This window comes from Cornus florida, unplaced genomic scaffold (assembly GCF_030987335.1).
Source record: "Cornus florida cultivar Cherokee Brave unplaced genomic scaffold, ASM3098733v1 CherokeeBrave_3.0.0_Hap2_Chr05, whole genome shotgun sequence".
In the NCBI taxonomy this organism is placed as follows: Eukaryota; Viridiplantae; Streptophyta; class Magnoliopsida; order Cornales; family Cornaceae; genus Cornus; species Cornus florida.
The window spans coordinates 21,124,201-21,196,289 of record NW_026775575.1 but is presented as its reverse complement, the minus strand read 5'-3'; positions in this window follow the sequence as shown (position 1 = coordinate 21,196,289).

The window sequence follows — 72,089 nt, the reverse complement described above, 5'->3', positions numbered from 1 at the left end:
CTTTCTGTCTCACAGTATAAGTGAATAGGATTTTGTGTGTAACCCTAAATAACCGTATAATGAATATATATATAGGCACCACTAGACTTTAACCTAATTCTAATTCCTTTAGAAATAGGAAACATAACCCTAGAATCCATTCTCTAACCAAGTCGGTGACATTAAATCCCAAACCCTAAGTTACGATAAAGAAAATAAATACACAATGCATTAATTAATTAAATCAATTAAATAAGTATGGTAATTAAAACAGTAAAATACAACTAATGAATTAAAAAACACTTAAACAATTAATTCCAATTAAATAACCCAATTAAATAATTAAATCAATTCAATAATTAAAACACTTAAACAAGTAATTCCAATTAATAAAATTAAAAATAACACAATTAATTCAATTCAATCACCATAATAAAACAATTGAGCAACTAATCAAATAAAAATGCAATTAAATCATAAATTAAATACCAGAAATATCCTTTTAAAATTAGGGGTATTACAACATAACCTTCCATTTTGTTTCGGATTTGGATCATTTTTGTTTTCAAATTTTCTAGGTTGTTATCCTAGAGTGAGGTATGGGGTGTAGTATAATTATAACCTAGATATTTCCTTGTATATTGAAGTCTATTATAAGTTATATATGTGTTGTGTGTGTTATGGGAGCTTTAGTATCTTTTATGGTTTTAAAGCATGATTATTGATAAATCTATGACTTGTGTACTCATTGATGTTATTTATATGATTTATACATTCTTTTATGATACTTGTACGTTTAGGCTTTGGAATGCTTATTCAAGAACATGATTTGAGTATTATTATTTTTAAGCAATAAGTGTTAGCATGATTAGAATTTATGTTCATTTTACAAATGTCTTATTCTATCATCTTACTAAAATTCATGACATGTATAGTATCGAGGACTATAGGGCATGGATTGCTTGATTTCATCTCTTATGTGTGCATAAAAGATGGATTATGTTGCGTTGATTACGTGGATAATTTTGCAGATCAGTTGTTGATTTTTTGGAGATACTTGGGACATTGTTACTTGAGAATGCTAGGAATCAGCACTAGTGAGGGAGACATGAGTTCCCCAAATGTATAATAGCTATTAAGTTTTGTCACCTGTGGTTTAGTAGACCTAGAATGGCTATTTTGTTAGTTCATGTAGTAGGTATGAGTAGTAGTTTGTGTGCGTCCAAGTTATCCATATTATGTGATTTCATATTTGTTTTCTTTAAGTTAACATCTATGTGTGGAAGTAACTTGATATATTTCGGTTTCATTGTATTATCTTGAGCTTGGATACATTATATTTTAATTGCTAGTTTTAAGATGATTCCTTAGACTTACCCTTGAATTAGATGATTGGGAGGCATGTTCCACATTTGTATAGCTTATTTTATTATTGCAAGCCCAATGAAAACCTAGTTTATCTTTATATGCATTTCGTATGAAGTAATCTGAATTACTCACCTTCGTTGATTTAACCTTTTTCAGGTAAAGAAGTGTGAAAAGTTAAAAACGTGGGGTGCAGAAGCTGTTAGTTAATTTTAATTATGATTAACTCCTTTAATGACCTAGATGAGATTAATAGGTTAACTTGCCCAATTTTTGTGATTCATTAAATTACCTAAGTAATATGATCAATTAAACATCCACAATCACAAAGATAAATACTGAAAAGTAAAGCAAGTAGAGTTAGAAATATTGTACTAGAATTTTTAGCGAGGAAACCAAAATTGGTAAAATAAACCAATTGTTTGCGTGGGAAAAACCTTGTGCATTATATAGTCTAAAGTAAAATGATCCACTATGTTTGAAACAAAGTACAATGGACTTTGACTCAAGCTCACACCCTATTGTTCTACCAAACACCAATTGCTGACAATCTTCTGGCTTTGCAATGTCCTATCTAATAGTTCTTAACCTTAGACTTACTCTTCATCTCTGTAGGAGGATTGCTGGTAGATCAAATAACACTCCTCGAATGCTTTAACCCTTTCAAAGTGTGATCGTTTCACCTCTGTTCTTTAATATCTGAATTTGATGTAGAATAATTAATCCCGTTTTTTCGAAATCTTTGAATCTTCAATATAGCTCCAATTCTGATGAGATAGAGAACAACACTACTAAATCACTTATGAATATATGTATGTGCTCTAAAAAATACATTCAAAAAAACCAGATTTGATTTTATGAAGAAACTCTCTCTAAAGGATTTCTCAAAATAATGAATGAAAGAGGCACTATATAGAAGTTTGGAAAACCTAAGCATACTTGTAAAACAAGTAGAATTCATGCATAGGTTTATGGAAGGAAGTCTGGACCAAAAAGGAATCAAAACGGATAAGGAAATTGAAGTTACCAAACTGTTCAGGAGACCTTGAACCGTTTCAGGATTTGTTGAATCAGTTCAAGCTAGCTAGAGAAAATTCGAAGAAACCTTCTTGAGTCTTGAACCAGTTTAGCTTTCTTTTAATCGATTCAAGATGGCCAGTCTTGAATGTTCAAAAATCCTTAGATGTTAAACCTGTTCCCTTAATTATCGAACCTGTTCCCTCAGATGTTTGAACCTATTCCCTTAGTGTTGAACCATTTCAACTTAAATAGAATTAATTTCTCCCTTAAAAACTTCCAAAAACTTCCTAAGGGTTTTCATACACTCACAAAAACTTCCTAAAGCATTGTTCTCATCATCCCGGAGTGTAGTAAACCATAAACACTTAAACTTTTTCAAATCCGCATCCGATCTTTAATCTTGAAATTTTGAATTGAAAAATTATAATTCAATCGGACTTGTTTTGACAACGAAATTAGCCAATTACAAAATATATATCTCACAAGAAGTACTTTTTGTGGATGCATCGCTTCCTTAGCTGGGATATGTTTCGTAGTTGTTTTTGTACTCCTTTTGGATGATGACGTATAGCATGAAACATGTTAGGCATGCTTGATGTTTCTCTCTTAGATATGTTATATTGTGGGCATGTTTTATTTTTGAAGAATAGAAATGGTTCGGGAACTTATTCTCATCTTTTGGAGTTCCTGGATGATTTCCATTTCTTCTCTTCATTTTGTAATCTCTTGGATGAACTTGGGTATATCCAATGTCCCATTCTAATGCATGGAGAATTCCTTTAGTATTTATCTTTCAAGTCTTGTAATGAATGCACGATTTCGTTATAGTTTGATCATCGTATATTGTTGTTAGACTCATTTTAATGTTGGGATAATGATTCTTAGATGTACCGTGCATGTACTATCTATTCATGATTCATACTTTGGGTTTAGATGCGTTAGGATAGGGCAGGAACACTCATTTTTGACTGATTTTGCTTGAGGGGTCAATCTGATCAGTTAGATAAGGCTATCTAACTTGTTACATGGACTTGGCAGAATGCTATTTTGGGTTGCCTCGATCATCTGATCAGTTAGATGAGTATTTAATCGGTTCGATGAGGTCATCTAATTGATTAGATGAACCATCTAACCGGTTAGATGGACTACGGCAGACTTTCCCTTTTTCTGAGCTTATCTTCTGATCAGTTAGATGAACCATCGAACCGGTTATATGAGGTCATCTGATCGGTTAGATAGACCATCTAACTAGTTAGATGGACCTGTGCAGTGCTTCCTTCTTCTAGACCAACCATCTGATCGGTTAGATCATGGGATGTAACCGATTAGATGGCCTTCCACTTTTTATTTTACCTAAGTTGTTTCTTTAAACCTCATTAATGACCCAGGCCTTTGCCATATCAATTGTACTCATGTAAAATTACTATTTTACCCTTAATTTTCACTTTATCACCATTGTACCCTTGATAACATACTTTTACCATTTTGACCTTAGCTTCTGCATTATGTTAATCGAGTTATCCAATCGGGTTATGTTCTCTTGGTTGATGAACCGAATCATGGGATTTGGGGCATCACAAAAGCATTCCAAAAGATCTCCAGGTATCCTCCGGCTGATCTATCTAACTGTTACATGATCCCATTGATCCACATCAATCCCACTATGCACAACTTCTTCACCTCAGACTCGTTCTGTCAACTAATCTGTTCGCTACGTTGTTTTGGTCTGATTTGGCCTTGATATTAGGAATCTCTTGGCCTTATGTTAATGTTGAATTTTAAGCTCATACTGCAGCAATATTATCAACACAATGAATACATCATAATCATCGTATCTAATGTAGAGTGTATAATATATATGAATGATGCAAAAATAAAATCACAAGATATATGGTGTAGTTCATATATCAAATGTGGTGCCCTCAACTCACATAAGATATATTTCTCACACAGACTCTCTTATGGATACACACAAGTAGAACTCTAACACAGAACACTCATGGATAAATAAATAAAGAAACGAATGCTTTTAGTGGTAGTAAGCACTCTAGTGTTGTATAGACTTAATGTCTAATATTTGGCACACAGTTTGTCTTTTCAGACCTTATACATAGAGAGAGAGAGCAATACTTGTTCCCCACATATCTTAGTCTGTAAGTAGACTTATTTTTCAAGCCGAATACTAAATATTGATAAGTGCTCAAATGTTACGTATTTTAGCACCTAAACTAGGGTATTTTAATCCATTCATCTATCTTACTTTCCCGTTTTAGTTCTAATTTTTATTTTTGTCTATTTCAGGTTAATAAGGTTTAAATGGGCTAAAAACAGCCTATTAATCCCTTTTTGGAGTCAAGAAGAAAATCTAGAAAACATCAGAAAAAGTACCCTAGAGCAGTGGTGACCGATTGCAGATTTAGCCACGATCGATCGAAAGCCATGTGATCCATCGTAACCATTTTAGCAAGGGGAAAAGATTGCCACCTCGTCATTCGTTTCAAAAGGCGACCGATCACAAAAATTGGCGATCCATCGTAGTGCTACGTCAGTGCTAGCTAAGCAGATAAGGTTGACAGTTGTTAAGATAAGGATACCACGTCATTGGCGATCGATCGCTGAGGTTGGCGATCCATCGCAGAAGTTGGAAATCGATCGCCATCCTGCTGGTAGTGAGCTGTTTAATTCTCGAGCTTGCCTGAACTTCACCTACCATATGGCTACAAGATTGAACCAATTAAAAGACCATTTTCTGACTTGTTCACTACTCCAAGGAGCTTGTATTTAAATCAAATTGAATCATTTTGTTAGGGTTCTACAACTTTTAGCTAGTTTGACAATTAAATCAATCTTTAGATATAATTTCTCTCTCTAGAGATTAGGGTTCTTGAGCAAGAAAAGAGGAAGAAGATGAAGCTTAACTTGAAGATTGCCCTTGAGGGTTACAAGACCATATCCATGAGTGGCTAAATCATCCTCTTAGGGCTTGGAAAAGCCCTAGGCTTGTACTATAAACTATAGATCTTTGACATTTTTGGGAATTCCTTGTTGTAATGAATGTTTAAACTTGTGAACATATAGATCTTGACTTTGTCTATAATTTGTATGATCAATCGTTCCAATTAATTCTCTAGTTTATTCACATGTCTATGTGTAATTAAATTGAGGGTTATGTCTTTGCACTAGTTTCTCTAGATTTGATGCATGTCTATTTGTGATTAAATTGAGAATCTAGTGATGGTTATGCATGATTAGTATTACTGGATACTCTTGTGAATTAATTTGATGGACTATGCTCATACTTGATGGATTGTTCTACACCCTTAGTTAATTAGTTTAATTTCCTTGTCTTAGTGTAATTGTAGTGTAATTGGATTTCAATTCCTAGATTAGGTAGACAATCCATGCTTGTGTTTGATAATCCATGCTTTTTGGTTGCAAGATGTATATTTTTCTAGATTAATATGTGTTATAATTGTGGGTTTATTGAATGGTTCATGCCTTAACTTGATGAGTTGTACTAAATCCTAGCTTAAGTAGACAATTCATGTGGTTTTTTTTGTCACCCAAGCTTATTGTTTCAATTGGTGATCGGTTGATCAACTAAACATCAACCTTCGCAATAGCACGAATTATTGTAAAATAGGGCTATTGGTCGGGTAAGTCGAACCACTGGGACTGCGCTAGTCTATGGCAACCTAAGTGTCTAGAATTGTTCTTAGAATGATAAGGGGTTTATAGAGGGTTTTGTTTGTTTGTCACTTAAACTTAGAACTTAGAATGCATAAAATAGTAATGTGCTAGGAAGTAAAGAGATATAATACAAGTAGAGAAGCCTAAGGAAATGAATCCGCTCCATCCCTAAACACATGCTAGATTAGAGCTAAATTGGGGAAACAACATAAATATGTGACCATGGAATGCTACAACCAAAATTGCTACATTCCTTCAAGAAATTCATGAAATCATTGGCAAGTATAACCTATCAAAGATGCACATGTTTGAACTACCTAAACTAGTGTGTAGCCTTGGACATGCTTACTAAGTTAGAGATTATCAAGCCTTTAATCACATGATAGGAGCACATGAAGTCAAGAGTCAAGAATAGTCCATCAAAGGAGGGTCCTAAGCTATGGAATATCAAGATTCTCATACAACATGCCAAGAAACCCATTTCACAATCTCATTTCCAATGTCACTATAGAAATGCAAGGCATACAATCATGAGAAAATATGATCTAAGACAAGATAATACATTCATCATAATCATTTATAAGAAATTAGGTTCATTACATCAAGTGTAACTCTAGATTGTGAAATAATCACATATATACATCATTTTCCCCAAAATAAACTAAGGCTAGAACATGCTTACTAGAGAGGGCTTCATCACCTCCCTAGAAGAGGGTTTAGTTACCCATGGTGGCCCTAGATTGAAGAAGAAGCTTGATCCTCATCTCCATTTTCGTGCACCCTCCTTGAAGCTTCAAGAACTCCTCCTTCTTGCTCTCTTCTCTCTCCTCTATCTTGCAAAAATTCAAGCTTTTTGATATTGTGTGGCTCATATCCCTCTTATCTACCACCAAAAGGCCACCAACCAATATCTCCAACCACTTCATTAAAGAGGAAAGCAAAATGAAGAAACCAAGGTGCAAGTGGGCTGAAATGAGCCATTTCCGAAGGGCATTCTGCCCAAAATTCGAGCACTCTAAGCAAGGCCTCGAGCACTCGAATTTAGTGTAAAAAGCTCCATGCTTCACTTGCTCTGCCCAGACCTACTTTGGTTAAATGGCCATAACTCTCTGCTCCGAGCTCCGAATGATGAACTGTTTGAAGATTTAGAAAGATAATTCAGAGTTCTAAATATTTCATGTTTTGGTGGAGATCCAATTCTCAAGGATGGTTGGTCGAAAATGAAGATCAAGGCAGAATTTCATTGCTGCCAGGCAGTTCTGCGCGCCTCTGGTAACAAGGCCATAACTCTCTGCTCCGAGCTCCGAATGACAAACCGTTTAAAGATTTGGAAATCTGATTCAGAGCTCTAAATCTTTAATGTTATGAGGGAAGTCCAGTTCCCAAGTTTTCAAGGTCAAAATGGTGAACAAAGTTCAGGATCCACTGCTGCCAGAAATTCGGCCTTGTGCCTTTTGATGGCCAAAACTCCACAAAGCCTTGATTTTGCTCCTTCTTTGGAAAATGGACCTGAAAATATATACATACACACAAATGAAGATAATCTACTTAATTAAACAAACAACGGACTTAACTAATGCAATTTAGGGCGCTTGAATATACAGTATTTGGCGCTTATCACACCCCCAAACTTACATTTTGCTAGTCCCTTAGCAAAACTACAATGAAAAACTTAATGAAAAAAAACAACCATGGGCATGCTACTATAAAAATATCATCCATGGTAAAATGAGATATATACATAGCTCAAAAATAACTTGAAACAGAAAAAGACCTGGAGATAGGGTCATTGGGAAGACTACCTTACATATATGAAGCATTGATACTAAACACATTTCAACATACATGTATCAACATCATAGTCCATATAAATAACTCAATTATCATCTCTTAAATGGAAATCAACTCTAACTTCAGTGAAAGTGGATTGGATTCTCAACATGCGGCTTTTACTTTCTTTTCCAATTCCAAGACACGAGTTTTCAAATCACTGAATTCCCTTTTAAATGAAGTCCCTAAGGCATGAATTTATTTACAAGACAACTTTTGTTGCTTGTTGACAATTTATTGTAACTCATAAGCGAAACATAGAATGGTTGTGCAATGCTGAAGTCCCTTAAGCTTTCTAACCAACCTATGTAGCAAGCGTTAGGCCAACAACTCCCAAACCAGATGGCTTTAGGGTGTTAAGTGTAGAGACACTCCATAGGGCTTAATAGCTTAAGTTGGAAAGGCTACGAACTCCAACGAACCATGTTTATTACCAGTTTATTTTTTTTGAATGACCGTGCAATGTTTAAGTCCCTTAAGCTTTCTAACCAACCCCTGTAGCAAGCGTTAGGCCAACAACTCCCAAACCAGACGGTTTTAGGGTGCTAAGTGTAGAGACACTCCTAGGGCTTAATAACTCGAGTTGGAAAGGCTACGAACATCAACTGATTATTATTTTCTTTCTTTCTCAGTTTTTTTTTTTTTTTTTAGATTCATGCCAAAAGTATTCATCCATTAGGTTCATCAAATCAGATTAACTAGGGCAAGGTCAAGGTCAATCAAGTTGCATGCCTCACAGTTAAGTTTCCAATGTGCATCTGTGCATTGTGAAGCTTAAAAGAGTGTCAAATCCAGCGAGAATTTAATTGAGACATTTATACAGACTAATTTGAATCTACATGATCATTTCAACTCAAATTTTCTTTATTTTCAAAAATATCAGCTGCTTCTATGCACAAAGTTTTAAACATATGCTTTCATCTCCAACAGGTTTCAAATTCCATTATCATTGCTTAGCAAAAATGTAAAACCAAAAATACATAAATGCACCCCCAAACTTGAATGTCACAGTGTCCTCAATGTGAGAAGACAAGTAAATGAAAATAAGAACAGAGAGGGTTAAAGAACAATAATACCAAGCGGAGTGAGGAAGGCAAAGGTTTCCATCTATGTGAATATGCAAGTGCGTCCCCCAAACTTGGACATGAAGACCTAGCAAAACACAACTAATATACATATGTAAAAGCATAGGCTCTTAAGAAAAATTAAAACAGAATTAAAAACACTAACCTGAATTGTAGTGCAAGATAAAAATCCAAACAAAACACAAATGCAGACATTAGCCACAAGTGTAAAATGGATAGCAAAAGAATGCCAAAAGTGTGCCAAAATTTTTGTTTTTTTTTTTTTTTGAATGGCATGCATGAGGGTGTTGTGGAGGAATTGAGGATGGGGTTGATTGAATGTGAAGGGTGGTGGGTGGTTAGGGAGTGAAGGTGCCGAGAGAGAGAAGGCTGGTGTGAGGGTTGGTTGGTGAATGAGAGAAGGGTGAAGGTTGGGGTGGTGGTCGGTTTGGTTGGTGTGTGCATGGTGTTGATGTGAATGGTTGGGATTGTGTTGGGAGGGTGGCCGTGGAAGACATGCATGGGGGTGGTGAGGTGGTTGGGGTTAAAGGAGATAAGGTTGAGTTTGTGAGTTGGTTTGGTTGAATGTGGAGGTGGAGTGTGAGGTTGAGAGAGAGGGTGATGTTGGTCGTGGAGTTGGTGTTGATTGGTGCAAACCGAGAGGAGTGATGGGGTTGGGTTGCGAGGTTGGCATGAGGTGGTTGCCGAGAGAGAGAGAGTTTAGGGGTGAGGTTGAGCAATCTCGAGCACTCCAAATAAGAGCTTGGGGTGCTCGAAATTTTGGCAGAGGGCTCGGCTATTGAGTGAGAGAGCTTGGGTGAGGTTGAGAGGGGGTTCGAGCACTCGAAGTTGGACTTCGAGTGCTCGAAAAACTGGCAGTGGCTACGGAAGGAGAGGGAGATGCCGAGAGTTGGGTTGTGGGGATGGTGGCATGATTGCATGCATGGGGAAAGGTTGGTGGGTTTGTGTTGATGTGGGTGAGGGATGGATGGTGTTGGGTTGGTTGAGGAGGTGCCGAGATGAGGGGGCATGGTTGTATGGCTTAGTGGGGAGAGGGATGGTTGAGAGGGATGGCATGCATGCTGTTAGAGGAGGTGGTGGGATGGAGAAGAGAGAAGATGGTGGTGTTGGTGTTTCGAGCACTCGGCAGGGGAGGTTGGAGTGCTCGAATTGGGACCAGTAGGCTCGGGGCGTTGGCATGAGGTGTTCGAGCATGGTGCTGTGTTGGGTTTGCATGGTGAGTTGTGGTGAGGGTTGGAAGGTTGGGGTTTGTGGTCTATGCATGGTGCACTCGGCATGGTGGGTTGGTGGAAAGGTTTTGAGGTGGCCGAGTAGTGGAGGTTGGCTGCGTGGGTTTTCATGCATGGGCATGCAGGGTTGTGGGTTTAAGATGAGGTAGGTTTTGAGAAGTGGGAAGCCGAGAGTTGGCATGCATGATGTGTGGATGCATGAGGGTTGCATGGTTGTTCATGGTTGGTGTGATGGGGTTGATTATTGGAAGTGGGTTGCGTGGGAGAGAGAGGGGGGTGGAGTGGTAAATGGTGTTGGTGTGTTGTTGATGTTGTGCATGGCATGGTGAGGGTTGATGGTGGTTGAGAGAGAGAGTGATGCAGGGAATTTTCGAGCACTCCACAAGGGAGCTAGAGTGCTCGACAATTAGGCAGCGAGCATACTAAGGAATTGGTGAAGCTTCGAGCACTCGAAGCTTGGCCTTCGAGCGCTCGAATTGGAGACAGTGGCTGCGGGATGTTGGGCTGAAAATTTAGAGCACTCTAAATAGAAGCTAGAGTGCTCTAAATGAAGGCAGTGAGCTTGGGATTGATGGTTCACATTTAGAGCACTCCAAATGGGAGCTAGAGTGCTCTAAATGAAGGCAGTAGGCTCATGGAATCTTGGTTAAAGCCTTGGAGCACTCGGCAGTGAGCATTGAGGTTGAGAGATGAATTTTTGCATGCATTGTAACATTATGTGCTTCATTCTTATGCATTGTGAATGTGAAAATGATCAACTGAGAGCTGAAGAATTGATAAAACCTTGCAATATGCTTCCAAATCAATGCATGGATAGAATAGTTTCACCTTGCATACATGGATAGAAAGTGAAACTTGGCATGGAAAATTATGAAACTTGGCACATTATTCTAATGCAATGCATGGATGGACTTGTGGAAAAAAAAATTTCAAAAGCTTTGCAATTGCAGGGATGGAAAAATTGCCAAGCTCTAAGCTTCAATGCAATGCATGGAAAATTTTGAAATTTTTTCAGACTGAGCAATTTTTCTCCAATGCTTGGATGAATTTAGGAGAAAAGAAAAAAAAATTGAAATTGCACATCATCTCAAATGCATGGAAATTTTTTTTAAAACTTAGCAACTCCATTTTAATTCAATGCATGGAAAAATTTAAACTTTGCACTTCATCTCAAATGCATGGATGAAATTTGGGAAAATTTTGGGACCTTGCAACTACTCTCTACTGCATGAATGAATTTAAGAAACTTTTCAAACTTTCGCAACATCACACAAATGCATGGATGATTTTGAGGAACCATGATCCAACAATGCATTGAAGATGAGAGGCTATGCATGTGAGTGCCATGTCAAAAGTCCGAGAAAATTGTCTGATAGAGCCGAAAACTTGTGGGAATGAAAACAGGAGTTGAGAAGGTCTAATAAGCCGGTCTAAAATTGTGAAACACAATTGAAAAGCATTCCAGAAAAATCAAATTTTTGGCTTTTCGAAACCATTTGCCGAAAAATTTCAAGGCTCAGGCAATTGAAAGAAGGGAAGCTCAGAAATTGAAAGAATTGCTTCCCATGAGTGCTAAATTTAACGTCGATAGCTAGACGCACCGAGATCAGGTTAGTCCTCATCACCCTATACCATGTCTCTCAAGAGATTCAAGCTTCCCGAAGTAAGAAAGTTCTTTTGGAAGCGGAAGGAAAAGAGCTTGAAGACAAAAGTTGGAAAGAGGTAATGGAAAGACCTCAATCCACTCTTCATCCTCAATGAAGAACTTTGGATTATGGGGCTGATTTGGATTATGGGAAGATGGATCAAGTGAGGGCACACCTAGCAAAGGGTTTTGAAAAATCATATTTAGCACGGGAATGCCCGGAGAATTGTCCTTCAAACTTTCAACATCCTCCCCACACTTATCCGGTGGTTCGGGCTCAACAGTTTGAGACAACTCAAGAGAGGGAATGGGATGAGATGCAAGCTCCCAAGAGAGGGATACATTTGATGTTGCCCAAGGAAGAGATAGAATAGGTGGAGGAATATCAAATAAAGAATTTACCTCCAAAATAGAATTGTCAACATCAAAATCCTCATAATTGAAATGAGCTAAGCAAGCTTTTAGAGGATCCTCCATTAAAGGAGGTGCATCAAGCAAAGGATTATGTAGGGGCTGTTTTGGAGTAGGGTAGACAATCTCTACATCATTATTTTTCCCATTTTGAGCCACAATTGCTTCATTTTGATGTGGGGCAACAATTTGATCTTCAACCACCATTTCATCATTTTCACATGTAATAACCACTTGATCATTCTCATGATGAAAGTTACTAGGAGTAATCTCATCATTCATAAAATTTTCTTTTGGATTGGCCATAAATTCAAATGAAAATGTTTCCTCCTCTTCATGATTTTTAGCATTAATCCTTTGTTGAATTTGAGATATTTGGTCATCTATCATTGCGCTAACTTGGGACTGGTGATATGGTACCACTTGATTGATAGACTCTACTGTGGATTGCATGCTAGCAAGGGAGGCCAATAGTTGATTGTTGGAGTCCATCATTTGCGTGTGCATAGACTCCATCATTTTTTTGTTAGCAACAATTAGCTCATCCAATGGAGACGGTGGAAAAGGAGAAGAGGGCTGGAAATAATGATCATTGGGTTGAAAATTGGCTTGAAAATATTGCCCATGAGATTGTGGGGCTGAATTTTCCATGTCATGCCACAAGAAATTTTGGTGATCTCCCCTACCCGAGTCATAACCATTGAAGTATGGATCACTACCCGGTTCAGAGAAATTTGCATTTGGTTGCTCTAGATAAAAATCTGAGAATTGTCTCGTTGGAAGACAATCTCTTGTATGATGTGTATTACTAGAGCAAAAAGCACAAAACGCATGTGGTGTGTAGAATTGAATTGGGAGACAATTATTCTCCATCTAGGAGTAATTCAATAACACACAAAGCAATCAGCACAACACTTCATCACCATAACCTCCACATATGATATTCCCTTTCTCCTCAATTATCAAGACAAAAATTAAATTGGCCACGACAAGGACCGATGCTTGAACACGAAATTTAAACAGGATAAGAGCCTCAACAAGGGCTTCACAACTAAACTAAAACTAAATTTAACACATGCACAATATTCACAACTCGAAACCAGAAGTCACGAGACTTACCTGGGGTCCTCTAGACTTACAATTTGCTAGCAATCCCACGGCGAGCTTCGAGTCCCTAAAATCTTACAACACGAAGATGATCAAAACATACAAGGAATATTCACAAGACACAATATGCACAATCAGACTAAATTTAACCCTAAACTTTGGTTGCTAAACCGTTTGCAAGTCCCCGGCAACGGCGCCAAAAATTGATCGGTTGATCAACTAAACATCAACCTTCGCAATAGCACGAATCATTGTAAAATAGGGCTATTGGTCGGGTAAGTCGAACCACTGGGACTGCGCTAGTCTATGGCAACCTAAGTGTCTAGAATTGTTCTTAGAATGATAAGGGGTTTATAGAGGGTTTTGTTTGTTTGTCACTTAAACTTAGAACTTAGAATGCATAAAATAGTAATGTGCTAGGAAGTAAAGAGATATAATACAAGTAGAGAAGCCTAAGGAAATGAATCCGCTCCATCCCTAAACACATGCTAGATTAGAGCTAAATTGGGGAAACAACATAAATATGTGACCATGGAATGCTACAACCAAAATTGCTACATTCCTTCAAGAAATTCATGAAATCATTGGCAAGTATAACCTATCAAAGATGCACATGTTTGAACTACCTAAACTAGTGTGTAGCCTTGGACATGCTTACTAAGTTAGAGATTATCAAGCCTTTAATCACATGATAGGAGCACATGAAGTCAAGAGTCAAGAATAGTCCATCAAAGGAGGGTCCTAAGCTATGGAATATCAAGATTCTCATACAACATGCCAAGAAACCCATTTCACAATCTCATTTCCAATGTCACTATAGAAATGCAAGGCATACAATCATGAGAAAATATGATCTAAGACAAGATAATACATTCATCATAATCATTTATAAGAAATTAGGTTCATTACATCAAGTGTAACTCTAGATTGTGAAATAATCACATATATACATCATTTTCCCCAAAATAAACTAAGGCTAGAACATGCTTACTAGAGAGGGCTTCATCACCTCCCTAGAAGAGGGCTTAGTTACCCATGGTGGCCCTAGATTGAAGAAGAAGCTTGATCCTCATCTCCATTTTCGTGCACCCTCCTTGAAGCTTCAAGAACTCCTCCTTCTTGCTCTCTTCTCTCTCCTCTATCTTGCAAAAATTCAAGCTTTTTGATATTGTGTGGCTCATATCCCTCTTATCTACCACCAAAAGGCCACCAACCAACATCTCCAACCACTTCATTAAAGAGGAAAGCAAAATGAAGAAACCAAGGTGCAAGTGGGCTGAAATGAGCCATTTCCGAAGGGCATTCTGCCCAAAATTCGAGCATTCTAAGCAAGGCCTCGAGCACTCGAATTTAGTGTAAAAAGCTCCATGCTTCACTTGCTCCGCCCAGACCTACTTTGGTTAAACGGCCATAACTCTCCGCTCCGAGCTCTGAATGACAAACCGTTTGAAGATTTAGAAATCTAATTCAGAGCTCTAAATATTTCATGTTTTGGTGGAGATCCAATTCTCAAGGATGGTTGGTCGAAAATGAAGATCAAGGCAGAATTTCATTGCTGCCAGGCAGTTCTGCGCGCCTCTGGTAACAAGGCCATAACTCTCTGCTCCGAGCTCCGAATGACAAACAGTTTGAAGATTTGGAAAGCTGATTCAGAGATCTAAATCTTTAATGTTATGATGGAAGTCCAGTTCCCAAGATTTCAAGGTCAAAATGGCGAGCAAAGTTCAGGATCCACTGCTTCCAGAAATTCGGCCTTGTGCCTTTTGATGGCCAAAACTCCACAAAGCCTTGATTTTGCTCCTTTTTTGGAAAATGGACCTGAAAATATATACATACACACAAATGAAGATAATCTACTTAATTAAACAAACAACGGACTTAACTAATGCAATTTAGGGCGCTTGAATATACAGTATTCGGCGCTTATCAATTGGTACCACACACACACTTTGGTTACAACATTGAATTTTCCCAAATTGTTAAAGGCTCGATGTAGCTTAGTGGTGATTCCTATGCTCTAAGACCTCTCTCATATTCTCTACACTCTACTCTATTCAGATTGTTTTCTATTGCATTGCTTAATTTAGTTGATCGTAGTTTAAAACAAACCAAACCAAACCACTCTTTTGATCACTTGACCTACTAATCTGAATTTAATTCCAAATACCCTTATAATCTCTTGGGACAATCCCTTCACACATCATACTACATACTATAAGTTTCTATTGGTTTTATAAATTTTTAAATGTGGTGCCACTATTCACTCATCACTTTTTAGCACTTGGACCACGTTTTTGGCGCCGTTGCTAGGGATTGTCAACGGTTGTATTTGGAATCAAAATTGGAATTAGTACTCTTTTGACCCCTTGTCTTTACTTTTTTTTTTTTTTTTTCTCACTTGTTACTTATGCAATTAGGTACTTGGAGGGAAAGAAAGCACGCATTGGACCTTGAAGCAAGCATTGAATCTTGAAGTTGCTATTATTGCTTGGGAACTTTGTGAGCATATCTTGAACTCATTTACCTTAATTGTACTTTAGTCCTTGTTGAGGCCTTGTTAATATTGTTGAAAGCATCTGTCCTTGTCATGGCCATTTATTTTAAATGTTGAAAGCATGGGAGTATGGGAACAATGTATGTGGAGGTTGATTGATTGTTGTTGTGGAGGAGAAGTTGTTGATATTTGTTGATTATTGTTGGTGTGTTGGCTTGTTTTGTGTATGTATGGTCGTAGATTACTCAATCCACCTCTTATTCCTTTGAATTTAAATCTTGAATCCACTATTCGTAATCCAAGAGGTAAAGGTAGTTCTAATCAAATTCTTGCGATTTTTTATCACTCCATTACATCAATGGAAGATCACGTTGAAGACCTTGGTCATGTAGACCAACAAGGCAACTATCATCCAAATGTTGGGCCACAACCCAACAATGTGCAAGTTCCTTTGTGAATGCCAAGGGCATTTCTTGTTCCACAACCACCAATTGGCCAAAATCCATTAGGAATACCAAGGCCAATCTTTGTGCCACCTCCTCCCATAGGTCAAGTTCCTCTTGGAGCTCAAGTAGAGCAACAAGTTCCCAATCCCCTAATGGTTTTGAAAGACCATTATGTGCCAAATGAGTATAATGCCCCAACATGTATCCGGCTTTCGAATTTTAGGCTGCATCACTATGAGATCAAACCTACCACAATTCAAATGTGTCTGAATTTCTATGGGTTAAGCAATGAGGAACCCTATAAACATTTAGATGAGTTTCTTAAGGTATGGTCTACTGTGAAACACACAGATATACTGGAGGAAGTTCTTAGATTAAAGCTTTTCCCTTTTACTCTTAAGGATAAAGCCAAATATTGGTTCGCCAACTTAAAGCCTAATACCACTGTTGCAATGTGTCAATTATAAATAATCACTTATAATAGTACGAATCTTTGTAGGATAACACTATAGAGAGGGTGTCAAACCCACAAGGAGATGAGTTATTATGTTTTGCTTTTAACTAATCTTTATTGGTTTACAGGTAACTAGTTGAATTGATTGATTGGTTGTCACGATTATAAACTAAAATTAAACTAGAGTGATCAAAGAGAGAAAGGTCTCAGGGCTTTGACTTCACCACAACCTTCATACTATGGTTAACTATTTCAACTCTGGGAATTTAATCAAATTATATTTCAAATGAATTGAACTCAATAACATTCGTTCAATTCGGGTTTTAAAGAAAGATGTTTTATAAAATATAGCTAACTATAACCTATCTGCGGTTGGCATGGACTATCCACCTACCTACTCTAACTACTTTAACTAATTTGTTAACAATCCATCTTTCCTAAGCATAGATAATGAAAACATTCTTTTATAAAAAAACGTTAGAACACCATTACATAACCTCCATTCTTATGTCCAGCAGGGCTCCACCAGATACCGTCCAATAAGAATAGGTTGAGAATAGAAAACGAACAGTTATATCTAAGATAAGGTAATAATAATTCGAAAACTATTTAAAACATGAAATCCAATTGAGTTGTCTCAATTGCTCATAGTTATGTAATCAAAAACATAATATAAATTAAAATATCCCAGAGTTAAAACAATCAAACCATAGTACTAGATTGGGTTACATCAGTGCCCTAAGAGAGGAATTAGCTACTCATGATGATGTGAATATCATCTATGTTGTAATCATCTCCATCGCTATGAACGACACTTCTCTTCTCAGGATATTCACTTTCTAAGGTTATGGAAACCCTAAAAGCTGCCACCATAGTATCAGCCTTCTGAATAATATGAGAAAAAGGAACTTCTTCTATCAAGGCCTGTTCCTTCTTTTATAGAAGAAAATAAAGATTTGGTGGGCTTTTAGGTCTTCTGCCCATCTAGAATGAGATACAACTTTAAAAAGAATAATCCCGTAACTTAAATCTAATCTGTCATGGAAGGCTCGAGCTTTAGGAAGTAGGGCTCGAGCTTTGAGGTTCGGGCTCGAGCTTTGGGAACAAGGCTTAAGCTTCATTGAATTATTGCTCGAGCTTCAAGGAATAGTGCTCGATCTTCACTTTTACACTTCGTCAATTTTCTTCAACTATTTTTAGAAACGTCTTTTCCTTCAACATTTAGAATATTTTAGGATTTCATCTCTTTTAACATTGCTCGATCCAAGCTTCATGGGCTCAAGCTCTAGGTACCAAGCTCGAGCTTTGGGTACTCAAGGCTCGAGCACCCTGAGATTAGGCTCGAGCACCACTGAGTAGGGCTCGAGCTCTGAAGGTACAAGGCTCGAGCTTTAATGCCTTGTTGATTTTTCTTGAGATAACAAAGGGGGAGAAATATGTGTGATGTGATTCAAATGCTTGATGTTATATATATCATTATCTCATTATGCTTACATGTCAAATGAATGATATATATCTTTTAATAGAAGCATGTTGATAGGGGGAGATTTTATAGAAATCTCTTAGAGCTTTAAATGATCTTGTATGCATATAAATGTCTAAAATTCATTAAGAATGTACAAGCATGCTATTTTATGACATTATGTTCATTATATACACTTTAATAAGGGGAGCATTTTCCAAATACCACTCTATTTGCTTATGAACACATCAATGCTTTGTCATCATAAAAAATGGGGAGATTGTTGACCTTAAGGATTTCATCTAAGGACAATTTAGATGTTTTGATGATAACAAACCATTAATGGTGTTTAAGAACTAATGTTTACATTGAGTGTTATATAGATTATTCACATTCAAATAATGACCTCAATGAAGCTATAAAGATCATTCCAAGTATTTCATTATTCAAGATCACTTCAATGAAAGAAATTGATACAAATAAGAGTTGAAGTTGCAAGGAACCAAATGCAAAGTCCATCCAAAGATAGCTTGGACTACAATGAGTAAGAAAGCAACTCAAAGAAAGGAAGAAAACAAGACTACCTTAAAGCCTACACGATCATAGACAAAGCATGGAGAAAGGGGTACATAGGATGGTAAATGTTTAAGATTCAATGTTAAGGTATTTATGAATCCATTTGAAGCTTATCTCTATAGGACCATGTATATCATATCATCATTTATATGTTCCTATATCCATTAGCAATAGACTATTCACTTTATTCATATATAATTGACATATAGAGTCTTTGCTAAAGAATAAGTTAGTTCAAGTTTGCTTAAGCTTTGAAAGAACTCATCACTTGTGCTAGAAATGTTAAGACCATGCACATCAATCACATGATTCATATTGGTTAACGATTAAGGCATATGAAGCCTTCGTTACCATGAGTTGGTAACGGACATTAGGACCCCAGAATGCGCGTCATGAAAATTGTGTTTTTGGCTAAGTGTGAAAATTAGATTTTTGAAATAATGATTATTTCAAAATAATTTTTCCCAGTAATAACTCCTTATACCTCAAATAGCCTAAACTAATTTTATCAGAATTTATAACCAAGTCTATATAAGGATTCATTTTTACCAAAATTGTCAGAAATCCAAATTTATACTAAAACTGAATTTTTACATTTTGACTTAGTTGGATTTGAATTTTCTTATATTTTTTATTGAATCCAAATGGGGGGTACTTCCTTATTTACATTGTAAACTTAAAGCAAATAGACATATAAATATTGTAAAGACATTTACTTAAATATTTTCAATGAAAATAAGGTGTGCAGATAGTCTAGCAGAAAGTCTAAACTGAAAACAAAATTGTCAGGATAGAATTTTTTTCTATCAGCTGACTGGTGATAATGCCTAGTATGTGGCAGCCGGCCGACAGCAAAACAAAGAGTTGAGTTCTCAAATGAGATGTTTCGGCCGACCAAACATGAGGGTTCAGCCGACCGATAAGGTTTCACGCAAAAGGGTTCTTAGATTAAATGTATCGGCCGACCGAATTAAGGGATCAGCTGACTGATAAGGTACTTTCGACCGACTAAAAGTGTACCATCAGCAGACCGACATAGAGACAAATTTGAAATAACGGCTAGTCTGACCATTTGACTTCATGGGAACTTTACCATTTTGTCCCCAAATAGATACATTCTTTTAAGGGCCTATAAATACACATTGTATGCATATTGTGGGTATGCAAGAGAGCCAACACTTGAGAGACCTCATTAGGCATCAAAAAGAACTTTTTTTCTCACAATTTCTCCTTATCTCTCTTATTCTTTCATATACTAATCTTGAGAGATTCTAGTAAGGATTCAAAGGGCTTTTGCTCTTGTTTGAATCTTCATAGAGTTTTTTCTCTATTATACACTTGAGAGATACTATTGAGTTCATAAGAGCTTATATTCTTCATATATTTCATCTTCTCTCATTCATTTCATTCATGGAGTTTGAGCTTCATTGATATTCGTAAATACTCTAGTTGAGAGCTAAATTTGTATATCAATCTTTGAGAGATATTTCTTGTACTTCATTATTCTTGTTACTATCAATTGTAAGGGGTTGGTTTGACCCACCGGGTTGGTGTGACCTAAAGGAAGACTAAGGGAAGGTTGTTCTCTTAGCAAGGTAAAGTAAGGAGTTGCTTCATGAAATGTTTGCTCTCCACCCGTAAGGAGAAGCCACAGTGCATTGGGAAGTTTCAAGAAGAGTCTTGAGCCGAGGAGTAGGAGTTTTCGATCCTCGCTAAAATCGCCGAGTCATTGTTTGCAATTTCTCTTCCCTTATCTCTTTTACAATTATGCTATTAATCATTTACTTTCATATCTTGAATATTGCATAATTGCTTAAGTGGTTGATTAGAAATTGTGAATCTATAACATGCAAAAATTGGCCATTGACTCTATTCACCCCCCGTCTAGAGTCAATCCTTGGGCAACAGTATAGATTACGACAAAACCTTTGCTCCAGTTGCTCGACTTGAAGCAATTAGAATGCTACTTGCCTTTGCATCCAACACAAACTTTAAGTTATTCCAAATGGATGTCAAAAGTGCATTCCTGAATGGGTTCATTGATGAAGAAGTTCTTGGTGAACAACCACCCGGAGTTGAAAGTCATGAATATCCAAACCACGTATATAAGCTAACCAAAGCTTTATATGGGTTAAAACAAGCCCCTAGAGCTTGGTATAAAATATTGAGTGGTTTTTTTTTAATTAAGAATGGATTTATTAGAGGCAAAATTAATAACACCCTTTTTACCAAAACCACTAAGAAAAATTTAATAACCGTGCAGATTTATGTGGATGATATTATTTTTGGCTTAACAGATATGTCACTATGTAAGGAATTCGCTTCTATTATGCAAAATGAGTTTGAAATGAGCATGATGGGCGAACTCAATTTTTTCTTAGGTTTGCAAATCAAACAAACACTTGATGGCATTTTCGTTTGCCAATCTAAGCATGTAAAAGATTTGCTAAAGAAATATAGCCTAGAGGATACCAAACATGCCAAAACACCCATAAGTCCATCCTTAAAACTTGGCAAGGATGAAAAAGGTAAAGAAGTAGACATAAAGAAATATAGAGGACTGATTAGCAGTCTTTTTTACTTAACAACCAGTAGACCTAACATTATGTTTAGTGTATGCCTATGTACTAGATTTCAATCCTGCCCGAAGGAATCGTATTTACTTGCAGTTAAATGTATCCTCAAATATCTATGCAATACGACGAATTTTAGTCTCTGGTTTCCCTCTTACACCTCATTTGAACTAACTAGCTATTCAGATGCCGACTTTGCAGGCTGCAAAATTGATCGAAAAAGTAATACTTGTCACTTTCTGGGATACTCATTAGTGTCATGGTCCGGCAAGAAATAAAACTTTGTTGCACTATCTACACCTAAAGCAGAATACATTGCTGCAGGAAATAATTATGCCTAAAACTTGTAAATAAAAAAGCAATTTAGGGATTTTGGACTAATTTTTGACGAGACTCGCATCAGATGTGACAACATTAGTGCCATAAATATATCCAAAAATCCCATCCTGCATTCCAGAACCAAACACATCGAGATTAGGCATCACTTTTTACGTGATCATGTTGAAAAAGGGGATATTGAGCTGATATTTATCAAAACAGAGGATCAACTAGCTGATATCTTTACTAAACCACTTCCCGAAGATCGTTTCTGTTAAGTACACAGGGAGCTAGGAATGATGGAAAGAATGCTCTGAAAATTTCACCATCTAACCGAGTAGATTGTCATCTGTTCGCACACATGATGTCATCTAATCGATTAGATCTATGATCTAACTAACTAGATGAGAATTCCAGTGGACAATTCCTTAGCACTGCCACTTGAACAAATCAGGTATGTAACCGGTTAGTTAATCTTTTATTATCTCATTAATTCATCTAACCGAGTAGATGAGCCAATCTAACTGATCAGATTAGATCCAAATCTAATCTAACTGGTTAGATCACCTCATCTAATCGACTAGATTAGATCTGAATCTAATATAACCGATCAGATCACCTTATCTAATTGACTACAATAGGTCTAAATCTAATCTAACCAATTAGATCACTTTATCTAATCAAATAGATGTCATATTATATATACATCGCACTGTTCTCTCTCCTCATCTAACCACTCACATCTCCTGCTCACTTCCTTTCCCCTCATCTCAAATTCACTGCCGGTAACCTCTCTCCTCCATCTTTTTTGTTCTCCATCTACCATCTCCTCACATGGCTCGCACAAATCTCAACACTTCTCCTAGTTCCTCACGAGGCTGAACCTCTTATGCTCGAGGAGGAAAAAACCCCCAACCTTCTTCCTATTCTCAAGCAAATCCTCATCCTCGTCCATCTCTAGATGACGATGAAGAATATGATCCAACTTTGGATCTCCTTCCCTCCAAAAGGACAAAATCAACCCCTTCCACAGATCCTTCATCTTCAACTCCCCCTAACCTCATATTTGCTGTAGATTTCCTTCTGGCACATATAGAAGATCATTTCAATGATCAGTATCAAAATCGTGAAATTGCACATGGCCGCGTCTTTCCTGAAGATCTATGCACCGCTAAAGGCCTCACTTGCTTCCAAAAATTCAAAGATCTCAGATGGGATTCATTCATATCCATCTCTGAATCTTTCTACCCAACCTTGCTCTAGGTATTCTACACCCAACTTCAGTTCAAAAATCCTTCTCTTTGCTCCGATGTCAAAGGAGTTGAAATCACCTTCAACTATCAAAAGTTGAACGAAATCTTGGGCCTCACTGATGATAGAGAATGTCTTTATTTCCACAAGGTTCAAGTTCAAGCTCCCGACTTCAATGAGGAAGATGCTAACCAATTTCTTTGTGGTAATCCCTCAACCCCAAAAATCTTTCCTATCACCATATCGGATCTTACTTTAGAGAACAACCTTATTTATAGTGTTATTTTTTACTGTATTTTGCCGTGTGGAAGCGGACAAACTCATGTGTCCCATTTTGACATATTCTTGCTCTGGTGTTTGTCCATGGGACAAAAATTGAATCTTGGGTTCATCATATTCAACCACATTCTTCAATTTATGAAACCCCCCACTCTCGCATCTTCCACTTCCACCCCCAAAACAAATGCTGCTTCCCTTCTATATGGAATGATGCTCACTCACATTTTCAAGCATTTCAAAGTCCCTCTTGACTCTAAAATTGATAAAAAGATGTCTCAGAGGAAGACAAATTTAGCCTCAAAATATGGAAATATATGAAATTTGAAAAGGTCAATGGTGTCTGGGCTAGAGTTTCCTCTACATCCTTATCACAACAGCCCCCTTCCTCCTCAGAGAAGCCCCCTCCATCCACCTTTTTGCCACCTCCACACCAAGAATCGACCTGGAAGACATATTTTTTGATGATCAAATGCCACCAACCCCAAGTTAATCTCTGAACATTGCAGCTCTATTCTGGGATCAGCATAAACAAACCATAGCGGTGATTGATATCCTCTCTCAGAAAATAGAACAGCAACATACTCAATCCACCAATGCCATTGCAGCTTTGGCATTTCGTGTCTCATCTATTGAAAATACCATTCAATCCACTGGCTCAACTATTCTAAAAAACAACTCATGTTAATCCTTTGACTTGAACATTGTTAAGCAACGGGCTAACAACGTCTATGAGCTCATTAAGCAATGCCTTGATGTCAATAATGTCAACTTTGAGCACATGGCAGAATGCTTGAAAGCAATTGTGGAAAAGTTCGACCTATTTCCTTCTGAAAATCCATTCACAAAAGTTCCACCTCCACAGCCTAGATGGGAACCTCTCACATAAATACCCTCCGACTTTTCCGATTCTTCCGATTCATGGACCTCCAATTACAGTCACATTTTTTTCTTCTTTTTGATTGATGTCAAAGGGGGAGAAAAACATGATGTTTGAAAATGTTAACAATATTGTTCCAAAATTTATGTCTTGTCCAAATTCTATGGTTTATGTTTTATTGCTTGTATACATAAGTATCAACTTACTTATATGCATAAATTGAGGGGGAGCATTATTCAAACCATTATCATGAATTGATTATATGTTTGTCATCATCAAAAAGGGGGAGATTGTTGGCACAAAGGCCTTCCTTCACACTTTTGATAATAACAAACAAAGAATTAATGTATTTAACTTTCTCCTTTGAGTATTATAGTAACATGAAAACATCTGACAAAATCAATCATGGCAAATAAAAGCTCAAATGATACTTCATGAACATCATTGAAATAGGTAGCTTAAGATGGTGAGAGCTAGATAACATATAAAGTAATTGATCTACAGCAAGTAATCTAAAAGCTCAAGATAGTATCTATCAAATACATACATCTCAGCTCATCAGTATTCAAAGTTGAAATGATCTAACGGGTTAGATCATCCATGTAACCAATCAGATGAGATCATAGTGAGTGTACACCCTTTGTCAAAGGCATGTAATCGATCACATCATGCATATAATCGATCAGATGAGGAACACAGTGAGCATGTATTTGTAATTGGCAATCTAACCGATTAGATCTGCCAAGTAATTGATCAGATGGCGACATGTAATCAATCAGATGAAAACATGTAATTGATCAGATAGAGAAAACAGAAATATGTCAGAAATCCACTCTTCTCCTTATGACCGGTTAGTTCACTGATCTAACCGATCAGATGAACTCATGTTACCAACTAGATAAAGTCATCTACTCAATTAAATGGATTTTGCAGAGAAAAATGTAAAAGTTTCAGATCTGATTTAACCAATTACATTCCTGATCTAACCGAATAGATGACTCAAAGTAATCGATCAGATGGATAAAGTAATCGATTAGATGAAGCTACAGATCTAATCTAATTAGGTACTTGAATGATGTAACCAATTACATCAGATCCTCACTGATGAGCGCTGAAAAGTGCGCATTTAAACCCCTTAAGCTTGGGTATTCTAGGACCTTATCCTATCTTATTTTCTCATTTTAGTTTAATCTCATGTTATTTCCCTTTTCAGGCATTTTCCCCAAAATAAGTTAATCCAGCTGAATTAGAGTGTAAAAGATGCAATCTCAAGCTTAGTGGAAAAAAGGAGCAAAATGGAAGTAAAGTGATGGAAAACAGGAATCTTCGATTGATTAGACCAAGCTTCGATCGATCTCAAAGTGATCATTCCAACCATGCCAAGATGGATTGAGCCTCTTATCCTTATCCTCAGGAAATTCCTATCTTCGATCGATCCAATATTACTTTGATCGATCGGACTTTTTTGATCTTATCCTTACCTACCACTTTTGTCTTTTTTCCAAAATATCTGAAAAATATCTCAAATTTATCTTATTCCAAAAAGGCGCTGCCAAGGTTCGATCGATTTGACCACCCTTGTGATCGATCGAACCTTCTCAAGTGTGAGAAAAACAGAGTTCCAGCTAATTAAAAGGTGTGCTCGTGGTGCAATCATTTGGAGGTCCTAGTGCACGAGGTCTGACCATTGGGTGTGATACTTGAGCTACCCATATAAGGATTTTGAGCCATTTTACACAGAGGGAATGATATACAATCTTAAAGGAATGAATCAAATACACAAGAGAGGTTGGAGGAGTCTAGAGATTAGAGAGACACACATCATTTGGGAGTTATTCCACTCATCTAGGGTTTCCATCAAGGAGAAGGAGATCATTCCTGACATGGAGATGGCCCTTGAGGGTTGGATGACTACATCAATGAGTGGCTAAACCATTATCTTGGGGCTAGAGATAGCCCTAAACATGCCTCCTAGACTTTGATGTTTTGTATTTTGAGGGGATTTGTGTTGTAATTCTTATCTTAACATTTGCTTTATATATAAATCTTGTTTCTACAATAATTTGTGTGGTTTAATACTTCCACTTGATCATTTTATTCTATTCATATGTCTATGTATACTAGAATAGATGTTCGTGTGTTTATCTCTAGGTTTTGTGATATTGATGCATGTCTATGTGTGTTGATGCTATAAATCTAGTGATTGTCAAGGCATAGTATTTTAATGAAATACTCTTGTGGTTTCTTTGATGGTTCATACTAATTTCTTGATGGATTGTGCCTCTTCCTTAGTTTAATTAGTTTAATTTTCATGTCCTTAGCTTAGTTGTAGTGTAGTTGCCTTACTTCCTTAGATGGGAGGACAATCCATGCTTGTTGTTTGATGTTCTATGCTTATGAATGCAAGTAGTATATTTCTCTATTTTGATTATGTGTATTAATTGTGGACATAAAGGAAGGACTTGTGATGACCCTGGTTTTTAGGCCAGCGTGTCCTGTGATGAACCGTAAGGATGATTCGATAACGGATCCGAATGCGGAAGTAAAAACAGAAAACAAGACTCTAAGAAGTCAAAGTGACCTTTCATGAGGTCGTGGAACTCAACAAGAACTGATGCGGAAGCAAAAGATCAAAAATATGACAAATAAGCCCCCGAGGGGCAAAATAGTCATTTCTAAAAACTGTAGATTCGGGTGCCACCGAGCACACCGCTGGAAGGAAAATAAAAAACTAATCAATATGGACTTAAGAATTGCATGATTCGGAGTCCGGACGAAAGAGAAATGGCATGACAAAGAAAAACGAGCACTTAAGGTAAAAAGGGTAAACTAGTAATTATCCAGGAAGAATTGGGTGCAACCGAGCACACCGTTGGAAAGAAAGTGAAAAATTAGTCAAGTTCAAAAAAAAATTCACTTGAATTAGAGTCCGGACGAAGGAGAAAAGCCCAAAAGAAGAATTGACGTCGCGGCGGCCCGATGAGAGGCCACGACAGCCCCATGCACGCGCCCATGCACGCCGTGCACGCGCTGGTGCATACATGGCTGGCAGCAGCAGCCAATAAAGCTGCTGTGGGTTTGTTTTTCAAAAAAATCCGGAACAGAGGCTGAATTTGGAAGCCTAGATGAATTTTTTTGCAAAAACACAAAGAAGAAACCCCCCTCAAAATTGAGTTTTCTACGTGACTAACGAGAGAATTAAAAAAAAAAAATGCAATGTAAAATGCCCAAAATGCCCTCCCAAGAAATCTGGTCCAGAGTGTCGAAAAAGCTGCTAAATAGAAAACTGAAAGCTGAACTTTGCGATCGATTTCCGGCACCAAGACGACATTTTTTGAAAAAACACAAAAAAGAAACCCCCCCTCCCCAAAATCATGTTTTCTATTCAACCATGTTGAAAGAAGGAAATAAAACCACCGTGAAAAGTCTAAAATGCCCCTATATCATAATATGCAAAAAAAGTGCGAAATGAATTCACAAGAGGCTCAAAACACAAATGATAAGGTTTTGCCCGGAAACGACCACGCACGCAAACGTAACTTATCTTTTAGGACGTTCTACAATGGTTCACGACTTAAAAATACCACCGATGCAAAATCCGACCCCCAAACGGGCAAAAAGGCAAAAATGGAACTTGGAATGAAAACTCAGAATCCAAAAATACAAAATGCGGTCAAATGACCATTTGGCCCATGGCCATACTTCAAACATGATTTATAAGACCCTATGAAAGAACGAAAATGGAATTCCCACACCCGATGCAAATATGGTGAACCAATGACTTGCAATTTTTCAAGGTTTTCATAGCTTTTCAAGAAATCAAAAGATACATAGGATACAATATAATGGTTAGTGGCCTCCGGCCTCATCTCATACATATGAAAAACACCCCAAGAAATGAAAAAGATTCTAAAGAATTGTGCATCCATGCCCCTATGGACACCGAGAGCAACCAGAGTACTTTCTTGCAAAAGTGAAGATACGTATTTCGAGAAAACCACTCAAGATAAAGACACGTGAAGTCAAAAACTAACTCCGAGCACGAAAAGTGAGGTTGTGCCAAAAAATGACAAACGGAGATAAGACGAAATAGGGAAAATGACAAAATAGGGAAAAGACAAAATAGCGCATAGTGTCCGAAAAACGAAAAATGTGAAAATGACTCGGTCCTCAAAGGAAGTTGTTAATCCACGAAAAAGAGTCTCAGGAACCAATTCCGAGCACTCGAGATGACACTAAGCGACACGAAACAAAGCTTAGAAAAGAAAATTAAACGAAAAAAATTCATTCGTAAAATTTTAGGAAAAAGGAAAGGAATGCGAATGACCGGGTTGTTACAACCTACCCTCCTTAAAGGAATTTCGTCCCCGAAATTAGGAACACACCAGAGAGAACAGAATAATGACCGAATAAAAGGTCAAATCAAAGGACAGCTCCCAACGCACTGACGGACAAATCCTGAAGTCTAAAGATCAACTGAAGGAACGCAAAACCAAGAACTGAGGCAACACCTCATATGAATCGGCACGTTAACTCAACGTCAACTACCGAGAGAATCCCAAGACAACGAAATGTTGAAACATGATAGAAGAAGAGAGTGACAAGGCAGTACGAACAGTGACCAGAACCCGCCCACACTTACTCGTCAGCAAGGTAGCATGACAGTATAAGGCACTAGTTCGTAACATGCCCTAGAAGGGAACTTTTCAATACCAATGACATCAATGTCGAAAATGATCATTACCAAAAGCACTACAGAAACCAGTCATCTGCGAGAGTTGGGGTAGCTAATCCCAAACCTCTGACAACAATGACACTGGCACCATTACGCTTAAGGCCTTAGATCTAGAAGCCACGAAGGAAAAGGAAATGAAACGGTGCCTCCTTGGCCCACGTCTCAGTCCACCAGACAAGAACTGCGATTCTACACTCACATGAGCCTTACTCGCATCGATTGACAAAACAGACAAGAAGGTTCCCTACATGGGTTCTTACGGAATGAATTTCTCCTATCCAAGAAAGAAACTCATGAAACAATAATGCATCCAAGGGATACGATAGATCCTAAGAGACACTGTCAAAACCAGACATAAAAGTAAACAGCTAGCATGCATCATATCAATGGACTATCTACTCAAGGTGCCACATAAGCAAACATGTCAAACAAAGATGCTTTTAAACACACAAGCATATAAGTACAGAAAACATGTCATCACACCGAGTATGTTATCAAACAAAGCATGTAAACATGTTATAACACCAAAACATGTTATCATAGGCATATAAATAAATCAAGGTACACCAACAAAATCATGATATGCACCCAAAACCCATCGTCCTAAGGTTTTTGAACCCGGACACTCTGATACCACCTGTGACGACCCTGGTTTTTAGGCCAGCGTGTCCTGTGATGAACCGTAAGGATGATCCGATAACGGATCCGAATGCGGAAGCAAAAATAGAAAACAAGACTCTAAGAAGTCAAAGTGACCTTCCATGAGGTTGTGGAACTCAACAAGAACTGATGCGGAAGCAAAAGATCGAAAATATGACAAATAAGCCCCCCCCAAGGGCAAAATAGTCATTTCTAAAAACTATAGATTTGGGTGCCACTGAGCATACCACTGGAAGGGCAACGAAAAACTAATCAAGATGGACTCAAAAATCGCATGATTCGGAGTCCGGAGGAAAGAGAAACGGCATGACGAAGAAAAACGAGCACTTAAGGCAAAAGGGTAAATTGGTAATTATCTAGGAAGAAACAGGTGCAACTGAGAACACTGTTGGAAAGACAGTGAAAAATTAGTCAAGTTCAAAAAAAAATTCACTTGAATCGGAGTCCGGACGAAGGAGAAAAGCCCAAAAAAAGAATTGACGTTGCGGCGGCCCGATGAGGGGTCACGACAGCCCCATGCGCACGCCCATGCGCGCGCTGGTGCACACATGGCTGGCAGCAGTAGCCCATAAAGCTGCTGTGGGTTTGTTTTTCAGAAAAATCCAGAACAGAGGCTAAATTTGGAAGCCTAGATGAATTTTTTTGCAAAAACACAAAGAAGAAACCCCCCTCAAAATTGAGTTTTCTATGTGACACGTGAGAGAATTAAAAAAAAACGTAATGAAAATGCCCAAAATGCCCTCCCAAGAAATCTGGTCTAGAGGGTCGAAAAAGCTGCTAAATAGAAAACTGAAAGCTGAACTTTGCGATCGATTTCCGGTACCAAGACGACATTTTCTGAAAAAACACGAAAAAGAACTACCCCCCCCCCCCACCAAAATCACGTTTTCTATTCAACCATGTTGAAAGAAGGAAATAAAACCATCGTAAAAAGTCTATAATGCCCCTATATCAGAATATGCAAAAAAAGTGCGAAATGAATTCACAAGAGGCTCAAAACACAAACGATAAGGTTTTGCCCGGAAACGACCACGCACGCAAACGTAATTTACCTATTATGACGTGCTACAATGGTCCATGACTTAAAAATACCACCGATGCAAAATCCGACCCCCTAACGGGCAAAAAGGCAAAAATGGAACTTGGAATGAAAACTCCGAATCCAAAAATACAAAATACGGTCAAATGACCATTTGGCCCTTGGCCATACTTCAAACATGATTTATAAGACCCTATGAAAGAACGAAAATGGAATTCCCACACCCGATGCAACTATGGTGAACCAATGACTTGCGATTTTTCAAGGTTTTCATAGCTTTTCAAGAAATCAAAAGATACATAGGATACAATATAATGGTTAGTGGCCTCTGGCCTCATCTCATACATATCAAATACAATGAAAGGAGTGTACTTAAGTACACATTACATACATGGAATCAAATATACATATTTTGACATATAAGTCTACAAAATGACATTTCATGCTAACATGTGCATGAAATGGAAATTTGAAAGCTACATGACATCCAAGGAATGCTAGGCGTCACGAACCAAGTCTTCGTACCTGAAATATGCCCCAGCATCGTAGGGGTGAGTAACATAAAGCTACTCGTAGGAGATGAGCATGCATCGACCTAGCATTTTATAAATTTATCACCTTAAGGTGAAACATGTTAAAGGGGTTCATGCCACCTAACGTCTATATCAAAATGAGACTCAGGGAGCATCCTAAGCTACCTTAGAGTGTTTCTAGCATAAATCACATCATCCATGCATTTCAACAACATAGAAACATGTTATTCAAAGCAACAAGAATCATGATATAAATACATGAATGAAACAAATCAAAGTTGGAGTAATCCGATTCATACAACGAGTTTATAGTTACCACGGATCACATTATCAATGTAATTGAACAAAGTCTAGAGGAATCCATACAACATGACAAAAGCTTATTTGAATACAAGTTAACAAGAATTACATTATCATGCAATTCAACAACAAAAGAGCATGTTATACAATGCAACAAGGTTTAAGTTCACAAAGCCATTAACTTAGAATCTAAAGCACAAAATAACAGTAGTGGTTCATGCCACCTAATGTCTATGTTATAAATGAATCAATAGGATCAATCATAAGCTTTATTAAAATGTCAAAACACGATTTTTAATATCGATGCAATTGAACCAACATTGGAACTTCCAATACAACGCATAAAGCACAATTTTGCAAAGTTAACATCATGTAACTTAAAATGGAACGACAAATAAGAAACAACAAGTTACAACATCATCTAGTTATCAACTTGAAATGAAATGTGAAATCAAATAAAGTGGATACTCGCACATCACGCTGGATAAGACTGACAACATAGTTACTTTAGGGTTACTAGCCCACGGGTAATCTCCCAATGTGTGCACTAGACTATATAGGTGGACTATCCCCCGTACTAGAACCACGTCCTAGCCATAGCCAAACAACGACATCCCCAAGTTTCCAAAATCATCAAGTTGTGCAACAACGCATATATCAATTGGAATATGCAAGATAATCAACTATCTACCAAGCACAACCAAATTTGGAAACCTATACAATAGATGCTCTAAGTTCACAACTAATATGATGTGATCAATGTCGAATCTTCAGTGTGCGATTCGTTACACGCTATGCATGAATGATGTTAAATACGAAATGTGCAAATCATTACACAAGGCAACAATATATTCAATAAGGAAAACATATTCTCATGAGTATAAACATAGCAACTATGTTATCCAATGCTCAAAACATAACCAAATGAATATACAACAAGTCCATGTCGAGGATTTTGATATAGAAACGACTTTCAAACACAATTAAATCCATGGCTCAATTAGATGGAATTTAATTAAATAAAAATAATTAAATTCCCTAGATTCTAATTCAATTCCAAATAACCTCAAATTAATACATATTAAGGAACATGGCATGGTCATCACTTATATCCATTCTAAAACTCAATTAGGTTATTGGAACAAAAAGTAGAACTCTAATTAAATCATGCTAATTTAATTACCAAGGTTCTAAAACAACTTCAAATAGTCCCAAATTAATATATACTAGTAACAAGTCATCGCCAATACAAATATCATGTTAAAACCTTAAGTAAGCTAATGGGACCACGAAATAGATTTTTATTAATTCTTTTAATTAAAATCTCTAGATTTTCAAACTTAACCAAATGCTCTCAATTTAACATATCTTAGAGAACATGCCAAGGACTAATGTAATGTCACATTACAAGCTTATTTCATGCAAGTTACACCTATGCAAATTAAACTTTCACTAAAGTTAAATATAAATTAAAAGTTACAATTCTCATGCAATTAATCCCAATTTAATACATGTGAACAACCATACCAAAACTTAATTTTCTAGCATACCACAATACAATTCCAAGTTGTATATCCCCATGAGGATTAAATCTTAAACATGGAATTTAATTAAATAAAAGATTTCAAAACCTAACCGAATACTCTAAATCAAATAAATGTGAAGCTATATGGCATGTAAATCAAGAATATCAAGTCGGAATTCAAATAGAGTGAATAGTGCACTCGGGGCAAATTAATTAATTAATAATTACTAATTTTTAAAACACCTCCAATTGCTTTCAAATTCAACTATGTTGGAGAGCATGCTAAGGCCTAATTTAATATGCTAACACATATCAATTTCAAGCTAGTTAAGGCCATGTGAATTAATCTTTCACCTAAGATAAATATTAAATAAAATCTTTAATATTTATTCAAATGTTCCAATTTTAATACACGACAATGAGCATATCAAGGGGCAATATAAAATCATGCTACATGTTTAAACCAAGTCATGAGCAACCGGGAAAATTAGATCCCGTACAAGAAAAATAAATAATAAAATCTCTAGATTTTATATTTAATCATGTAAACAAGTAGTATAAGCATCACAAGCATGCTATATAACAAGAATTTAAACCTAGAACATCTCCTACCTCAATTTGAGATGAAAATCCCAAAGGCCCACCAAAATAAAAGTGCTCCGAATTCGACGATACCGAGAAGTTTTGTCGGGGACAACACCGTGAACAAGAAACCGCAAGAAGCCCCATGAAAATCTCAACTTGACTCCAAACCCGAACTCGAAAAATCGTCAGAAATGGATTCTAGTATGGGCAAAAGGTAGAGCACGTCGAGGGAAAAAATAAATGCTAAGGTCGAAGGATTTCTACCAAGGAAATCAAGTGGAGAAGAAGAACGAGTGAAGGCACCCCCTTGGGCTCCCATGGCTGCCAGCTAAGAGGAGGAAGAAGGTCTGAAAATCTGATTTTAAAAATTAGGGCAACCTATTTATAGAAATCTCAAAAAGTGCCCCAAAAGGGCCCCGTCGGGTCCGGAAAAGTGGATTTTAAGCAAACGCACTCAAACAGTAAAACTTCGTGAACAAAAAAGATTTCAAATAAGAAAATATGAACAACAGAAGAAACAGCGTTAAAAACTGAGTCCCGAGCAGAAAGTTATGCCCCGAACAAGTTCGGCGGCAACCGGATCCAGAAACTCTGAAACTGGAGAAAAATGACCAGAAGAAAATTCTATGAATTTACGAGTCAACAAAAAGTGAAAATGAATCCCGTATAAGGATCCAGGCTCAAGACGAGACATTTTTGTAATAATTTTCGTTAATTGCACAATGGCCCCTACAAAAAGGGTTAACTGCGAAATTGTCCTAGAATGAAAATATCTTCCAAAAGGTATTTTCTTAGATGCCCCTGAAATAAAATATCTTCAAAAGATATTTACGAAAAACACCCCAAGAAATGAAAAGATTCTAAAGAATTGTACATCCATGCCCCTATGGACACCGAGAGCAACTAGAGTACTTTCTTGCAAAAGTGAAGATATGTATTTCGAGGAAACCACTCAAGATGAAGACACGTGAAGTCAAAAACTAACTCCGAGCACGAAAAGTGAGGTTGTGCCAAAAACTGACAAACGGAGATAAGACGAAATAGGGAAAATGACATAATAGGGAAAAGACAAAATAGCGTATAGTGTCCGAAAAACGAAAAATGTGAAAATGACTCGGTCCTCAAAGGAAATTGTCAATCCACGGAAAAGAGTTTCAGGAACCAATTCCGAGCACTCGAGATGACACTAAGCGACACGAAACATAGCTCAAAAAAGAAAATTAAACGAAAAAAATTCATTCTTAAAATTTCAGGAAAAAGGAAAGGAAGGCAAATGACCGGATCGTTACAGGACTAATGGCTTAATTTGATATGTTGTACTATTCACTAGTTTGTTTAGACAATACATACTTAATTAGTCATCCATGCTTATTGATTCAATCAATAACACACACTATTATTGCAACATATAATCCCCCTCATTCATTACACATTGAGTGTCTAGGAAGGTGATGTTTAGTGGTGACCTCTAAGTCCCAAGTTCCCTCTCTTTTATTCTCTACATTTTACTCAATTTCAATTACTTTACCTTGCATCCATTTAGTTGACATTGTAGTTTAATTAACCAACCAAAACATCTTTGATCACTCGACCTACTAATCCGACCTTGATTTCCAAGCATAGTACACTCAATTTACCTTGGGATGATCCCTACTCACCTTAGCTATATTTATAGTTAGAAGTGGTAGTGACAATTTTTAAATTTAAACTTGGCCACACACTACACTTTTGTATGCAATTTGGTGCACCAGGCGACACACCAAGTTTTGGCGCCGTTGCCGGGGATCTTAGCACCATCATATTTTGGAAATCAATTAGGAATTAGAACTCTTTTGATCCTGTTTTTATTTTTATTTTACTTTGGTTACTTATTGTGTCTGTTCTTGATTGGCTAGGTGAATTAAGCCTAGGGAAGTGAAGCCAAAGGGGAATTTCTAAAGCAAGGAGCAAGCCAAGCTACGCAAAGCATAAAAAGCTAAAATCTAAAAAAATAAATAAAATTGCAAAGCAAAGCAAGGCAAAAATTGAAGTTAATTTGAAGTTGCTTAAGGACCCTTTGTAAGCTTTTCTAAGCACTTTCTCTAGTTAAATCGTCGGCCCGCGTGGAGTTAAGTTTTTATTTTCTTAGATAGATCGTGAGCTCGCGTGGAGGTAATTTAATTTTTCTTGCATATTGTTGAAAGCATGGGACTATGGGATAGATATATGTGGAGGTTTGTTGATTGATTTGTTGTGGAGGTGAAGTGATTGTTATTTGTTACGTGCTTGTTGCTAGTTGTTGCTTTGTTTGTACATGCATGGTCGTAGGTCATTAAATCCTACTCTTGTCCTACTTAATTTGAATCTAGAATCCATTGTTCGTAATCCTAGGGGAAGGGGTAGCTCTCATCACTCCATTTCATCAATGGAGGACATCAATGAGGACCATGTGGAGGACCTTCGTCACATCGACCAACAAGGTATCCTCCACCCCAATGTACATCATGACAACATCCAAGTACCATTAGGCATGCCAAGGCCTTTCATTCAACCACAACAACAAGGCCAAGTTTCATTAGGAATGCCTCGACCAATTTTTGTTCCACCCAAACCTCCCGTTGCTCAAGTTAATCAAGATGCTTATGTAGCACCACCGGTTGTGAATCCTCCTATTGCTTTGCATGATCATTATGTGCCAAATGAATATAATGCACCTACATGCATTTAATTGCCCCCATTTAGAGCACATCACTATGAAATTAAACCGCAAACTATTCAAATGCTTCCCAACTATCATGGACTTCTAAGTGAAGAACCTTACAAGCATTTATATGAGTTTCTTGAAGTGTGTTCCACCATGAAATACACGGACATGCCGGAAGATAAGGCAAAATATTGGTTCAATAATCATAGACCTTTTTCGATAACTTTTTGGGCAGAAATGCAACAAGAGTTCTTAAAGAAGTACTATCCGGTTTCGAAGACCAATGCAATAAGAACTTTAATTCAAGAATTTTCTCAAGGGGAAGGGGAATTGTTTCATGAGGCATGGGAGCACCTCAATGACTTGCTTAGAAAGTGTCCACATCATGACATTCCTAAATGGCAATTAGTGCAATTTTTCGTTAAAAGTTTGTCGGATAATTTTAAAGGTATGGTTGATACATCCATGGGTGGCTCATATCTTGATAGGCATGAGGATGATGTATGGCGTCTTTATGAAAGAATGAGTGAGAATTCAATGCATAGATCCCTGTCTTCTAAAAATGGTAGAAATCTAGGTGGAAGGAAGAATGTCGGCTTATATTAAGTTGACAATTCTAATGACATAGCCGCTGAAGTCAAGTCTTAATCTCAAAGGTTTGATCAATTTTTGATCAACCAAATTTCGGTGAATCAAGTGTCTTCCTCCCCTAATCATCATCATCATAATTCCAATGAATCATGCATGACTTGTTCTAGTGTTTTACATTCTACTTCCAATTGTCCCCATGGACATGTGCAAAATGAGAACCATGAACAAGTGAATGCCACATTTGTCAACCAAGGGAATAATCCCTATGGCACATATTACAATCCCGGGTGGAGGAACCATCCAAACTTCTCTTGGAAAAGCCAAGGGGAAAGCTCAAACCCTCCCCAAGGTGGTTTTCAAGGCAAGTATGTTCCGCCCCCAATGCAAAGCTAAGGTTCCCAAGGTTATAGATCATATTTTCAATCATCACATGGAAATCAATTTTCTAACTCTCATTTTCCTAATCAATCATCATTCTCAAGGGAATTCTAGAAGTCCCACTTTTGAGGAAAAAGTGTTGACCGCTTTAGGTACCTTGGAGGCAAATACCCAATTACTTCACTCACATTCCCAATTCATTGCAAAGCTAGAAACCTAAGTTGGGCAAATAACTAGTACTCTAAATGCTAGGAAAAAAGGGAAAATGCCTTCAACTCCACCAAAGCAACAATTTGTTGTAGAGACCAATTCCTTATTGGAAGGTCCCACAATTGAGCATATCAATGCGGTGACAACATTAAGAAGTGGAAGAGTGGTTGATAATCAAGTTAGAGTTCACAATGAAGAGAATGAACCGGTACAACCAAAGTTGACACCCGTCCCGTCTCACATTCTATTCCTCCTTCGTTGCCTGTGCAAGAACCCTTTGTTGAAAATGATTTGAAACATGACTTGAAAAATTCTTGTATTGAAAGTAATTCCAAAAAAGATTTTAAAAAGATTTATGAGCCAAAAGCTCAATTTCCGGATGCCTTAAAAGGATCCATTTCTCTTGAAAAGCAAAAGACCAAGGCCAATGAAATAATTGAAATGTTTAGGCAAGTGAAGAACAAATGCAATCAAACAAATTCTTGCGTATGCCAAATTCTTGAAGGTTCTTTGCACCCAAAAGAGGAAGAACAAGAGCCAAGCACCAAAGAAAGTTGTCTTAACCAAGCAAGTGAGCTCAATATTGCAACACAACACTCTCCCAAAATTTAAAGACCCCGGTTCACCTACTACTTCTTGCATTATTGGTGACCATGTCATTAACCGGGCTCTCTTGATTTAGGAGCAAGTGTTAACCTTCTTCCATACTTAGTGTATGTTCAATTGGGCTTAGGAGATTTAAAACCTACGTCAGTGGTTTTGCAAGTAGCCGACCGATCCATCAAAAAGCCTCGGGGTATAATTAAGGATGTGTTGATCAAGATTGATAAATTCTTCTTCCCAGTCGATTTCATTGTCATTGACACAGAACCAGTCCCAAATTCCAAGAGCCAAATTCCCATTATCCTAGGCCGTCCCTTCTTGGCAACCACTAATGCCAACATTAATTGTAGGACGGGGATAATGAAGATATCATTTGGGCGTATGAAAGTGAAATTGAACATATTCAATCTAACCCCGAATTCAATGGACAAGTATGAAGAAGTGTGTATTGTGAAAAAGTGTTTTGTAATGAAATTGAAAAATTTAAGCCTTTGCTTGAGGTTGAAAACTTCAATGATTTGTCTTATAGGAAGAATTCGAAGAAAAATGTTTTTAAACCAAAAGTTGGAAGGGCATGGAAGCCCAAGAGTTGCATTGACAAAGGACCATCAATCTCCTTTGAATCAAATCCAACAAGCTCTTTAGGAAACAATTTGTTGGGTAGGGTTCAAAGTGCTTTTCACCTCGGTAAGAAGGGGATGCATAATAAGATTTTTGATCCGGGCTAAAAGAGCCCAACGTCTTGCTAGAGACGTTAAACACTATTGCTTCGTAGGGTTTTTAACCCTATTCTTCCCTCATTTCTATTTTACCTTTCATTTCTTGTGTCGTCTAGATATATTCTGGGATCATACAAATTGTTTGAGACTTTGATAGGGAATGCATAGGTTGTCATTTTCGAATTAGACATTTTGTCTCTGTTCGATCGATTTGAGAAGAAGTTTGATTGATCGAACAATCATCCCTGTATATTCCCATCTTCCTGTCCCATTGTGGAAAAATCTCTGCATATTTCATCACTCTGTGTATCGTGCCAATTTTCTCCCTAATCGATCTGAGTCTTCCTTGATCGATAAAACTTTCCTCCAGATCGATCTGTGTCCTATACTTAGAAAAAAAATTTGAAACTCCAAAACATCACCTCTCTGTGCATCGTTTGAACATGTCTGCAGGTTTTCACCTGTTCGATCGATTGAGTTCCGATCGATCTATGTTCGATCAATCTGTTTGCTTTTATTTGACTTTAACTTCTTTTTTATTTTTAAATTTCAAATTTCACAAAAACCCAAAAATATTTTTAATTTTAAAAAAAAAAAAAAATTCAAAATTTTCAAAAATATTTTGTCGTTTTGTCAGTTTGATCGATTTGAGTACTTTCATGATCGATCTGGGTTCGATTGATCTGATCACCCAAGTGATCGATCGAACATGTCGGAGACAGTTTTTAAAAATATGACCCAAGGGTCACTTTGATCATTTCAACATCGATTTAAGACCTTCTTTCTCTCTCATCGCTGTTCCATCGTCTTCTCAACCTCCGGCAAACTTCCGGCAACATCCCAAAGCTTCAAAACTCTATTTCTTGATCCCGATCTTCTCTCTCTCTCTCTCTCTCAGACCACTTCTCTCCCTCATTTTTGGTAAGTTTTTGTTTTATTTTCCATTTTCGAGCTTCAATCTACTGTTTTCCATGTTGCCATGTTTAGATCTAGAGATACCATGTTAATTTGTTGCCATGTTTGAATCTTCGGAGCATGTGTATATATATGTATATATATAGATATATTTTTGTACATATTTTGATTATGATTTTTATTTCAGGGTTCACGTACTGATTTAAGTGACTATTCTTGCTTTGTTGAGGTGTATAGGGGCCTACAAGCATATTTGGACACCCCCGTGTTGTCCACGTCACAGATCTGTGACTGTTCATGTTTTTCCACAGGTTCGATCGATCACACTAGTGCTCTGATCGATCAGAGCATGATCGATCTATATTATGTTATGATCGATCCAACTTAGATCGATCACATCTTTTTCATGATCGATCGAACTTCACTGCTTTAGATACACAACTCATATACCCTCTTTTGTGTTCCATGCTATCTCATTTATACCCAGTGCCTGTGTTTTCCACATTGGTTGCATTTTGCTCGGTCATATCTAGCATGTTTCACTTTATTGGAATAGTCACTGTCTATACTTTGTTGCATTATCACTTGCATAGATTCATGTAATTTATTTTGAGTTGTCTATCTTGACTTAACAAACATATTTCTAACTGTGTGCTTTCAATTCTATATCTTATATACTGTTTTCATGTACTGACTACAATTACAAGTGTTTTTCGATTTTGTAGACCATGGCTTGAGTCAAGACCACTGCCCACTGGACATATGAGCGTAGAGTGCGGCAACGGGTAGAGGAGCCTGAGGAGCCAGCTCCCAGTTAGTCCGAGCGCTTTTCCTCTTCTGCATCTGCATCCTCATCTTCTTCATTGGCGGAGGAAGCCGAGTAGGTACTCCCCCCATCACCTGTTCCACCATCAGCACCACCTAGTGTAGCCCGCGATAGGGTTGAGCGCAGATATTCACCCCTTTCAGTGGCGTATAAGTCCATTTTTGACGAGACCTTCTTCTCCCGGTCAATTCTGACCAAGGTAGCCTATGATGAGATTTACTAGCACAACATATCTCCTATCTTGGCCCCGGTGGCTAATTCGGTTACCCCGCAGCTAGTCCGGTTGTTCTATCAGAACCTCCGGCTGGCCCTGAGTAACCTAGCAGAGTTACAGACCACCATTGATGGCTACTCCATCCGTATTACAGTTAAGACACTGGCCACAGCATCTCAGTACCCACATATCTGCCCTCCCGGTGTTGATTATCCTATTCTCCGGAGGCCATCTGATGCAGATATGGCCACAACTCTGAATGGCCCTGTTAGTGCCGGTGGGACATTTGCCACGAGGACTCATTTGCCCGACGACTTATGGTTCTTCGGTCGGTGTTATTCCGAAATGTATTTATGGCGAGGCATAAGATTCAGAGGCGCTTAGATTTTCTTACAGCCTTATATGCATTCTATACAGGCCATTGGTTCTCTATTCCTGCACTTTATTGGAGTATTATGATGAAGCTCTATACAGATTACATCAGCAAGAGTAAGCAAAAGAGGGGCAAGTTCCTCCCCTTCACGCATTTGATTACTCAGATCCTCAGGGACCAGCACTATCCTTTTCATTCAAAAAAGCATCCTGAGACAGGGGCTTGCCACTATGGTAAGAAGGACTGGAATAAGAGCTACAATGCTCTTATCAGGAGTCTAGAGGACGAGGCCATCTTGGCAGCTGAGGAGGCAGAGTTGGTAGAGATAGCAGAGGCAGCAGCAGCAATAGATGATCAAGCAAACGCACCGGTGGTTGCGGAGGCACATATGGAGATAGACTTGGAGTAGTAGCCTCCAAAGAAGTCACCACATCACTCTCTAGCAGGGTCCCCATTACATTCCCAGGAGCAGAGTCAGGATGAGCACCAGTTTCACGATCCTACCATCCTTGACGTTCCTGATCAGACACCCAACTTGAGGGACCGTATTGGTGTCTTCTTGGGTGGTGCACAAAACAATGCACAAAACTTTGAGTTTGGAAATTAGTGTCAAGTGGGCACCATAATTTAAATTTATAAGCCGCTTAACACCTATACTATGTAGTATGAGTGAGAAGGGATCGTCCCAAGGGATTGAGTGTCGTATTAGGTTGAGGAGTCAAAATTAGGGTTAGTAGGTTGAGTGATCAAAGTAGTGGTTGGTTGGTTGAATTAAACTAGATGCAATTTAAATTAAAGTAAACAATAATGCAATAGAGAGAATAAAAGAGAGAGAACTTGGGGTTTAGAGATCACCACTAAGCATAGCTTTTCTACACCTTTAATGAATGATTAATGAGGAGAAGAACAAGTATTGCAACAAAGTGTGCGTGTGTGGTTGTTTCAACAAGCACGGATGATAAATTAAGCATATATTGTTTAAACAACATAGTGGATAGCACAACATATCAAATTAAGCTATTAATTCTTTCTTTAAGCTCACAATCCAAACACATCATAAGGTTAGAGATACAAGTTACTTTCTTTTCATAAGTATGGAATATCAACAACAAGCATGGATTGTCCTACCATTTAACAACTACTCTACAACTAAGTTAATGGCATGAAATTAAACTAATTAAACTAAGGAAGAGGTACAATCCATCAAGCAATGAGTATGAACCATCAAATAAACCACAAGAACATGACATTAAGCACTATGTCTTGACAATCTCTAAATTTATAGCATCAATACACATAGACATGCACCAATAACACAAGAAATAGAGACAAACACATAAACATCTATTCTAGCATACATAGACATATGGATAGAATGAAATGATCAATTGGAAGCATAAACCACATAAATCATTGAATAAACAAGATCTATATATGTAAAAGTGTCAAGACATGAACCACAATACAAATCCCCTCAAAAATACATAAATTAAGAAGTAGAAAGCATGCTTAGGGCTAACTCTAGCCCCAAGAGGATGTCTAGCCACTCATGAATGATGTCCTCCAACCCTTAAGGGCAAACTCCATGGAAGAAATCTGTTCCTTGGTTGATGAAGAGTCTCTAATGGTGTCTCTAGCCTCCTCCTCTTTTTTGCTTCCTCACTAAGAGTTCTACAAGGTATGATATGATATAATGTAAAAAGTAATCCTTATCCTTACATAGGTAGGTCAAATGACACCCAAAATAAGCTGGGGTCCTACAACAAATATTCCCCAATGATTGGATAAAGGACAACTTTTTGTGAGATGGAAATTTAACTTTTTCACACTAGAGGAAGTTCGATCGATCGAACCTTTGACTTGGATCGATCGAACATGGCTGAGTTCTATCAAACTTAGGCTGGATCGATCCTCAATGGCGGTGCCTTTTTGGATTAAAACAAATCTGAGATATTTTGAAGATATTTTTGGGAAAAGGACAAAAGTGGTTGGTAGGGTGGTACAACTGGATAAGATCAATCATTTGGATAAGGACAAGAATGTTCGATCGATCAGAGAAAGAAGTTGGATCGATTAAACTTTTGAGATCTTTGAACAGGGACAAATATGGCTCAGATCCATCTTGAAGTGCTGAGATCGATGAAAGTTGAATTGATCGAACTTTTCTTGAGATCGAAGTTGCTGAAATTCCACCTTTTGCTTCCTTTTGCTCTACTTTGCTCCTTTCTTTAATTCATCCCAGAATTGCTTCAATTATGTTCTTATTTGGCTGAGTTAGCTTGTTTTGGGGATAAGTACCTGAAAATGGAAATAACACGAAATCAATATAAGACGGTAAAATAAGATAGATTAAAGTCCTAGAATACTAAGCTTAAGGGGTTTAAATACGCACTTTTCAGCGCTCATCACGTATCCAAACCTTGGAGGATACAGTAGTCTCTCTCTGAGCAGATGTGACCTCCCTTAGCACAAATGTGACTACTTTTCATGCGGACGTCCTGACTGCGCTGCAGGGCATTTCCAGAGACATCCGGGGTTCACGCCCTACAAGACCGACCTCTTTTGCCTAATCTCTTTCTTTTTATCATCACATATTTCTGTGTTATTTGACTGTTACTATATTTTTGCAACTAGTCTATTGGCCCGATACTGTGCTGTACTCTATACTGTTTCTTGATAAGCGCTAAATACTGTATATTCAAGCGCCCTAAATTACATTAACAAAGTCCATTAAGTGATTATTTTATGTAGATTAACTCCATTTGCAAGTTTTTGTGCATTTTCAGGTTAAAGTGCAAAAAGGAAGCAAAAATGATGCCTTGTGGAATTTTGAACAAAAAGGGTGCCAATTCTGAATTTCTGGCAGCAGTAGATCCTGACTTTTGTCGCCATTTTCGACCTAGTAAACTCAAGAACTGGACTTCCATCATAACATGAAAGATTTAGAGCTCTGAATCAGCTTTCCAAATCTTCAAGTGGTTTGTCATTCGGAGTTCGGAGCAGAGAGTTATGATCTTCTTAACAGAGGTGCACAGAACTGCCTGGCAGCACTGAAGTACTGCCTTTCTCCCCATTTTCGACCAACCAGACTTGAGAATTGGGTCTTCATAAGATAAAGTTTTTAAAGCACTGAATCAGCTCTCCAAATCTTCAAACAGATCATCATTTGGAGTTCAGGGCACAAAGTTATAGCAGTTTTACCAAAGTAGGTCAGTGCTGAGCAAGAAGAGCATGTTACACATTACACTAATTTAGAGTGCTCGAGACCACTCTTCGAGTGCTCGAAAATCAGGTAGATTGCACTCGGAAATGGCTCAATTTCAGCCACTTGCACATTGGTTTCCTCAATGCCATCTCCCTTCTTTATGAAGTGGTTGGAGGTGTTCCTTGGAGGAGAGAGAGAGCCTTGACTTGAGCTTGATAAGAGAGAGGAAGGACCACACAAAACATTATCCTACATTTTCTACAAGATTAGAGGAGAGAGAAGAGAGCAAAAGAGGTGTGTTCTTCAAGCTCCAAGAAGGTTGCACAAAAATGGCCTTGAAGATAGAGCTTCTTCCTTCTTCTAGCTTAGCAATGGGTAACTAACTCTTTCTCTAGGGAGGTGATGAAGTCCCTCCCTTGTAAGCATGTCCTAGGGTAGTCTATATTGGGGGATTGCAATGTATATTTATGGTCTTTTTCATAGCTAAGAGCACTTCATTTGGTGTAATGAATGTTTATATAAGTATGGATGATTTCTTCAAGCTCATTATCTTATGTTAGGTGATGTCTTGTATTAATCTTTTTGCTTGAGTTTACATGGTGAGAATGGAAACAAGGTTATGAAATGATTTAATGGCATGTTGATAGGTGACTTTGATAGACCATTGCTTAGGAAATCCTTTGATGGTGTATGCTTAATCTCTAGCTCCATGTGCTTCATCATTTTGTCAAGAATTTGATAGTCTTTCATTTAAGTAAACGTGTATAAGCTACACCTTAGTTAGGTAGTCTCAACATGTTTACCCTTTTGATGGATTATACTTGTTTGAGACCTAATGTACCTCTTGATTACTTACATGGCAACTATGTGTTGCTATGTAGTTTTTGACCATCATATGTTGTTTTCCCCCTAATTTAGGTCTAATCTAGCATGTGTATAGGGATGGAGGCGGATTCACTTCCTTAGTCTTCTTTGCTCATCTTTCATCTCTTAAATTCTTGCAAGTTTTTCATTAATGCATATTTCAATTCATAGTATAAGTGACAAACCAACAAAACTCTATATACCCCCTCATCATTCTGAAAGTAGTCTAGACTCTTAGGTTGCCATAGACTAGCACAGTCCCAGTGGTTCAACCTACCCGACCAATAGCCCTATTTTACAATGATTCGTGCTATTGCGAAGGTTGATGTATAATTGACCAACCGATCATTTCTATTCTATTATCTATGCATGCTATTTTTGGATATCAAATTATTATATTGATATATCTATTTGCGGTTGACTCCATTATCAGGTGCATCCCAGTGACTTCAGTGAGAGAATGCTGTCCAAATTTTTTTAGGACTACCCTTATTCCTCTCTCTCTTTATTTCATTTTCTATCCCACTTGCACTAGCATGCCCACTGTACACCATTATTATCCCATTTGTTATCTGATGAGGTTTTATCCCCATGCCATCTTTTCAGGACCACAGTAAATCCCAAGTTTGGGGGGTTATACCACCCACTTCTGATACTTATGTCCCAGCCATTCCTTGCCATAGCTACATTGGTATACTCTTTCCTCTTTTTATTGTTCTCTTTGCACATTGAGGGCACTGTGCCATTTAAGTTTGGGGGTAATGTGTGTTCTTTGCAGTGTTTGTTTTCAATTCAATATTTTGAGTATGACTTGTGTATTTGAGGGATTTTCTATGATTTGGTCCATGACTAGCTGTGATTTTGATCTTTTAAGGACTATATTGCTTAGAATTTAAAAATTGCTTGACTTAAGAGTCCAATACTCCTTGTATGCCTTGTGGATGTCATTTAGGAGTAAATTTTTCGAAAGATTGATATCTTGTTTGCACTTGTGGTCCACATCAACTTGATTTTGTGATTGTTTTGAGATTCACTCTAGGATTCTACACTAGCACAGACGCATACTAGCATTCATTTGTGGGGTACATGCTTTGTTCATTATTGAATTGGTTGTATCCTAATTGAGCTAGTAATACATTGAAAGCTTCCAGTCTTGATACAGCTGGATAACAAACCCTTTTCACTAAGTAGCTGGGATTCTAGCCTCATCAAACACTGAATTTCTCGCGCCGAAAGGTGGAGGGCCCAAACTCTAGGTTAATAATTAAACTTAAAAAAAAAAAAAGGTTGTTGCAAAAGCAAATAAAAAAAGTAAGGACTTCTCTTAAAATGTGAGAAGTGGGAAATGATTAGATGGAGGTTGTTTTGATTTGTAGCCTAGTCGATTTGAACTTGTAAGTCCTTAAGGGTGTTTAAACACCTAGTGCCCTAAAGTCATCTGGTTTGGGAGTCATTGACCTAACGCTCGACCTCATGGATCGCTAAAAAGCTTAATAGATCAACATATTACACTATGCTTCCATCTTTGATCCTTAAGATAAAAATAAAAATAAAAAATAAAAAATAAAAAATCAAGTGAAAAGAATAAGCGCACCTAGATCAATAAAGCTTTAATAAAATGTCCACTCTTTGTCTTAATGATTGGTGCTAGATTTATGTGCTAGTTTGAGGGTAAGGATGTGATCATTTCTTCAGTTGGCTAAGATAGCAACATATTTGATGTTGATTCACTCAAGAAGGATTCTAGAGTCGTTTTGATTTGCATGATCATTGTCTTGATGTGTGGAGGACCAAACTTGTTTGCTTGATGTTGAAATTTTGGGAGATTGCTTGGAAATGGTTGAAAAATTGCATACTTGAGGTAGTTTTCTCCCAATGCTTGTCTGCAATATTGGTGCCTCTTTTTGTGAGAATGAGCTTAATGTTTGTGGGTATCATTTCTGGAAACCCTCACGAGACTTCACTCGTCCACTAGGGGTAACCTAGGGGTTTAAAAGGCTTGTTGTATATGCTAAATGCAATTGTGTTCCCTACGAAAGTGGCGTTATCCATTTATTGCTTTCTAAGTTCATAGTTGTTTAGTTGTTCATTGCATTCATTTACTTTGTAGTTCATTGCTAGGGACTAGCAATATTTAAGTTTGGGGGTGTGACGAGCGCTGAAAAGTGCACATTTAAACCCCTTAAGCTTGGGTATTCTAGGATCTTATCCTATCGTATTTTCCTGTTTTATTCTAATTTTATGTTATTTCCCTTTTCAAGCATTTATCCCCAAAATAAGTTAATCCAACTAAATTAGAGCATTAAAGATGCAATCTCAAGCTTAGTGGAAGAAATGAGCAAAATGGAAGCAAAATGGTGGAAAACAGGAATCTTCGATCGATTAGACCGAGCTTCGATCGATTTCATAGTGATCATTCCAACCATGCCAAGATGGATTGAGCCTCTTGTCCTTATCCTCAGGAAATTCCCATCGTCGATCGATCCAACATTACTTCGATTGATCGGACTTCTTTGATCTTATCCCCACCTGCCACTTTTGTCTTTTTCCCAAAATATCCCAAAAATATCTCAGATTTGTCTTATTCTAAAAAGGTGCCGTGATGGTTCAATCGATCTGACCACCCTTGTGATCGATCGAACCTCCTCAAGTGTGAGAAAAATAGAGTTCCAGCTAATTAAAAGGTGTGCTCGTGGTGCAATCATTTAGAGGTCCTAGTGCACGAGGTCTGACCATTGGGTGTGACACTTGAGCTACCTATATAAGGATTTTGAGCCATTTTACACAGAAGGAATGACATACAATCTTGAAGGAAGGAACCAAGTACACAAGAGAGGTTAGAGGAGTTTAGAGATTAGAGAGACACACATCATTTGGGAGTTATTCCACTCATCTAGGGTTTCCATCAAGGAGAATGAGATCATTCCTACCATGGAGATGGCCCTTGATGTTTTGTATTTTGAGGGGATTTGTGTTGTAATTCTTGTCTTGACATTTGATTTATATATAAATCTTATTTCTATAATGATTTATGTGCTTTAATACTTCCAATTGATCATTTCATTCTATTCATATGTCTATGTATGCTAGAATAAATGTTCATGTGTTTATCTCTAAGTTTTGTGATATTGATTCATGTTTATGTGTGTTGATGCTATAAATCTATTGATTGTCAAGGCATAGTGCTTTAATGAAATACTCTTGTGGTTTGTTTGATGGTTCATACTCATTTCTTGATGGATTGTGCCTCTTCCTTAGTTTAATTAGTTTAATTTTCATGTCCTTAACTTAGTTGTAGCGTAGTTGCCTTACTTCCTTAGATGGGAGGACAATCCATGCTTGTTGTTTGATGTTCTATGCTTATGAATGCAAGTAGTATATTTCTCTATTTTGATTATGTGTATTGATTGTGGACTTAAAGAAAGGAATAATGATTTAATTTGATATGTTGTGTTGTTCACTAGTTTGTTTAGACAATGTATACTTAATTAGTCATCCATGCTTGTTGATTCAATCAGTGACACACACTATTATTGCAACATATAATCCCCCTCATTCATTACACATTGAGTGTCTAGGAAGGTGATGTTTAGTGGTGACCTTTAAGTCCCAAGTTCCCTCTCTTATATTCTCTACATTTTATTCTATTTCAATTGCTTTACCTTGCATCCATTTAGTTGACATTATAGTTTAATTAATCAACCAAAAATCTTTAATCACTCGACCTACTAATCCGACCTTGATTTCCAAGCATAGTACACTTAATTTCCCTTGGGACGATCCTTACTCACCCTAGCTATATTTATAGTTAGAAGTGGTAGTGGCAATCGCTAAATTTAAACTTGGCCACACACTACACTTTTGCATGTAATTTGGTGCACCGGACGACACACACCACCCACACAACGGTTTGGAAAGTTTATCTACTTTTTTTAGTGCAAATCTCACAGAGCTATATATATGGATAAAAATCTGACATGAAATAGTGCAGAAGCTACAGTAACAATCTTCTTCTCTAGAATTCAGAATTACTTAAACCTTGTATCTTCTTGATCATTGTTCTATCCTATTGAGCTTATGATTTATTGTTATATAGTTCTTTTGCTATAGGATTGTGAGCTTTTCTTTTCATATCCCATCTTGAGAGATTGTAATAAGCTTAGGCTTAATTCCTTCATTTGTAAGGATTGAATAAACCCAGAAGAAGACTAAGAGAGGTTTGTTCTCTTAGTAAGAAAAAGAGAAGCAGAGTGCTTTTTGTACCAGTTTCCTCTCCACCAGTAAGGAGGTGCCTTAATGGTTTTGGGAAGTCTTAAGAGGAATCTGAGCTGAGAAGTAAGAGTTACCGAACCTCGCTAAAATCATCGCGTCAAGTGTTTGCAATTCTCTATCTCTTCCTATCTTTTAATTGTGCTTAAGTTCAACATTTATCGTATTTATATATTTTAGCATATTATTTATCTTAAATGCCATATATTGATTAATCTGATTATTTGGTATAATTTGCATAAGACTCTATTCACCCCCCCCCCCCTCTTTAGAGTCAATATGATGTCTATGAGAATTCGAGGATTTATAAAGCTAAGACTAAATTGGAACATGACAAACAAAATTTAAGAAATGAGTTTTTCTGAGGCTAAAGGTTCTTTTATATAACTCCCGTCTTGCATTTCCTGGGAAGTGGAGGTTACGATGGTCTGGTCAATATTATGTACACCTTGTTGCTAGTCATAGTGCCATTGAGGTACAAGATCCAAAAATTGGAAAGCTGTTTAAAGTTAATGCTCATCGTTTAAAGCCTTTCCTCGAGCTTGAGGCTTACGTCATTGAAGAAATTTTCCTCGTCGATCCGGTCAATTCGGATTAATCTCTTTTGGAGGTACTTCCCCCATTGCGTTTGGCTGAAGAAGTTAAACTTAGTGCTCCTGGGAGGCAACCAAGCCAGTAGTATCTCTTTTGGAGGTACTTCCCCCAGTTACCTTGAATTGATTTTCGAGTCTTAACCAGTTGTATCTCACTCATACTTGTTAGCTCCGTAACTGTTTAGTTTTTTAATGTGGTTATATTTTGTATGGGGGTACAATATTTGTTTGATATGGTTTTCGATTGTCTTCCATAACCACTTTGCAGAAATTGTACGTCCACATCAAACAAGTGAGGTAATATATTCCAATGTTTCTCTATATATCTCAACATATACTTGTCGATTTAGTTTCCATATTCTTTGGTGCTAACACTATGGACAGTGTTTTCTTTTGTTTGGGGGTGGGGCATTGATTTTGCTTCTATGGAAATTATAAGTTGAATTGCATGTTATGTCAAAATTAGGTAAATTATTATTCATGTAGGATTGAAAGTTGGTATTTTTGGGTAGTTTTGAATCTTTAATTCATGTTTTGGTATATGTGGTCCATATCATTTTCCAGTTTGATTGTTCTTAATGACAATTAGTCTCTAGTGTACTTCACTTCTCACAGATGCACACTAGTATCCTTTTGTGGGGTATAGGCCTAACCTTATGCGATATATTACATGTGTTGGATACGAGTTAGTAGACCTTGAAAAGTAGAAGTCCTTGGTATGATGATATAGAAATATGCATGATTAGTTAATACTTTTCATGAAGTAACCAAGCCTCTTGCCTTAGTAAGCAGTGAGTGTTTGCATCAAAAAATGGAGGGTTAGGAAAAAATGAAAGTGTTGGTTTAGGTTCAAAACCTAGTTGACTTGAGTTAATAAGCTCTTTGGGGTGTCTTTACACCTAATGCCCTAAAACCATCTGGTTGGGAGTCATTAGCCTAAAGCTCGTTACATGGGTCATCTAGAAAGCTTAGGGGACTTAAGCATTGCACAGCTTGCCATCTTTGAAAAAAAAAAAAAAAAAAAAAAAAAAAAAAAAGATGCAAAATTCGCATGCATAAGTAAAGTCATGAATTCATGCCATGTACTCTAATTTGGAAGGGAATATTAATGATTTGAAGCTATTATGATGTGTAATATAAGGATGAAAGGGTAAACCACATAATTGGATACTAGTTAACTTCAAAAGGAGACTAAGGATTAATTGCTATTGAAAATATGTTGAACTGAACTTTATGTGGGGATCATAGTATTAGTACATGTAATTACAGGTTTGGGATTGCTTGGGAATATTAATCTTTCTTATACTTGACATAATAGCTAACTTGATGATGATGTGTATGTAATCATTTCTGATTTCAAGGAAGTAATTGAGCTAAGAGCAATGTGTGCACAATTTTGGATGTTTGTGGGTATCATCTCTAAAAACCCTCACGTGGCTATAGCTCGTCCACTAGGATAACCTAAGGGTTTAAGGCTTTATTGCATATGGTAAATGCAATCAAAATTAGCCTGCGAAAGTGGTACATCTTTAGTTAGGAGTCAATTAAAGTAACAATTTTGTAAACTTATCTCTTTTGCCTTTATTTGCTAGAGGACTAGCAAAAGCTTGTTTGGGGTAATTTGATAAGTGCACAAAACTTACTATTTTATACTTAATAATAAATGTTTCATTAATATTTTCTATTAAATAAATATGCTTATATTTGCTTTTTATGTTTTATCTGAGCTAATTTCGAAATAAGAAGAAAAGAGACAAAAATAGCAGAAATGTGGGATTATACTATCAGTCAAAGTCAAATTCAAAATTGCCTTTTCCATCAAATCAGCAAAGATCAAGCCAAATTGGAAAAGATATCAAGCAAATTGGAAAGCACATCAAGTCAAAGATATCAAGCCAAATTGGAAAGCAAATAAAGCCAAATTAGAAAGCAACAAGATTAATTTTAGGAAGATTTTATTTTATTTTATTTTCACTTCTGTAATTAGAATTTTCCCCTCCCGTTCATTCTAAACTCTATAAATAGGGACATATGTAGAGGAGGTTAAATGTACAAAGTTAGTGGAGAAAATAGTAAAAGTTCAGAATTTTTATCTTGAATTTCTTTTGTGCATTTTTAATTTTATGTTTTTATTTTCTTATAAGTATTCTAGCTTAAGAACCCCTTATCAAGGAAGTGATGAAGCCACTGTGATACCCTTCGATTCTAGAGTCACGGGTGATCAAGTCTGAGCACAGATCCAAGGGATACCAAACAATTATTATTTAATGCGAACACAGATGACAAAATGAAATAAGAAATAGAATTTAAGCTGAAGGAAAATCTAAAGTAAAAACCTTTAAAATTAAATACTTAAAATCCTCCAATAATAAAGATTAAATAATCCAAACTCCAAAACCTTCAATTAATTAACAACTCGAGAATCCATCTAGTGGACCCCTAATAACAGTCCCAATTGTAAAATAAAACATAGCTAAAATCAATATCCAAAACTATTAAGAAAGTAGTCCTATGTAGTGGGTGGAGTGGAAATCCGTATCTGCTCTGTATGATCAAACTCTAATCTTGGAATTGACGTGCACCTGAAAAATAAAAGAGTGGGTCAGGCCCACATGCAAGTCCTGATCTACAACGATCCAAATAGGAATCCGATATGCAGATACATCCTAGAAAGACTCAACAATATCTAGAATAGTCCATATATGTATAATTACACACTATAGGACGCTTACTAGTCCAAAAGATCTGTCTCAGCCTGAGTAGAGATACCATGCAAATCAGACATAATGTGGTCATGTGTACCTGGACCTACCAGGGAACAACACCTCCGTCCAGCTATCCATCCTAGGCAATATACGCACCCTAACCATGGTCATGAGACTCAAGCTCATATTATGGCATCATAACATAAATATATAAAGTCCATGTCCTCCTAATACAAAATATCTTCCATCTGATATAGTGGCTTGATATCTGTATAACAATCCATCCCAGATATCCAATTATGCCATTCAGTTATTTACTGACCTGACACTAACAGAAGTCGGACTTAACTTTTATTGTTAATCCGAACCTCAATCCAGATTAGGTAAGCTTAGTGTCTGAACTAATCCATACCTAGTATGCCACCGTCCCATACCAGTGCATACTACCCTCCATTTACCGTAGTTGACAAAACAGTATAAATAATTATCAACTACATTCCAAAATAAGCACAAACACAATTTAACATGTGTAAAACTAAATCATGCATCCCAGAAAGGATTTAAAATCCTAATTACAGTCCATTAAATTGGCAAAGTAAGACTATCCACTTAACTCCTTCGAACAGTGCCATAACGGATATAATATATAATAGATTAAATCATCAGTTAATCTTAACTAAGCATACATATAATTAAACATCAATATGCTTATAGCACAGCTGCAAAACATGATTCATAATTTTAAGTCATGCAGAGAAATTAACTTGCTAAAACAATAAGCAGTTATAAGATAAGATCCAACCATCCTCATACAGGTTCAATTTTAACCTTAAATTAATTCCATCTGTAATGTCTGAATACCACCATGCTTCCCATTATTTTTCTAAGTCTTAAATAGCGTATTAAATCATCCAGTAGGCTTTAAATAGTTTTAGAAAACTCAATCTCATCCAAACAGACCATAAAAATCCAGTTTCACATATTAACAAGAGAAATAGAAGGCTCTAAAACAAAAGAGCCTTCTCCATTTCAAGGAGAGCCTTCTCCATTTCAAGGAAAGCCGTAGTCTATTCTTCTGTTGTCTTCTCTGGCTCCGGTGGGTTCCAGTCTTTGAATTCAGTTTTATTACATGTTTTAAAGTCCCATCCTCATCCCAGATTGATAACAAGACAGATTTATACAACTAAGAATTTAATTACACGTCAATGTTTAAAGCAACGACAAACATATTTAAATTGAACTTGTAACAACTGAGAAACAGATTTAATTCAATGATGCTGGAAACTGATTCAACATGTATAAACGATGTAATTAAGATTTAGTTTAATTCCTGGAGTCGTCATAAGCATGCACAGAACAGAGATTAAAGGGATAGAATAGAACAGAACTTGCCTTTGAGACTTTGGATACAAAATCTCTAACTGTTGCCTCTATCTTCTTCGGCCGCGTTGGTTGTGTTAAACAGCCCTTGCTGCTCCTATTATAGTCCAGTAGCACACACCAAACTTATCTCCTTGATTCTGTTTTGTGAATCACCCAAGTTCACTCTTCGATTATCTCTCTGTTTCCGCTTTGTATCTTACAGTCTTTGTTTTTTTTTATAGAACTTACGTTTATTTTACTAACCCTAAACCACCGTATTGTTTATATTTATAGGTGTATTTTAATAACCCTAACCCATGAATAATTAGACTAAGCTCTAACTCCAATCCTAGTCGGCCCATGAAACTATCTATGTTTCCCTATGGCGGCTTACCTATACGTGAATTATAATCCAAAGTTAACTGTAACCTAAAAATATTCAATAATTAAATCAATGCAATAATTTAAAATCCAATTAATGAAAATAAAATCCAATTAATGAAAATACATAATTAAAACCCAATTAAATAATTAAATACACTTAAACAATTAATTCCAATTAAATAATTAAAAAAAACTCAATTAATTCAATTTAATCACCACAATTAAACAATTAATCAAATAAAAATGCAATTAAATTAAAAATTAAATATCAGAAATATCCTTTTAATATTAGGGGTATTACATTCTTCCCCCTAACAAAAGGAATTTTGTCCTCGGAATTCGCTCTTACTTTCTTCCAATATTTCAGGAAACTATGAGCGAACGACATCCTCCTGTTCCCAAGTAGACTCAGCCTCATTGTGATTACTCCACTAAACACGAACTAATGGAATAACCTTGTTACGAAGGATTTGATCCCGCCGGTCGACAATATGACATGGTGGCTCCAAATAAGTTGCATCCGACTGCAACTCAATCTTCCCAACATCGATATGCTAATACCGATCCTCATCTCGCAGAAAGTTTCGCAACATGGAAACATGGAATACGTTGTGTACACTATCCAAATTATCCGGAAGTGCCAACCGAAAAGCAATAACTCCAATGCGATCCGTAATCATGAATGGACCGACAAACCACGGAGACAACTTCCCTTTCTTCCCAAAGCACATTACACCCTTCATAGGCAACACTTTGAGGAGAACCTGATCCCCAACCCGAAACTCTAAAGCACGTGTGCGACGATCCGCATAACTTTTCTGCCTACTCTGGGCAGTGCGCATGCGATCCCGAATAAGAGCTATCTTCTCAGAAGTATCCTTGATGAACTCAGGACCCAAGAATCTGCTTTCGCCAACCTCCATCTAACAAACAGGCGATCGACACGGTCGGCCGTATAACTCCTCAAATGGTGCCATCCCAATAGTCTTCTGGAAGCTATTGTTATAAGCAAACTCTACAAGCGGTAAATAATCCTCCCAATGGCCCTTAAAATCAAGAACACGCGACCGAAGCATATCCTTCATGATTTGATTAACCCTCTCAGTCTGTCCATCAATCTAAGGATGATAAGCAGTACTAAGGTGCAACTCTGTACCCAAAGCCTGCGGAAAACTCTTTCCGAATCCAGACACAAAACTCAAATCCCTGTCCGATATAATCGACAATGGAATGCCATGTAACTTCACAATCTCAGGAATGTAAAGTCTTGCCAACTGCTCCGAAGTGAAGTCAGTGTGACTAGGCAAGAAATGAGCTGATTTCATCAGTCTATCCACGATAACCCAAATGGAATTGTGATTCCTGAAGGAATTTGGCAATCCTTTCACAAAATCCATAGAAATACCCTCACATTTCCACTCCGGTATCGGCAGTGGCTGTAGAGCTCCTGGCGGCCTCTGATGATCAACCTTAACTATCTGACAAGTACTATATCGTGAGACAAAAAGAGCAATGTCCCTCTTCATACCTGCCCACCAAAACTGCCGCTTCATATCCTGATACATCTTGTCGCACCCTGGATGAACAGAAAACTCAGAGTGGTGAGTCTCAGTCATCACATCCTTCCTCAAATCATCAGTAGAAGGTACCACTAACCGTCCCTTGTACCTCAAACCTCCATCAGCCCCAACATAGTAGAGTGGAACCTTTCCGGAAGCTATCTCTGTAACTTTGTCAATACACTACTGATCCGTGAGTTGCGCCTTCAAAACCTTGTGAATGATAGAAGGTGTAACTACCATGCAAGCCATCAAAGCATCCGACAACTCATCCACTGTCTTTAAAGCATTCCACTCGGTAGTGAATAGACCAGAAAGACTACCAACGGGTCGGCGACTGAGTGCATCTGCCACCACATTCACTTTCCCTGGATAATATTGTATAGAGAAGTGATAGTATTTCACAAACTCTAGCCATCTACGCTGTCTCATATTTAGCTCCCGCTGAGTGCACAAGTATTACAGACTCTTGTGATCACTAAATAATCTGAAGGACTCACCCAACAGATAATGCTTCCAAATGCGTAAGGCAAAGACCATAGCTGCCAACTCCAAATCATGCGTTGGATAATTAAGCTCATAAGGCTTAAGCTTCCAAGATCCATACAAAATCGGTCGCTCTTCCTGCATCAAAACATATCTAAGACCCTGCAAAGAAGCATCCGTGTAGACCAGATACTCTATCCCGCTCTGTAGGGTAGACAAAACCGGTGCAGAAGTTAACTTAGTCTTCAGCTCATCAAAAGATCTCTGACAATGTTCATCCCATACGAACTGTACACCCTTCTTAGTCAGCTAAGTGAGTGGTCCTACTGTCTTTGAGAACCCCTAGATGAACCTCCTGTAATATCCTGCCAAACCATGGAAACTTCGAATCTCGATAGGTGAAGTAGGCTATCCCCACTCAACCACTGCTAAAACCTTGGCTGGATCCACCGCTATTCCCCTTTCTAACATCACGTGACCTAGAAACTTCACCTCCCGCTGCTAAAATTCACACTTCTCGAATTTGGCATACAACTGGTGTTCACGAAGCGTCTGCAAGATTATCCGCAGATGTCTAGCATGATCATCCTCTGACCTCGAGTAAATCAAAATGTCATCTATGAAGACAATGACAAACGGATCCAAATAGGCCTTGAAGACCCTGATCATCAAATCCATGAAGACCGCTGGTGCATTCGTCAACCCAAACGGCATCACTCGAAACTCATAAGATCCGTATCTTATAAGAAACACTATCCTCGGCACATCCTGCTCCCAAACCCGAAGTTGATGATATCCAGACCGTAGATCAATCTTAGAGAAGTATATAGCTCCCTTCAATTGATCAAAAAGATCATCAATCCTCGGTAATAGATACTTGTTACGAATAGTAACCTTGTTCAACTCCCTGTAATCTATACACAAGCGGAGCGAACCATCTTTCTTCTTCACAAATAGCACTGGTGTTCCCCAGGGTAAAGTACTCCTGTGAATGAAACCCTGGCTGAGTAGCTGTTGAATCTGATCCCCCAGCTCTCGCATCTCCACTGGTGCCATCATATATGGTGCCCAAGCAATAGGCGTAGTGTCTGGAGCTAAGTCTATCACAAAGTCGATCTCGCGACTAGGCGGCAACCCTGGAACCTCCTGGAATACACCCAGAGAATCCTATACAATTGATATGCTATCCAATGATACAAATTCCCTCCTTCGTCTCCTACTCTATCCGAAACAAATAGGTGCTAGTGTCCCTGCTAGAACGTGGCATAGCAATGACGTAAAATATCCTGACTAGGTATGGTGAACACAATAGACCTTTCCAAAACAAATAACTTAAGCATGGCAGTGATAACCAATCCATCTCAAGTACCACGTCATACGTGTACATGTCCAGGACTAAAAGATTTACTAGAAATCTGAGTCTACCAATATTTAGTGTCACAGGCCCATCCTCTCATGAGAAATGGCAGTATTGCCCAACGGGTAAAAAAATATCCTGAGGTCTATTGCATATGTGTGTCACCAACCAATTTATAAAAATCCCCTGTGTCCGAATACTCCGTAGAGCAAAACACATAAGGTAGCACGAAATGCTCCGCAATCATCCCATTTAGACTATCCTTCTATCCTAGGAATTCCTCCTTCTAAACCGAACCTACCATATTGATTTACATAAGTTCTTTTATAACCCTTGGTAATCATCTTGTCTCATCACAACCTACTTACAAGCAATTGTCTATTTGCCTGTTCAAAACCAATCACTCCACTGTGATCAGTCATTTATTATCACAACATACACATTCCAATATAGTTTAATAAAACCATATGTGTATATAACATAAAAATGCCATCACACAACACAGTAAGATAGCCAAAAAACCCCAAGTTCACTTTATTAAAAACTTTTCCAAACCATAAGTTGTCAAACGAATAATCATAACTATTCTTAACAAAATACTAATGTACGTGATTAAATTCGTACTATGCTTTTAGTAATATCTCCACTACTATTAGCAATAATTATTACTCTTTAAAGAGTCTTCCTCCTTGTGATTCGGTACCCTCTTGCTTGGACTACCCGACATCTTCTCGTTTAAGGCACTGCCTAGTAGTGTGGCCATACTCTCCACAAGCATAGCAAGTACCCTTAAAAGTACCGAATGGCCTCCTCTACTAGTTAGCCTGTGGCTGCTCCCGTCCTGCAGGTGGTCCCCCATTCTGTTGTCGCTGAGCTAACCCAAGACACTGATTGGATATATGCCCATCCTCGCCGCAGCCAAAATAATGAACTTGAACCGCAGTCTGCACCACTGGTTCTGCTTCGAGTGTCCGCTACACGTGTGACAGATTCTGAAATGCAGTTGCGACGCCTGCAGCTACAGCCTGAGCAATGATGTACACTAACTGAGGAGAAAACTCTAGATTACTACCGTAACCATAGACCCAATCCTGAGACCCCTGTCTGCTGTATATCCTCCTGCTCGGTACGCAACTGACCTCCTTCCCCCTGCTCCTTTTCCTATAGCCTAAGCAGTTGTTGCTTTTCCTCACTTTGCTGACGCCATAGACGATCTTGTCACCTACATGCCACTCTCCTTTGTCGACTATTCATGTTCTATCCTCTTCCAACGTGAACTATACTATTAACATAAAAAGATAGACATTAGTACGCTAAAAACCAAACCGTAACGGAATACAACGAATCCTAAACTTAAGCTCTAAACGACAGAGAACGCTACGCGGAAGTCTTATACGATAGAATCCTAGAGACACTGACCTGGAGTACTCTAATACCAACTGTTATACCCCTCGATTCTAGAGCCATAGGTGATCAAGTCCGAGCACAGATCCGAGGGATACCAAATAATTAATATTTAATCCGAACACAAATGACAAAATGAAATAAGAAATATAATTTAAGCTGAAGGAAAATCTAAAGTAAAAACCTTTAAAATTAAATACTTAAAATCCTCCAATAATAAAGATTAAATAATCCAAACTCCAAAACCTTCAATTAATTAACAACTCGGGAATCCATCTAGTGGACCCCTAATAACAGTCCCAACTGTAAAATAAAACATAGCTAAAATCAATATCCAAAACTAATAAGATAGTAGTCCTACGTAGTCGGTGGAGTGGAAATCCGTATCTACTCTGTATGATCAAACTCTAACCCTAGAACTGACGTGCAACTGAAAAATAAAAGAGTGGGTCAGGCCCATATGCAAGTCCTGATCTACTACGATTCAAACAGGAATCCGATATGTAGATACTTCCTAGAAAGACTCAACAATATCTAGAGTAGTCTATATATGTATAATTACATACTATAGGACGCTCACTAGTCCAAAAGGTCTGTCTCAGCCTAAGTAGAGATACCATGCAAATCGCGCATAATGTGGTCATGTGTACCTGAACCTACCAGGGAACAACACCTTTGTCCAGCTATCCATCCTAGGCGATATACGCACCCTAACCATGGTCATGAGACTCAAGCTCATATCATGGCATCATAACATAAATATATAAAGTCTATGTCCTCCTAATACAAAATATCATCCATCTGATATAGTGGCTTGATATTTGTATAACAATCCATCCCAGAAATCCAATTATGTCATTCAGTTATTTACTAACCTGACACTAACAGAAGTCGAGCTTAACTTTTATTGTTACTCTGAACCTCAATCCAGATTAGGTAGGCTTAGTGTCTGAACTAATCCATACCTAGTATGCCACCGTCCCATACCGGTGCATACTACCCTCCATTTACCGTAGTTGACAAAACAGTATAAATAGTTATAAACTACATTCCAAAATAAGCGCAAACACAATTTAACATGTGTAAAACTATATCATGTATCCCAGAAAGGATTTAGAATCCTAATTACAGTCCATTAAATTGGCAAAGTAAGACTATGCATTTAACTCCTCCGAACAGTGCCATAACGGATACAATATATAACAAATTAAATCATCAGTTAATCCCAACTAAGCATACATTTAATTAAACTTCAGTATGTTTATAGCATAGCTGCAAAACATGATTTATAATTTTAAGTCATGCAGCGAAATTAACTTGCTAAAACAATAAGCAGTTATAAGATAAGATCCAACCATCCTCATACAGGTTCAATTTTAACCTTAAATTAATTCCATTTGTAATGTCTAAATACCACCATGCTTCCCATTATTTTTCTAAGTCTTAAACAGCGTATTAAATCATCCAGTAGGCTTTAAACAGTTTTAGAAAACTCAATCTCAGCCAAACAGACCGTAAAAATCCAGTTTCACGTATTTACAAGAGAAATAGAAGGCTCTGAAACAAAAGAGCCTTCTCCATTTCAATGAGAGCCTTCTCCATCTTAAGGAGAGCCTTCTCCATTTCAAGGAAAGCCGTAGTCTATTCTTCTGTTGTCTTCTCCGACTCTGGTGGTTTCTAGTCTCTGAAAACAGTTTTATTACATGTTTTAAAGTCCCATCCTCATCCCAGATTGATCACAAGATAGAGTTATACAACTAAGAATTTAATTACACATCAATTTTTAAAGCAACGATAACCATATTTAAACTGAACTTGTAACAACTAAGAAACAGATTTAATTCAATGATGCTAGAAACTGATTTAACATGTATAAACGATGTACTTAAGATTTAGTTTAATTCCTGGAGTCTTCCTAAGCATGCACAGAATAGAGATTAAAGGGATAGAATAGAACAGAACTTGTCTTTGAGACTTTGGATACAAAATCTCTAACTGTTGCCTCTATTTTCTCTGGCCACGTTGGTTGTGTTAAACAGCCCTTGCTGCTCCTATTACAGTCTAGTAGCACACACCAAACTTCCCTCCTTGATTCTGTTTTGTGAATCACCCAAGTTCACTCTTCGGTTCTCTCTCTGTTTCCCCTCTGTATCTTACAATCTCTATTTTTTTTCACAGAACTTACATTTATTTTACTAACCCTAAACCACTGTATTGTTTATATTTATCGGTGTATTTTAATAACCCTAATCCATGAATAATTAGACTAAGCCCTAACTCCAATCCTAGTCGGCCCATGAAACTATCTATGTTTCCCTATGGCGGCTTACCTATACGTGAATTATAATCCAAAGTTAACTGTAACCTAAAAATATTCAATAATTAAATCAAAGCAATAATTTAAAATCCAATTAATGAAAACAAAAATCCAATTAATGAAAATACATAATTAAAACCCAATTAAATAATTAAATACACTTAATTAATTAATTCCAATTAAATAATTAAAAATAACTCAATTAATTCAATTTAATCACCACAATAAAACAATTAAACAATTAATCAAATAAAAATGCAATTAAATCAAAAATTAAATACCAGAAATATCCTTTTAATATTAGGGGTATTACAACCACCATGGCTAAAATATAAGTAAATTTAGTTTATTTCTTTTATGAAATTTTCTCTTGAGAGGATTAATTTTATTTTTCTATTATGATATTTTTTATGGGAAAAATATAGAGGAAGGATTTTTCGTGTTTGCCATGTAATGGTAATACGAAGAATGCCTATTTCTATTTGCACTTTTTTTAGCAAAGCTAAAACATATTAAATAAAAAGTGTTCTCTCATATAAGCAACTGTTATATAATGTCATATTTTCCTTCATCTTTCCAAGTTGTAATTGAATTGTTGAAGTGATTTAGTTGAGAAAAAAAAAATCATATAAGAAATATAAAAATTTATTTATACTTAGTTGTGGTGGTGGATTCTCATCCCTCGAGACTTCTTCCTTTATTTGAAAAGAAAATTATCATTTCTTCCATTATTAAAAAACAAATAATAAAAAAAGAATCATCAAATTGTTTTAAAAGTTTTTCCTTAAATTTTGGCAACTGATTTTGATTTACGAGTTTAAATCTTGTTATGGTTTGACCCTGCTTATTCTATACCATCTTTAATTTTGTCTTTGCAGGTTTTTCATTATTTTTTGCACAAAGTGTAGTGAAACAATGACAATATCTATAAATCTACATTCATCAATAAAATAAAAATAAAACAAATCTAAAAAAGGGAAAAAGAGTTCACGGTTCTCACAACCAGGAAGACGCATATTAATGCATACGAATGAGCACTACTCTATTACTACTTACACTGATGCTGATTGAGGTAGGTGTCCAATTAATCGAACATCTACAACTGGGTATTGTACCTTTGTTGGAGGTAACTTGGTAAGTTAGAAGAGTAAGAAATATAATGTTGTTGCACGATCAAGCGTAGAAGCAGAATACCGAGCAATGGTTTCAACCACAAGTGAATTTATTTGGCTTCGAACTTCATTGTAGAATTTAGGTTTTAAATCGTCTGAACCAATAAACATGTTTTGTGATAACCAAGCTGCAATACACATTGCTTCAAATTAATCCAATCTATTAAGAGCGGACTAAACATGTAACAACCCGGTCATTTACCTCCCTTTCCCTTTTTCCTGAAATTTTACGAATGAATTTTTTTTGTTTAATTTTCCTTTCTAAACTCTGTTTCTTGTCACTTAGTGTCGTCTCGAGTGCTCGGAATTGGTTTCCGAGACTCTTTTCCGTGGATTGACAACTTCCTTTGAGGACCGACACATTTCTGCATTTTCACTTTTCAGACACTATGCACTATTTCGTCTTTTCCCTATTCTATTTTATCTCCGTTTGTCAGTTTTTGGCACAACCTCACTTTTCATGCTTGGAGTTGGTTTTTGACTTCACGTGTCTTCATCTTCAGTGGTTTCCTCGAAATATGTACCTTCACTTTTGCAAGAAAGTACTCTAGTTGCTCCCGGTGTCCATAGGGGCATGGATGCACAATTCTTGAGAATCTTTTTCTTTTCTTGGGGTGTTTTCCATAAATATCTTTTGAAGATATTTTATCTCAGGGGTATCTAAGAAAATATCTTTTGGAAGATATTTTCATTCTGGGGCAGTTTCGCAGTTAACCCTTTTTGTAGGGGCCATTGTGCAATTAACGAAAGTTATTGCAAAATGTCTCGTCTAGAGCCTGGATCCTCGTACGGGATTTATTTTCACATTTTGTCGAGTCATAGACTCTTAAAATTCCGTTCTGGTCATTTTTCTCCAGTTTCAAAGTTTCTGGACTCGGTTGCCGCCGAACTTGTTCGGGGCATAACTCTCTGCTCGGGACTCGATTTTTAACGCCGTTTCTTCCGTTATACATATTTTCTCAATTCAAATCTTTTTTTGCTCACAGAGTTTTGCTGTTTGAGTGCGTTTGCTCAAAATCTACTTTTCCGGACCCGGCGGGGCCCTTTCGAGGCACTTTTTGAGACTTACTATAAATAGGGGACTTAAAGAAGAAAATTCAGATTTTCTTCATCTTCTCCACCCTCTTGGCCAGTAGCCATGGGGCCTCCTTGGCTTCCACCCTTTGTCCTTCTCCTCCACTTGATTTTCTAAGTGAAAACTTTTCGACCTTAACGTTTATTGTTCCCCTCGACGTGCTCTACCATTCCCCCTTTTTAGAATTCATTTATGACCATTTCTTGAGTTCAGGTTTAAAGTCAAGTTGTGATTTTCATGGGGCTTCTTGGGGATTCATGTAGATCGTGTTGTCCCCGACAAAACCTAGGAGTTTCGGCGGATTCGGAACATTTTTTTTTCGGTGGGGACTTGAGATTTCCATCTCAAATTAGGGTAGGGGCTGTTATAATTTATTTTCTTGCTATATTACATGCTTGTGATGCTTATACAACGTGATTATATGCTTGGATATAAAATCTAAAGATTTTATTATTTATTTTTTTCTTGTGAAAAATTCAATTTTCCCGGTTGTCCATAGCCTTGTTTAATCATGTGGCATGATAGAATAATACCCCTCGATATGTTGATTGACATATATTAAATCTACAGCATTTGGACAAGTAACGAAGATTTGATTTAATATTTATATTGAATAAAATTTTGAATCATGTGGCCTTAACTAGCTTGAAATCAATATGTGTTAGCATATTATATTAGGCCCTAGCATGCTCTTCAACATAGATAAATTTGAGAGTAATCAGAAGTGTTTTGAAATCTAGTAATATTTAATTTATTAGATTAATTAATTAATTTGCTCCAAGTGCACTATTCATCCCATCGGATTTCTGACTTGATATTCTTGATATGCATGTCGTGTAGTTTCAGATATATTAAATCTAGAATATCTGGTTAGATTTTGAAACCTTTCAATTATTATTATTTTTCTTGTATTAAAGTTTAATACACATGGCCGTAACTTGCATGGAATGTGCTTGTATCATACTCTTAAATCAAGTCTCGACATGTTTAATAACATACATTAATTTGAGATCATTTGGATGAGTTTCAAAATCTAAGGATTTTAATTAAATGAAATAATTAAAATCCATTCAATGGTTCTATGCGCTTGATTAAGTTTATAACCTTGTATTTATGATTTCCTTGCTAAGTTCCTTCACGTGTATTACATTGAATATAATCAGATAAGTTTTGAACTTATATATATTCATTTCCCTTATATGGAACTTAACTCACATGGTTGCGTCGTGTATGAAGTGAACTTGAAACTTGACATTGAACTTGGTCTTGACATGATCATTGACATAACTTGTTCGTAGAATATTGGGACTTGCAATGTAACCTTGATGATTTACTCCCTTACGTAGATTAAATTCTCCTTTGTGACCTACTCGAGTTGATCATGTCTCAATATCATGTATCTAGACTTCTTGTATCTTGGTTTCATTAATGTGTTTAATGAACATGTTCATTTGTCTTGAAATGGTTTATGTACACTTGTTGTTTTGTATACAATTGAATCATGTTGGTTATACTTGTAGTATATTTGCTTCGATAGATTTCTTGTGCTATATATCTTGGTTCTAGTCTATATAAATGCACACTTTGATTTATTGACATTTCACATGCCATCATAGTTGAGAACTTACGGGCATGACTTGTGTGTTACAAAATCTTGGTTGTGCATGAAACGTGATTAATGTATTTCTTGTATTTTGATACAATCTTAACTTGCATAACTTATTGATTTTGGGGTTTGGAATATCAATCAAGAATTGACATGGCTAGGACTTGGTTTTAGTACGGGGGAAAGTCCCTCTACACTATAGTGCGCACTAGGGGAAAGGTACCCATAGGTTAGTAGGCCTAAAGTGATCTCAAGAGAACAGTTTTAATCCGGGCGATATCCAAGTTTCCACATTGGTTGATTTTACTCTTTAAATTTCAAGTTGTTATTCCTTGAAAATTTAAACTTGTCATGTATGTGAAATACACCAATCTTGTCTTATTGCATAGATTTTATGCTTCATTCGCGATTTAACTCCTTAAATTTCAAGTGTTGTATTCCTTGAAGATGTAAGACTCTTTTCGTGTTATGTGGTAGATTCTACCCATGTTTAAATGCATAGATATTATGCCTTACTCCTGACTCCATGTATCTTCCTTTTCGTGTTTTATGGAATATCCCATCTTTGTTTAAATGCATAGATATTATGCCTTGTTCTTAATTTCACATATAACTCTTTTCATGTTTCATGGAATGTTCCATCCTTGTTTAAATACATATATATTTTGCCATGTTCTTGACTTCGTGTATTACTCCTTTCGTGTTAATTGGAATGCTCCAATCATGTTAATTGTATTGATAATGCAATTCATGTTAATCTATGTTCTAGTATCCTTCTTATCTTGTTTTTGGATTATCCCAATCTTGACTTGTTTCATATATGTATATATATCATGATTCTTGTTGCTTATACTCCATGGTAGCTTAGGATGATCCCTGAGTCTAATCTTTGGCATAGACGTTAGGTGGCATGATCCCTTTTGAACTATATCATGTTAATCTTAAAAATCTCTAAAGAAATCGAGTCGATGCATGCTCATTCTCTACGAGTAAACTTGTTTACTCACCTCGAAGTTACTGGACGGCTGTTTCAGGTACGAAGATTTGGTTCGTGATGCTTGTCGTTCCTTGGATGACTTATAGCTTCAAGTTTCCATTTCATGCAAGTGTTAGCATAGAATGCCATTTTTGTAGCCTTATGTATCAAACATGTGTTCTTTGATTCCATTTACATAATGTGTACATAAGTACACTATTTTCATTCTATTCAATATGTATGAAATGAGGCTGGAGGCCAATGACATGTATAATGTATTCTATGCACTTTCGTTTTCAAGGTTTAATATGAAAATAGTGAAAAATCTTGAATCATTTCTTCATAACTTTCGCATCGGGTTTGGGAAATCCATTCTTTTTGTTTCGTAGGGTTTCTATGATCATGTTTGAGGTGTGGCCAAGGGCCAAGCACCATTTCCTTCTAGGTTTTGCATTTGGTTTCATTTATAGTGTTTTTAGGCATTTTTGGCCGTCGAGAGGTTATATTTTGCATTCTTGACATTTTGAAGCCGCGAACCATTGGGACACGTCTTATATGTCTTTTTACGTTCGCGTGCATGTCCACATTTCACAAAACCCTTGAGTTTCAAATTTTAACCTATTTTTGGGCAATTTTATGAATTTTCATGAAAAATTCCTCCACGAGGTGTCATTTTGAGTTCCCTCTTATTTTAGCATGTTTTGAAATCTTGGATGTTTTCACACTTGTCCGGATCATATATGAAGCTTAGAGAGCCTTAGAAATGGACCTAGCATCACACACACACATTGCAACAGCTTTTCTGAGTTACAATAGATGTGTCAGTCGGCTAATGGAGCATCATCAGCCGGCTGACGTTTCCCTCGAGACCATTCTAGTAAGCTTTTCTTGAAAAACCCTGTTTCAGCCGGCTGATGATTGGGGTTCGGCCGACCGATAATGGGCTGACTGACCATTGCCTTCGGTCGACCGATCCTCCCTGGAACTTCCTATTTCTATTTTTCCTTGGTCAACTTTGTTGCACTGACTTCAGAAGGTCATAACTCTTTCATTTTAGATCCAAATCTAGTCATTCTTGACTCTGGACTCAAGAGCTCGAAGTTAGCTAACCATTGGTACTAACCATTCACCAAAACTCCACTCGTAGTGTGAGTTATTCCAGTTCTAGTGGGATAAGATTATGGTAATCCTTAAACGGTGAAGGCCTCCTTGTTTTAAATTCATACCTTTTCTGTCCGGACTCTGAATCAGGAGATTCTTGAGTCTATCCTTGTTCCTTTTTTGTTGTCTTTCCAATGGTGTGCTCGGTGGCACCCATTTCAGTGTGAAATGACCATTTTGCCCTTGGTTCATTTCTTTTCGAGTTTGACATTCTTGTTTTATTGTTTAGCTCATTTGAGTTTCGTGGCTTCATGGGGAGTCATCTAGGTGCCTTAGGGATGACATACATCTATTGAGGCTATTTTTCCTTCTTTGGCTTCCGTATCTTGGATTCGGTTTGTGTCATCATAGGACACATTGGGTTGAAAAATCCAGGGTCGTCACAGGTGGTATTAGAGTGTCCGGGTTCGAATACTTTGGACGATGGGCTTTAGGTGCATATCATGCTTGTGTTGCCATGCTCTACGTGTTTAAATGCTTCTTGAACATATGTCTTATTTGATAACATGTCTTATATGATAATATGTTCACATGCTTAGGTGTCTTCAGACATCTATTATTTGTTAAGCGTACTTTATGTGTATATATGCTTCCTGATAACATGATCTGGGTCGCTATCATATCTACGTGCTTATGTTAGCATGACCGTATGCGATGTATGTCGGCATACCTTACGTTTTTCATTTATGTGTATTGTCATACCATGTACTTACGTGGTTCTCGATAACATGTTTTGAGTTGATAACATGTCTGGTTGCTTATATGGCACCTTGAGTAGATAGTCCATTACTATGTTGCATGCTAGCCATTTACTTTTATGTTAAGTTTTGACATTGTCTCTTAGGATCTGTCGGATCCCTTGGGTGCATTCTTGTTTTACGAGTTTCTTCCTTGGATAGAAGGAATTCATTCCCTAAGGACCCGTGTAGGGAACCTTCTTATCTGTTTTCTTGGTTGGGTGTTTCGCAACCTTAGTCTGACGGTTGATACGAGTAAGGCTTATGTGAGCATAGAATTACAATCCTTGTCTGGTGGAGTGAGACGTGGGCCAGGGAGGCACTATTTCATTTCCTTTTCCTTCGTGACTTCTAGATCTAAGGCCTTAAGCATAGTGGTGCCTAGGGCATTGTCGTCAGAGCTTTGGGATTAGCTACCCCAACTTTCACAGATGCCTGGTTCCCGTGGTGCTTTTGGTAATGATCATTCCGACATTAATGTCATCCGTATCGATAGGTTTCTCAGAGTTGACCTAGTTTGGGGCATGTTATGAACTAGTGCTTTATACCGTCATGCTACCTTGCTGACGAGTAAGTGTGGGCGGGTTCTGGTCGCTATTCGTACTGCCTTGTCACTCTCTTCTTCTATCGTGTTTTAATGTTTCATTGCCATGGGATTCTCTCGGTGGTTAACGTTGAGTTAACGTGCCGATTCGTATGAGGTGTCGTCTCAGTTTGTGTTTCGCGTTCCTTCAATTAATCTTCAAACTTCTGTACTTGTTCTTCAGTGCTTTATGAGTGTCCTTCGTTTGACCTTTTGTTCGGTCCCTGTTCTGTTCTTTCCTGTATGTTCTGAATTTCGGGTACAAAATTCCTTTAAGGAGGGTAGGTTGTAACGACCCGGTCATTTACCTCCCTTTCCATTTTTCGTAAAATTTTACGAATGAATTTTTTTCGCTTAATTTTCCTTTCTGAAATCTGTTTCTTATCGCTTAGTATCATCTCAAGTGCTCGAAATTGGTTTCCGAGACTTTTTTCCGTGGATTGACAACTTCCTTTGAGGACCGACTCATTTCCGTTTTTTCACTTTTCGGATACTATGCACTATTTCGTCCTTTTCCCTATTTTGTTTTATCTCCGTTTGTCAGTTTTTGACACAACCTCACTTTTAATGCTCAGAGTTGGTTTTTGACTTCACGTGTCTTCATCTTCAGTGGTTTCCTCGAAATACATATCTTCACTTTTGTAAGAAAGTACTCTAGTTGCTCCCGGTGTCCATAGGGGCATGGATGCACAATTCTTTAGAATCTTTTTCTTTTCTTGGGGTGTTTTTCATAAATATCTTTTGAAGATATTTTATTTCAGGGGTATCTAAGAAAATATCTTTTGGAAGATATTTTCACTCTGGGGCAGTTTCGCAGTTAACCCTTTTTGTAGGGGCCATTGTGCAATTAACGAAAGTTATTGCAAAATGTCTCGTCTAGAGCCTGGATCCTTGTACAGGATTCATTTTCACATTTTGTCGAGTCATGGACTCTTAAAATTCGGTTCTGGTCATTTTTCTCTAGTTTCAGAGTTTCTGGACCTAGTTGCCCCCGAACTTGTTCGGGGAATAACTCTCTACTCGGGACTCGGTTTTTGACGTCGTTTCTTCCATTATTCATATTTTCTCATTTTCAATCTTTTTTGTTCATGGAGTTTTGCCATTTGAGCGCGTTTGCTCAAAATCCACTTTTTCGGACCCGGCGAGGCCCTTTCGAGGCACTTTTTGAGACTTACTATAAATAGGGGACTTAAAGAAAAAAATTCAGATTTTCGTCATCTTCTCCACCCTCTTGGCCAGTAGCCATGGGGGCTCATTGGCTGCCACCCTTTGTCTTTCTCCTCCACTTGATTTTCTAAGTGAAAACTCTTCGACCTTAACGTATATTGTTCCCCTCGACGTGCTCTACCATTCCCCCTTATTAGAATTCATTTCTGGCCATTTCTTGAGTTCAGGTTTGAAGTCAAGTTGTGATTTTCATGGGACTTCTTGGGGATTCATGTAGATTGTATTGTCCCCAACAAAACCTAGGAGTTTCGGCAGATTCGGAACACTTTTTTTTCGGTGGGGATTTGAGATTTCCATCTCAAATTAAGGTGGGGGGTGTTATAATTTATTTTCTTGCTATATTACATGCTTGTGATGCTTATACAACTTGATTACATGCTTGGATTTAAAATCTAGAGATTTTATTATTTATTTTTCTCTTATGAAGAATTCAATTTTCCTGGTTGTCCACAGCTTTGTTTAATCATGTGGCATGATAGAATATTACCCCTTGCTATGTTGATTGACATATATTAAATCTAGATCTTTGGACAAGTAACGAAGATCTGATTTAATATTTATCTTGAATAAAATATTAAATCATGTGGCCTTAATTAGCTTGAAATCAATATGTGTTAGCATATTATATTAGGCCCTAGAATGCTCTTCAACATAGATAAATTTGAGAGTAATCGGAAATGTTTTGAAATCTAGTAATATTTAATTTATTAGATTAATTAATTTGCTCCAAGTGCACTATTCATCCCATCAGATTTCCGACTTGATATTCTTTATATGCATGTCATGTAGTTTCACATATATTAAATCTAGAATATTTGGTTAGATTTTGAAACATTTCAATTATTATTATTTTTCTAGTATTAAAGTTTAATACACATGGCCATAACTTACATGGAATGTGCTTGTATCATGCTCTTAAATCAAGTCTCGACATGTTTAATAACATATATTAATTTAAGATCATTTGGACGAGTTTCAAAATCTAGAGATTTTAATTAAATGAAATAATTAAAATCCATTCAATGGTTCTATGCACTTGATTAAGTTTCTAACCTTGTATTCATGATTTCCTTGATAAGTTCCTTCACGTGTATTACATTGAACATAATCGGATAAGTTTTGAACTTATATATATTCATTTCCCTTGTATGGAACTTATATGGTTGCGTTGTGTATGAAGTGAACTTGAAACTTGACATTGAACTTGGTTTTGACATGATCATTGACATAACTTGTTCGTAGAACATTTGGGCTTGCCATGTAACCTCGATGATTTACTCCCTTAAGTACATTAAATTCTCCTTTGTGACCTACTCGAGTTAATTATGCCTCAATATCATGTATCTAGACTTCTTGTATCTTGGTTTCATTAATGTGTTTAATGAACATGTTCATTTGTCTTGAAATGGTTTATTTGTACATGTGTTGTTTTATATACAATTGAATCATGTATCTTATACCTGTAGTATATTTGCTTCGATGGATTTCTTGTGCTATATATCTTGGTTCTAGTCTATATAAATGCACACTTTAATTTCTTGACATTTCACATGCCATCATAGTTGAGAACTTAGGGCATGACTTGTGTGTTCTAAAATCTTGGTTATGCATGAAACGTGGTTAATGTATTTCTTGTATTTTGATACAATCTTGACTTGCACAACTTGTTGATTTTGGGACTTGGTATATCAATCAAGAATTGACATAGCTAGGACTTGGTTCTAGTACGGGGGGAATGTCCCTCTACACTATAGTGCGCACTAGGGGAAAGGTACCCATGGGTTAGTAGCCCTAAAGCGATCTCAAGAGTATGGTTTTAATCCGGGCGATATCCAAGTTTTCACACTGGTTGATTTCACTCTTTAAATTTTAAGTTGCTATTCCTTGAAGAATTAAACTTGTCGTGTATGTGAAATGCACCAATCTTGTCTCATTGCATAGATTTTATGCTTCATTCGTGATTTAACTCCTTAAATTTCAAGTGTTGTATTCCTTGAAGATTTAAGACTCTTTTCGTGTTATGTGGTAGATTCTACCCTTGTTTAAATGCATAGATATTATGCCTTG